The 68,405-nt window shown below is 39.6% G+C and overlaps 2 protein-coding genes across 5 annotated transcripts; both read left to right on the top strand.

Annotated features, from left to right (window-relative positions):
- Positions 1 to 9,598: 9,598 nt before the first annotated feature.
- Positions 9,599 to 28,431, top strand: SLC38A1 (solute carrier family 38 member 1). Of its 2 annotated transcripts, none has more exons than XM_053465626.1 (15): positions 9,599 to 9,769; positions 12,587 to 12,662; positions 12,804 to 12,919; positions 18,414 to 18,487; positions 20,084 to 20,176; positions 20,877 to 20,958; positions 22,196 to 22,278; positions 22,871 to 22,929; positions 23,264 to 23,374; positions 23,722 to 23,801; positions 24,497 to 24,597; positions 25,028 to 25,146; positions 26,231 to 26,372; positions 27,143 to 27,237; positions 27,924 to 28,431. In XM_053465626.1, the coding sequence occupies exons 1-15, from the start codon at positions 9,651 to 9,653 to the stop codon at positions 28,008 to 28,010; spliced, it is 1,437 nt and encodes a 478-aa protein (XP_053321601.1). In that variant the 5' UTR covers positions 9,599 to 9,650; the 3' UTR covers positions 28,011 to 28,431. The 2 variants fall into 2 exon arrangements, with proteins under 2 accessions (XP_053321601.1, XP_053321602.1); XM_053465627.1 differs by having other exon boundaries at positions 9,630 to 9,765.
- A 4,864-nt stretch (positions 28,432 to 33,295) lies between these two features.
- Positions 33,296 to 53,245, top strand: SCAF11 (SR-related CTD associated factor 11). Of its 3 annotated transcripts, none has more exons than XM_053462099.1 (15): positions 33,296 to 33,745; positions 37,748 to 37,817; positions 38,481 to 38,629; positions 39,319 to 39,396; positions 39,774 to 39,868; positions 40,081 to 40,142; positions 41,099 to 41,139; positions 41,602 to 41,699; positions 44,616 to 44,711; positions 45,059 to 45,159; positions 45,692 to 48,478; positions 49,032 to 49,393; positions 51,245 to 51,457; positions 51,958 to 52,077; positions 52,516 to 53,245. In XM_053462099.1, the coding sequence occupies exons 2-15, from the start codon at positions 37,766 to 37,768 to the stop codon at positions 52,624 to 52,626; spliced, it is 4,365 nt and encodes a 1,454-aa protein (XP_053318074.1). In that variant the 5' UTR covers positions 33,296 to 33,745; positions 37,748 to 37,765; the 3' UTR covers positions 52,627 to 53,245. The 3 variants fall into 3 exon arrangements, with proteins under 3 accessions (XP_053318074.1, XP_053318073.1, XP_053318075.1); XM_053462098.1 differs by having other exon boundaries at positions 33,296 to 33,741; XM_053462100.1 differs by lacking the exon at positions 51,245 to 51,457 and having other exon boundaries at positions 33,303 to 33,741.
- Positions 53,246 to 68,405: the final 15,160 nt, after the last annotated feature.

Genomic DNA, 68,405 nt, shown 5'->3' on the forward strand with positions numbered 1-68,405 from the left:
CCACATACTACTCTTCTATTGAGTTTGTTGATGCTTATTGCCTCCTATAAGTGGTAGCAGTAGGCAGGTTATTTTTTGCATGTTATAACCATAAGAGTTGGTATTGCTATTGTCCAGCAGCACAGATATATTTCCTCCATGGTGTAGACTTGTCTGTTTGTACATTTTCTGAGCTGCCTGCGTCCCAAGCAGCTTATGGTGTTGGGATATATTTATATCTACATATCCAGGCTAATCTTTTTCATGAGAAGTCCTTGTTGATAAAAAGAAAATAATATAGTCAATTTGCTGTCGAGGTTAATTAAATTGTTAGTAATATTCTTTAAAAATGTAATATTGTCAGTAAATTGATTTAGAAGATGCTGCTTGCAGATTGTAACAATTTAAAGACATTAGACTCACGTCAGTTGTACCGCAAGGATTTAGTGTGCATGCAACATCACAACGTGCTTGGTCTGAATGACTGTCACATCATTAAGTGGAGTGCACTGCCATGAGCTCCTTGTTAAGAGAACAAGCTGGCAATAAAACCCTGATACGTTTCAATCTTATCATTTCCAAAGAATATAAAGAATATTTATTTGGAGTAAACATCTCAGGGCTATTTTTACTATTCAGAGAGTCTGCAGATGAGTTAAACATATCTCTGCCATTCGTGTATGCCTTGCAAAGTCAAGCCATTACATTAAAAGGTCTCAGCAGTTTAGTACTAAACTCACAGTTTAGTAAATATCCCCCAAGAGGCTTAGTTCTTGGGATATTATTTTGTCCTCTTCTACAGTATGTCATGTTTGAAATCAAGAAGATCCTTAGAAAACTCCTCACACTTATGTGAATGTGTCAAAGTTGATCGGAATACAATGCATGATCACATTCCAATGCCTCCTACAAGTAGCAATAGCACCGTTCTCTGGAAAAGGGCGAAGACTTGCAGCCCACTTGGAACTGGTGGTATGGAAGCTATAGACAGATAAAGTAAGTAAGTACTTCTACTTTACTCGGCCCCATCATATTATACTTAACTTTGACTAATTCCACCAGTACCGGCATCTAAAGCACAAGAGTATTCAGCTGAGACTACAGATTTTATAATTATTTTGTTATTAATAATATCTAAACAAGTTCTCCCTCAATTACCTTGCACTGTAGATGGCCGTCAGAGAGTACACGTTCTACATAACTCTTCCATGCTGCCTGGATGTTCAACTATGCCCTCATAGTAAGATATTTGGTGAAATATGTGATATTATAGGCTAGCATCCTAGGGAGTTTCTCAAGCTGTGGAGGCTGTACCAGGTAGACACAGCTCAACATTGTATAAGTGGGCAGGTTACAAAAGAGATCTCTGATTACCACAACTGGTCAATTAAGGAAGTGTTCCACCAGGGATTTTGATGACCCAATATGGCCCACGCGGACCTAGTTGGCCTGAACACACCAAACCTTTTTGTTTGTTTTAAATTAGAATGTAGTTGTTGTGTAGTAAATCATTGTGACATAAAGTGAATGAATAATTTCATAGAGAACTGTAAATGCAGAATTTGGTGAAAGGGCCAGATCGAATTAGAGAAGGCTATATTCTCATTACTAAAGATCAGATCAAATGTATTGTTTTGTGTGTTTTTATTTGTTATAATTCACCAGCCATTAACAATTACCTTTGATATAACATTGTTACTATCTAATGCAAGCTCCTGGCGAAAATGCTAGTTAATTGACTAAATTAGTTACAAATAATTGAATACAATTAATTATCCGGTACAAAGAGATGATATCATATAACAGATCACGTGCCTTGACTCTGATTTAGTTATGTTCATTAAAATAATAAGGTGTACTACCAGGTCATTAGACATAGAATCAGAACCTAGTTTATTTAGGCTTCCTTAGTAAAGCTCATACATGTTATATCCTACTCTTCAAGTACATTTCTTAATTCTCTACACAGTGCTCTGATATACTAGCAAGAAGAATTGCAGCAAATAAAGTTGTCAATTTCCTTATAGGAATTGAGTATTTCCTCATTCCCACCAGCAAATTCAAAAAATCATGAGATTTTGTTGAAAGAAGCAAGAAATTGTAAAATGTTCACAAGTTTTCACTTGTTCTATGCCTGGAGCTCAACCTACCTTGCAGGTTCAATATGACAAACCATTGCAAACATCCTTGTCACCAGTTCTTCCAGGATCTTTATTTTTTGGATTGTGTCATTTGTGAAAGAAAGATGTAGATAGACTTAAAACAGTGTTGCATTATGTACAGTCATACTACATTAACATCCTGGAATAAACAAAATTATTTATGGATATATAAGAAGGTCACAACAACATTCCACCAACTTTCGATTAGACAAGCAGCACTGCTTTTTTAAGTAGGGCTTTGAATTATTTTTCATATACACTGATGTTACATTCTGAAATTATTTATTTTTTTATTATATTTATTTTTTGGCCTCTCTCGCCTTATGGAAGTAATGCTCTTTCTTATTCATGCATATATGGACAAGCGGCAAATAAAGACATAAGGAAAAAATATTTAACCCCAATAAATTAACATTTTTAGACTTGCAGGTACCTTGGCTGTGGTCCAGATTACTCTCTTGGTGTTCCATAGAAACATAATTTCTATGCCTTATAGACTAATGAAATGATGATCAACTCTATTTAAAGGTTAAAGTTGGACTTCAATTGATGACATTGGCTAATGTTTTATTATGTTTATTTAACCAACAGGTGTTTCTATTGCCAAAGTTTCTTCATTCACAGACAGTATTTTTATCATGGGTGGTGACCTTAACATTGTCCTTGACAGTAGGTTTGACCTTCTGACAGTACGACTTCTTTACTCTACTCTGAACTCAATAAAGTAAGACAAGCATTAAATAAAGCACAGGTTGCTGACACCTGGTGCCTCCAGCATCCTGCCACCTGGGATTACACTTTTTTCCCCCACCTCTACCTCATAAATATGCATGTATATATACACTATTCCACAGACACCTCCACTTGCTTTACACTATGTCAATTAGAATATTTAACATTGTGATGAGAATACAGCGCTTAATTTTTGAACAAAAGAACCCACCAAAAGTTTATTAATATATGTGAAAAAGAAATATTTTCAATCATAGTTACCAACCATATACAAAGCAGAAATGGGGACTTTTGAGGATGGGATACATCCAGTATGAAACAAAGCAGCTAGTCCTGAAAATCAAAAACTCCCTAGAAAATAGAAAGGACCTATAAAAGCAGAAACACACTCAAGAGACAGCACTATTTGGGTATTATAGACATATAAACACATTTTTTATTCATACGAGTATTACATACATATATCCATTTCTATGTCTATACATATATTTGTACCAAATGTATTCCTGCTGTTACACACACATCCAAACCCTTACAATAAAGCCATAATAAATAAAAAAAAAGATCAATACATTATTTATGTTGCAAAATAATGTTTATGTTTTTTCATAATAATAAGCACAAGGGACAAACAATCCCATTGAGATTACAACTGATCAGTTCCTCAGAAGTATGTGTATATGCATGAGGGGGTGTTAAGAGAAGGAAAGCACAGACTTCACATGAAAGTTTATGAATATATATATATATATATATATATATATATATATATATAAAATATGTATATAGATAGATAGATAGATAGATAGATAGATAGATAGATAGATAGATAGATAGATAGATAGATAGAGGACGTGTCTATAATGGAATCCGAATGCCGTAAAAAATGAATTAACACTTCAATATCCGGACAGGCCCAACGCGAGGGTGAGAGGTAGGCAGTGTGGGAACAAATGACTCCATAATGTATGTAATATTTCGTTTTTGTCGTTATTGGACACAAGGTGAAGGAATGAATGAAAGTAGCGTATCGGAGCAGGCAGGAGCCGAGTGTATGATATGTAGGTGGCCACACGCAGCTTCCTCACACATGCTCAGTCTGATGCAATCTCTTTGTTTAAAGCTGCTTCGCTTCCACACCTCCGACAGGCGCTTCCAGACACATCAAACGGGCTGAAAGCACCGTGCCCGTCATTGGACTGTCCGCTGGACCAGCACCCGGGACAAGAAGGTAAATAAAACACGCGCACATGCTGATATGATACGGCACGGGGCGGGTGGGTGTCCTACATACGTTCTACGGTTTCTGTCTATAGAATCAGGCGTAGTCTCATCGTATTAACACAGTCCTCGCCGGAACAGGACAGAGGCTAACCTATTTAATGCTGATGTAGAACACATAACGTTAACGATCTTTATGCTGTATGATGTTCGCACGATGTGTTGATGTCATGGCTGATAACCGTAACCTGTCGTCCTGGTGACTGTAATCAGCACCACATTTTCTTTTTCATCACTCAATCTGTGATGAGTATGTGCGTGTCAGGTACTGGAAATAATGACGCTCGTTATGCCCTTTAAATGGATCCTCCTCCGGTTTGGGGTTAAATCCCGTACATCGAATACATGCTAGTATTTCTAGAACATGACCGCCGTACACTTGAATTTTTCCCTCCATTTAACATCCTGTCTCGCTTGACTGTTGATCAGACGCTAAACCATTTCAGTGTTATACCTGTATGGCAAAAAGGTATTTAACTATCCTCGGCACGGGACGGGTTAAACCAAGCTTGTATTTAAATAATGTCTATCAACTGCGTGTAACTGTATCTAACATGTGCTGTTTACATTGCTTACTGGCCCCTTCCAGCCGAGGGAATAATGTAACGATCTGTAGCAGATTTCTGGGAAACATTGCATACTATTTCAACATATTGCCCAGAATGATTGCATTCATGTATACAGTGTATATATATAGTATATTTATAAATATATATTGAGGTTATGTACATTACCTCAATGTTTTGATTGCGTTCATATATATACAGTATATATATATATATATATATATATATATATATATATATATTTATATATATATATATATATATATTTATGTAAATGTGTTTAGCCGTATTAGTCAGACCTGATGAAGAGAGGATAACTCTCCAAAGCTTGTCTGTTAAATATTGTGTTAGTCCAGTAAAAAAGGTATCCCTGCATACTCTGCAATACTTTGTTTTTTGACATCATATATGTGTATATATATATATATATATATATATATATATATATATATATATATATATATATATATATAGGTAATAGGCACACACACATACACATACATACACACACGTTATGTACGTTACCTCAATGTTTATTTATGGCTTTGACCACATTGGATTATTATGGTACATTCCAGCTGCTCATTGGCTCCCCTTGTATGACGTTCCAGGAACCTAGTTTCATCCCAGATTATCAGATCAAATGTATCCCGGGTTAGCAGGCTAAGCAGAGCCAGGTAGAACTGCTAGTCATATGGTATTCCTACAATGAGAGTACAAAGTACATTGCACATTTCAGGCACTACCAGTTATAATATATATATATATATATATATATATATATATATATATATATATATATATTCTTTAGGAATATAACTTCTGTACCAGTGGTTTGGCTATAAAAAGGCCATTTGATCTTTTTTAATGTCAGAAGACTACATTGTACCCGCATATAATCTATATACTTTAATAAATATTTCTAACATGTTTTATATATATATATATATATATATAATATATATAAATACCGTATTGGCTCGAATATAGGCCGCACTTTTTCCCCCCACTTTAAGACTTTAAAGTGGGGGTGCGGCCTATATTCGGGGTCTAGCGCCCGACGCCCGGGACATGCAGTCCCGGGCGCCGGGCAGGCAGCGGGGTTAGGATACAGATCCCCCGCAGCGGTGCAGGGGACCTGCATCCTACTGTCTGATACGCTCAGACAGCCTCCCCTGCCGGCACTTTCCACGGGGGGGTGGGGTGCCGGCACGGGAGGTTGTCTAAGCGCATCGTGCGGATGCGTTTTACCTCTGCACCCCCCGGACTTACCGGAGCAGACTCCCGGGTGTCTTGCGGGGTCGGCGGGGGACATCTACGCAATACAACTTCCGGTGCCGGCACCGGAAGTTGTATTGCGTAGATGCAGGGGCGTACCTAGAGTATTTGGCACCCGGGGCGGATCCTGTAAGTGGCACCCCCCCCCAAATGTAAAGACATCTACAAAATTATGTTGGCAAGAATATTTATTGCACCAATTTGTAAACTGTATGTCAACTGTAAACAACAAGAAATCTGAAAAAATAAATTAATAACTTATAAGTAAAATAAATATGTTTAAATAACATTTACTGAACATATAATAGTGCTTTCTTTAATAACCCCCCCAAAAAAACAACAAACACAACAAGTTTCTAAGAAGACCTAACAAATGAGTGACAAACATTACAAATTAAGTACTGGCTAAGCAGCTAAAGACACTATAAACTAAAAAAAATTCTGATATTATAATCAGGAGTCACCATAACATTGTTCTCTTTTTATTTAAGCATTTGCATATATATAGTGGTGTTGCCATGTCGACTCATGATTATACATACCATATGAACCAGACACTGACTGTGGTATAGCATGACACCTATCACTATATTCTGAGCCAGGCAGTGACGGTGGTACAGCATAATGCCTATCACTCTATACTGAGACAGACATTGACGGTGGTGCAGCTTAAGTAATTTCATTATATATTGAGGCAAACATTACAGTGAAACAGCATAACTCCTATCACTATACACTGAGCCAGATACTACAGTGGAACAGCATAACACCTATCACTATAACTGAGCCAGATATTGATGGTGGTACAGCATAACCGCTATCTTTATATACTGAGCTAGACACTTATAGTAGTACAACATAACTATCATTATACACTGAGGCAGACATTGACAGTTGTGCAGCACAACTGCTATCATTATATACTGAGACACGCGCTGACAGTAGTACAACATAACTGTTTCCATTATATACTGAGGCACGCGCTGACGGTGGTACAACATAACTGTTAATATATACTGAGGCCCACATTGCCGGTGATACAGGATAACACCTATCACTTTATACTGAGCACACATTGACGGTGGGGCAGCGTAATCCATATCACTATACATTGAGCCTGACAGTTACAATAATGCAGCATAACCCATATCACTATATACAAAGCCATTGATGTGGTGTAGGCCTACCACTTCAGTGTCTGGCTTAGTATATAGTGGTAGGGGTTATGCTGCATTATTGTAAATGTCTAGATCGATGTATAGTGATAGGGATTATGGTGTACTGCCCTCAACTGCAGATCAGGGGAAGACTGTGAGAGTCAGTACAGCCTTCCCTTCTTCTGACTGCACCGTGACATTGGGAGGTCCTCTCTCCGTAATCATCCCCAAAGTCCATTTGTCCCCTACGTCACTAAACCACAACTCTCTTTTAATTACTCCCTGTAGTTCAGGTATAGATCAAATAAACAACACATGGAAACAGCACGTGCAACTGAATAAGACATAAATATCCTGTATTTACAGGTATACATAAATAATGTATGGAAACATAGCATTGCAGGTATAAATTAACAGAACACACAAACCCAGCATTGCAGGTATAGATCAACTGGAAATCACTCAGCACTGAAGGTATAGATCAAATAAACAACACATGGAAACAGCACCCCAGGTATTGATCAACTGAATAAGACATACAAATCCTGTATTTGCTGGTAAACATAAATAATGTATAGAAACATAGCATAGCAGATATAGACCAACACATTAACACACAAACCCAGCTTTTCAGGTATTGATCAATTGGAATTCACATAAAAACTCAGCATTAAAGTTATAGATAAAACACCCTAAATTACAGGCATAGATCACAGATTGCACACCTCAAAGCCAGCGTCCACATTGCCCACATAGAACCTGACCAGCACCCTGCGGTGGGAGTGCAAGGCCTCTGTCTCCCAGCTCTGCCACTGTACGGAACAGTATAGAGTGATGGGAGTTATGATGTACTTTAGAGCATAATTATAATGAAAAAGACATTGGAAATGGTACAGCATAACACCCATCACTCTCACACACTTACCAATCAACACTTACCAATCCACAGATTCCACACATACCAATCCACAGATTCCACACATACCACACATACCAATCCACAGATTCCACACATACTAATCCACACATAAACCAATCCACACATATACCAATCCACAGATTCCACACATACCACACATACCAATCCACAGATTCCACACATACCAATCCACAGATTCCACACATACTAATCCAAACATATACCAATCCACACATATACCAATCCACAGATTCCACACATACCAATCCACAGATTCCACACATACCACACATACCAATCCACAGATTCCACACATACCAATCCACAGATTCCACACATACCAATCCACACATATACCAATTCACACATATACCAATCCACACATATACCAATCCACACATTTACCAATCCACACACATATACCAATCCACAGATTCCACACATACCATACCACAGATTCCACACATACCAATCCACAGATTCCACACATACCAATCCACAGATTCCACACATACTAATCCACACATACACCAATCCACACATTCCACACATACCAATCCACACATTCCACACATACCAATCCACACATTCCACACATACCAATCCACTCTCACTGTCACTCAGTCTTAATGAATGATTTCCTACCTTCTTTTCTACTTCTTTTCTTCTTACAGCAGTCTTTTCTTTTTACAGCAGTCTTCCTCTTCGCTCCTCTTCTTCTGTCTTTTTCCGGGTCAGAGGGCACTGTGGGCGTGGCTTCAGTGCCGCCGGGGTTTGTTGTCAGATCCCGGCGGCACTGAAGCCGCGCCCACAGTGCCCTCTGCACAGCAGCAGTTGCCGCGCGGATCGCAAGGGAGCAGAATCGGAGGTCTTTAACAGACCTCCGGCTCCCTTGAGTGATTTTAAGCCGGTTCAAGGGAACCGGCTTAAAATCACTCAAGGGAGCCGGAGGTCTGTTAAAGACCTCCGATACCGCTCTCTTGCGAGCCTGCTCCTCCAGCGGCGGACATTACTGTCCGTCTCTGGAGGGGTGCCGGGTGCCGGCAAGTTGGCACCCCCTGATGAGCGGCACCCGGTGCGGACCGCCCCCCCCGCCCCCCGCTAGGTACGCTACTGCGTAGATGTCCCCCGCCGACCCCGCAAGACACCCGGGAGTCTGCTCCGGTAAGTTGGGGGGGGGCAGAGGAGGACAGTGGCAGCGTATCTCGGGGAGGGAGGACAGTGGCAGCGGATCTCGGGGAGGGAGGGCAGTGGCAGCGGATCTCGGGGAGGGAGGACAGTGGTAGCATATCTCGGGGAGGGAGGACAGTGGTAGCATATCTCGGGGGGGGGGGCAGAGTGGCAGCATGTTTTTTTGGTGCTTTTTTAAAGAAAAAAACTTTTTCTTTAAAAAAGCACCAAACTTTTAGGGTGCGGCCTATATACGGGGGCGGCCTATATCCGAGCCAATACGGTATGTATCATGTGTGTGTATCATCATTGTTGTACAGTCTAGTTGCTGATTTATTGTTCTGTTTCAAGGTTTGCTACTGAAAATTTGTGGAGGAACCAAGGACTTTTACTTGTGTGTGCTAGAATGCCTTTTAAAGCTAGTTTGGAGCTAACAGAATTGCAGAATATGAACACTCCTGAGGATGACAATATCAGCAATGACTCCAATGAGCTGATAGAGGCTGACGGCACACGAATAAGTAGGTTGGTATTACCATCAAGTCTAATTCATTTATCACATTTCCACTTTTCATAGGTATGCCTATAATTGACCCCTTAACGACAACTGGCTGTTCTTAAACCCATTATTGACAATGCAATGTGAGCATTGTATCTCTAGCATTGTGATGTGATGATTATTTTAGAAGAACTAATATTTTCTCTATGATGTGCATGTGTCAAAGTATCTTAGTGGGTTTCAGACAGGCAGTGAAGCTGCAGGTTAATATCTTGTGTCTTTTTTTTCGAAATGGATTTTATAGTAATAGTATAACTCAAGAGCATACATCACAGAGTGGTACAAGTTTCATAACAAAGGGGAATGGTACAAATTAGTATATTGTGTTGTGCTCTAGTAGCTTGGGAAATATTTGATTTCCTGCTTAACGCTATCTGTATCAACACCTACATCAACTTCGTTATACCTTTTGCATTGACAATTATGGTGTATTTAACCATTTTAGTATAAATGGGATACGCAAATACATTAAAAAGTTAATATATCAGACTTCAACCACTACATTAAAAAAAATGTTCGTATGATTAAAGGTTAGTTTCAAGATGCTCTGGAAAGCCAAAAGTTCTATAAACATTATTTTCCACCGTGGGGGCACTACAGCCAGGGCCGGCCCAAGACAAATTGCCGCCTGGGGCGAAGTTTAAAATGCCGCCCCCCCATTATCTAACCTTCCTCTCCCTCCCTCCCTATTATCTACCCTAACTCTCCCGCTTTATAAAAAAAAAGTGCCGCCTGGAGCAGTTGCCCCACTCTGCTCCATTGTCGGGCCGGCCCTGACTACAGCAATCTAGATAATACAAATGAGTTGTATTATGTGACCTCTTATGTGACCTCAAGAGATGCTAACATGTTATTGAATACAGAAGATTAAGGTGGTGTTCAGCTTTTCAAAACATTTTCACTCTGTGGGAGGTTTAGATATCTTAGCGGATTTCTCATATTGTTCTTTTCTCTGAGGATTTATTCTCGTAAAAACAACACCTTCGAGAAGCTTTTTCAGTTTCTGTGGTATCAATTTATCAAAATTTTACTTACCGTATTTGCTTGATTATAAGACGACCCTCCAAACTTTGAATATTAATTTAGGATAAAAAAGAAAAAGCCTGAATAAAAGACTACCCTATAAGAAAAAAAGTTTTACTAGTAAATATTAATTCACATGTAAACTATTTTTTCCATATTTAATAAAAACTATGATTGAGAAAAATGCATTTTTTGTTTTTATCTCCTTTTACTTGCCAACCTGCCCCCAGTTATGCACATCTGCCCCCCAAATATGCCTTATACCCCCTTATATGCCACTCTGCCCTAGAAATGCCTTATACCCCCCTATATGGCACTCTGCCTCCCTGATATGGCACTCTGCCTCCCAGATATACCTCTTGACCCCCTATTTGCCACTCTGCCCCCAGATATGCCTTATACCCCTTATATGCCACTCTGCCCCCCAGAAATGCCTTATACCCCCCTATATGCCACTCTGCCTCCCAGATATGCCTCTTGACCCCCTATTTGCCACTCTGCCTCCCTGATATTCATGTTAATCCCCTATATGCTGCTCTGCCTCCCTGCTATTCTTTTTAACCCCTATATGCTACTCTGCCTCCAGAAAGCCCTCTAAAGCCCCCCATATGCCACTCTTACCCTCCCCCGACTTACTAGTGCTTCTTTAGACTTCTCCCCGTGCTCCAGATTCCTTGGTGTGTAGTGCAGGCTGCCGGTGGAGGTCTGTGGGATGCGCAGAGACAACCTGAGCTGCTGCTGCCGGCACTTCCGCCGTGGCCTCTATGAATGAGCACCGGAAGGTCATGTGATGCAGAAGTGGAGGTTGCAGAGGCCCACCAGCTGCCGGAGAGGAGGATCCAGGTCCCCTGCAGCGCTGCGGGGGATCTGGATCATCTTAGTCCTGTAGTCAGACCTCCATTTGAGGTCTGATTAGAAGATGACCTCGAATATAAGACAATGGTTATTTTTCAGAAAAAAACTCGTCTTAGAATCTAGCAAATACGGTAATTCAAAACGTATTTACATTAAAATTGAAGCAGCCAATCAGAGGTAGTAAATAAATCCAAATGAAATCATTGGGATCACTTTCTGTGTATGCACGTGAGAGGGGACTCATTAGACCCCCTCGGAACTCTCACTGAGCCAGCATTGGTGACTGGAAGTGAGTAAACCATGTGGGTGCAGGAAGCAGGAGTTGGGTTTGGTCCAACACATCTCCTGCAAGCCTACAAGCTGTAGGCAGGAAAAGACACAAATGCTTATGGGGGGATTCTTCAAAATCTATCCATGTGTTTGCAAGATAGTTGAAAGAGACCAGTCAGAATTAATGCATATGATGGCCAGGGTAATATTACTTAAATACTCATTCTTCAAAATAATTCCTAAATCATATACTTACCTTTAGGAGAAGCTGCAGCTCTGTGCTTTTGCTGTGGTCCAACATTTGGAGCCAGCCAATCGGTGGCAGGAAAGAGCTCCCATACAAATCAGCGAAAGTGCTTTTTGTGCATGTACACTGCCCCACAATGATTAGCAAGAAGTATATCACATGACAGGGGACGTTTTCAGATAAAAATGTCCGCATGCCAAATAGCAAGGGAGAAAGGTGTTGAAAGGGGTAAATGCATATGGAAGCTTCTGCAGAATCCCTCCATGCATTTGCAAATGGCGCCACACGAATTTTGAAGGGACCACAATATCATACGTATTAAAGTGTATATAATTGCTAGAGTACAATTACCATATTTAACGTACCATTGTTTTTGTTTCCTCTACAGCAAGTTTATTGCTGACCGTGAAAGTAGAAGAAGTCTTACAAATAGTCACCTGGAAAAAAAGAAATGTGATGATTATGTAAGTACAATAATTATTTTAAATATCTCGTTTATGTTTGTTTTCATTGTTTAAGAAACTTTAGATCATATTTAGTTCGCTGTATTTAAATTGTTGGTTATCATTCATTGAGTTGTGTTGATTTGATTTTTTTATCAACAGACTCCAGGGACAACGTCAGTGGGAATGTCTGTTTTCAACCTGAGCAATGCTATTATGGGTAGTGGAATTCTTGGCCTTGCTTTTGCTTTGGCTAACACAGGAATTGTTCTCTTTGTGTAAGTACACTATTATCTGTTGCCGTTTACCAATCACAGCAAAACCCTGCATTATATTTTGAAACCATATTTCAAAAAGGGAAAACATAAAAATATATATTTATATCTAAGGGGCCCCTCAGATAGTGTGGAGATGATTTAGAAACTCATAAAGTTATATAATTTATGTCTTCCTTGTAAGAATCATGTTCCTTAGTTTATAGATGGAGCCTCTTAACCCATTTTCTTAGCGCCACTCGTGGCTATAAACTAGGCATTTAGGAGTACCGTAACCTGTCCTGAATATATATATATATATATATATATATATACTGTATTGTCCCGATTATAGATCGCACTTTTGTTAGGGGTGCAGTCTATGCCCCTGTTTACTTTCACACGGCTTTGCTTCTTCCCTTCTATGTTCTTGTTCTGTCTCCTGTCTTCCGCCGTCTGTCTTCTGCTTGTGTGTTCAGTCTTGACAACCAGTGCACTTTGGCAAATGGACGAAGCTTCCAGGCACTCAGCTCTTTTGCAGACGTACACTAAGAAGCACCAATGTTGCAGACAGACTTGCAGAAATATATGCGTTTCTGCACCTCTCTTTCTCTGCAAATCTGCCTGCAATAGTCTGGCTTCTTACGCTATGTCACTGAGACAGCCTCTCCTCTAATTGGGGGAACTGGTGTGGACAGAAGCTCTGACCTTTTGTAGAAGTGAGTCAAGACTAAACACACAGGGACAATTGGAAGACAGAAGATAAGGTAGGGAGCCATTAAGAGAGAGTGTGTTACCTTTTGATACTTTGTTGCTCTTTGTTAGATATAGAATTTCGGCAAAGATTTTTAATATCTCACCCTGTTTTTTCCTTGAGCATAAAACAGTACTGTATGCATATATGTAGGTTAGCATTGACAAAACGATATTTTAGTTTGCTCCAATAAATGTGCTTTATCTGCCTGCCTAGATGCTGCCATTATTGCCAGCCATGTAATACTTTGCATGACTTCCTCTGCTCAAACAAACAGGATATCCGATTGCTCCGATGAGCCACAGACACTGTGATCTCTATGCAAGTCTGTGGGGACTTGCATAATCACAGAGTGATCGGTGCAGGGGGATCGCAGGGAGGAGAGTGAGAAACCATGTTTCTCACTCTTCTCCCATGCTGAAAAACGAAAACGAAACAAAGAAAAAAATTGTTAGTGATTTAAAAAAAAATCACTAAAATAATACACTAAATAATAATTTAAAAAACAGTAAAGTGAGCTAAATGATGTCATTGTGACGTCACTGGCATTAATAACATGTTCAAGAGGTCCCTAAGAGGACCTCTAACCATTCTGCACTAACAGTGCATTTAAAAAAAATTAAATTGAAAAAATACAAAAAAGGTAATAATAATAGAAAAAGAAAAAAACCTTACATCCCATTGCCCTAACACAACATCTAAAAAGTATAACCCCCCCTGCCCCCGTTCACCGCTCCCGAACCCGTTAAGCCATAAGCATAAAAATTATACAAATAATGTACACCTGATAGTATATTCCTTATAAGTGCTGGGAAGGTATGGAAAATCTATATAAATTGGGTATTTCTAAAATCAGGACACCCAAATTGATAAACCTGGAGGGGATTTTCCATTACTTTACCTCATTTTGTCAGGATTCAGAGGGACAATATATTAAAAAAAGTAGGGTTTTTTTGCTAGTTTTTACTAAATTTCTAATCCTAACTTTTCAGCTAATCATCTAACTATGGTATCAAAAGAAAGCTCTATCTCTCCTTGAAAAAACAATATATAGTTTGCATGGGTACACTATTGGCAGGAAAGGACAATAATCGCTGAACCGACATACGGCAAAAATGGCAAAATTGCTCCGGTACCAAAACCCCTGGGACTGAAGGGGTTCCTGATGTTACAAAACATTTAGAATTATCTGTTTACACAAGGTTTATCAACACACCTTGTTCTTTGCTAGCAGGAAACATGAATGCTTCTCTCCATTAAATTACCAATGAGTCATCCACAATCAACAATTTCATATTGCGTGTCACTTCCTTTTTATTTATTTAACATGGAAAATGTTTGTGATATCGTAAATATGACTACTTATGTTTAAAAGGCAATAGTTGGAAGGAAGAAAAATAATCAGTTTGGCATTTGATGAGTTACTTGGTTGTATAAAAAAAGAAATATTTGCTATACCAAGGCTTGTAGAAATTACTGTGTGTCAGGACCTGGGCCAGCAGGTCATGTAGGAGCCCAGTTCCAGGGGATACCAGGGCCTCTGTCTGTACCCCTTGATGCATCATGACTGGTAGGTAGGCACACAAGAGACAGAAAAGTAGGACTGGAATCGAAGAATAAAGGGGAACTGTAGCGAGGACAGGGGAACTGTAGCGAGGACAGTGCGCACGGCTTAGAAGCCCTCAGGCACACGGTTTGGAAACAGCTGGACAGGAAGGCAAGTCTGGGACACGCCAGGGTCTGGTACACAAATCTGGATTGTGAACGTAGCCATGGTCATACACAGGAGATCAGAATGAAGTACACAGAGCTTTCGCTGCAAGCAGACTAAGAGGAACCGAAGCCAAACAATGCAAAGGCTCAGAAGGGCAGAGTAGGTATAAAAGGGCAGGGCTTAACCAGGTAACGTGGCTCAGCTGTCCCAAGTAATTAGAGGGAAGGGTGGCCCCTAGTAGCTGCAGGTAGACATGACAATGAATAATTATCACATAGTCTAGGCTGGTAGGGTGGAACCCTGACACTGTGAGTGTCTAAATATTAAGCAGTGGATTACCACCAGTATAGACTGGCTGTAGTAAGGCTCATACTCTGAATCCTTCTGAAGCCACACCTCCTGATGTGTCCTAAAACTCCAAATGCTTAGGCAACAGGGGATCATAGTTTTGATGAATAACAGTAACAATATGTACTTTTTGATTTATTATTTACATTTTAGAAAGAAAATACAACTATAATCATTGTAGGTTATTCAAGGACAGAAAGAGAAAGAGAAGAAAAATGGAGGAAGAAACCAATAAATAAGATATATAGTATATAAGGATATACGGAATAAAGATAATCTTGGTACTGCATTGGTCTCAAGTCTTACAAATAAAACTGCAGAGACAGTTATGTAAAACACATTAACCCCTTGATACTCAGCCAGTGTTGCTGATCTGCCTTGATATGGAGGCATTCAACAACACACACAAAAAAGGCAGTGGTCCTGTACGTTAGCTCCTAGGAGCTTTTAGAAACACCACGAGAAGGAGATATGCTGCCTCTCACAAGATGGCAGCACCCATTCAAAATGAAAGAGTTCCCAGAGGGCCTGTTCAGGTACAACAGCCACGTATACAGGTCATTGGAGCCCAGCTCACTAATAATTTTGTGATCAATAAAATAAAATTTAAATGCAAAATTATTTATTAAAAAGTGATGTCGAATGACATCATAAGGGGAACCATCCAGTTCAATAACACAAGTCCTAAAATTGGCTCTGTATCTTTCCCAAAATTCTGGAATGGAAGAAGTTAGAATACCAGCATTTGAAATACCGTGGGGTGTCTAGTTTTCAAAAGTATACTGTTTGATGGGGAGTAAATTAAACTGACCAGCTTCAAAGATGTCTGAAATAGGACATGGGCATAGTATGATCAGATCTGAAAAAAATGGTTTTCAAGTAGCAATATGCTTGTACTTACTGCCCTATAGCTTACAAAAACATAAAAGCATTGAGTCTTTCTAAGCTCATTACTTATATCAGAATCTATTAAGCATTTTTTTATTAACATTTGTAGGTGAGTAAAATTTTATTTTTTTTACATAAAAATGGGGTGGAGTGCTTTTTACATTTTTCACCATATTTTTTTTAATAGAAAAATAGACGATATATAAATAATGCCGGCAAAATATAGGCCAAAAAGGAATTAAATTTGTTTCTGTATCCATTTGTAAATAAAATCACAGTTTAACAGGAATATTGCTGTTCTTGTGCCTTATTGCCCTAGGAGGCAATGATACATATATATATATATATAATCTGTATATCTAACTTAGTCTGTTCATTGTGAAGACCTTTTGTGTTCTTCTGTCACTACACACATTCCTAGACTGTTACTTTTAACAGTTGGTTTCCTTAATTGGAAGTTTAGATATCATGTCTGAAATCTACATGTTGCTTTAAAAATTGTAAGTCTGTTTGGAATGTGACTCAATTAAGGAAATCCTTACAAAGTGTTTCTATCCTACACTTCTTAGTTCTAACAAGAACAAACAGTTATATATAGATGGAAAATGCAGGGGCATGCATTTTCAACCATATGCTATGCCCATAGCTATGTATAAGATATCAAGTCTATGCAAACAAGGGAAGCTATAGGAACTTGGATAAGAACTAAAAGAAATGGCATGCCTTGTCCTTATCTGCATGTTTCTATCTAGAATTCCCAAAAAGCACATTGGAAACTTATTTACATAGGGTCAGTGTAACTTCTCACACAGCCTCACCCACACAATGTATATTAAAGTACGGTATTTTGTAAGTAGTAAGCCTTTCTGTGTAAAAAAAAAAAAAAAAAAAAACACACATTGTTAATTTGCTAGTAGTGAGGCAACCTTACTTGACCCCACTGCACTCTCACTTCCGATGGCAGGCCAGCCCAAGTTGAAAGAAAAACATGTGTGGACTCTAAAATAAGCAACACTGCATATGTATGTAAATATAATAATTTATCACATATAAAGATCCCCACTACTTATATAAAACAGGACATATTAATCTCTAAAGTAAACCTGTGTCACCTTGATTAAAATGAAAAATCAATTGCGAAAAGAAATAGAAATGTTCCTTTTTTTTAATACCCTTATTATGATTACTTTATTTTACTGCACACATGAGAACTAGGCAGTAATGACTGTATGAAACATACAGGTGTTTACTTGTTTTAACTTGTTTCTTTGAATGCAGGTTTCTTTATATACAGATAGGTACACATGGTTATACGTGTTATTTATTATGCATGCATACACAGCTGTTATGAATTAGTGTTTTATTCAAACATGGGAGGTGTAATCAACAGCTATTGTGGGGGCCTGAGTAGGTACTGGTATTCACAAACATGTTTTAGGGGAGGAGAATAGTGAAGGCAGTAGAAGAGAGTCTAATTCTCAGCATATACAGTATATAAATATACATAAATCTATGTAATGTTTATCCAAAGAGCCTATGTCTGCCACACATGGTTTGCTTATATTGGTTGTTTTTCTAAATAATTGTCCAGAGTTTTTTGGGGCCATGTAAGGAAAATATAATGGGGGGGGTTCAAGAGTCCAATTGTTAATCTGTGAGTCTGTACATTAGCATTAGTCTTAATACAACCTGGATTGCCTTCTATTATGATGTTCTCTCTGTTGAATAAATGTTAAATATAACAATTGTGTATACAAATACATAAATACATTTTGTATTTGAATTCATTTAAATTATGATTGTTTTTGTTGCAGGCTGCTTTTAATTTCAGTGACGCTGTTATCGGTCTACTCCATAAACCTTCTGCTAAAATGTGCTCAAGAGACAGGTGTGCTACATATTTATATTGGAATATACAATTGTATAATGTGCATGAATAATTGCTCCTTTTAGTATTTTGATCTGAATTTTTATATACTGAAATTATGGACCAAGTTGTCTGTTATTGTAACACCCATGCACTGGAATATTTGGGCCAAGGCAGACTAAGGAGATCTTGAGTGTCAGTAGTAGGGGCAATGCCCTAGGTTAGGCTTAGAGCAGTTAATAAATACACTGCCATGCCTATGATCTTCATATTCATATGGACTTCTTTAACCTTGTGTCCTGCATTTGATTGCTTATTTATCAGTTTTATCAGACTCCCAATGTTATTTTTTTATTCTATGAGGTTCACATATAATGTCTTTTCTCATAGCTCAAACTGAAAACCACAATAATCAAAATCGCATATGATCATACGGTTCACTTTACAGCTTATCACTGGGTGGTAGACATCTCAGCAATGCTGCCAGCTAAGGCTATTTCTTATTATAAAGAGGCTTCTGATGTTACCCTAGGATGGCAGATTAGGGAAATGTTTACTCATGTGTACAGAACTTATTGTAGACTTTATCCCATAAGTAGATTACTTCTTGCTTCCTTAACCATACATAAAGCTTTAAGCAGTTGTATGTTGAATTCTCAGTCATGACCCAGTTCATATGATATTTTGTATAAGCTTATGGTAAAATACATTATGGTTAAAATGTGACTGTGATGGGTGGCAAATACAAATATACTTTTTTTTTAATAAAGTTTCACTTATTTGCTCATTTACTACACAGCGTATGTTTGTACTAGTTTAAAACCTATGTTGCCATTAAACAAACCTGTGGTTCGTATATTGATCATTTATTAATGATGGCATTAGTATAGGAAGTAAAATACCCTTTTCATATTCAGTTTTGTTAACCCCATATACTCATTTAGCCTCTCTAAATAAATGAAGGTTTGATTGCACATTCCATTCAACATCTCTTCCCAGAGCCCCCACTGTGGTTTACATCATTCCATAACTCAGTGGCATAACATAAAAGTGCTGGGGGGGCCCTGCGAGACTTATGGTGGGGGCCCCAAGCTCCTTCTACACACACAGTAACATACTTACACACACAGTAGCATACTAACCTACATACATACTAATGTACACAGATAGCAACACACTCACACACTTACATACACTCACTTAAACACATAATCACCTAACCCCCTTCCTCACCCTTGTTGTCCACCTTCCCACCCTTGTTGACCACCCACCGGTGCGGTGTGAGCTCTTTAGCTGCCTCGCAGTCCTCACGCACTGGCTAGGTCTGAGCTTCGGGAAATGACAGCATATCCTGGCGTTCAAAATCAGTGTTCTAGGACTAAGGGACCTCTGTTCTCTGGCCCAACAGTATGCACGCCCTGGACTGGGTAGGGGATTGGCAGGGCTTTGCTGGCATTGAGCCTGAGCACCATAATGTAGGGAGGCCTCCATTATGCCAGTATGTATGTTTGATTTTGTTCTTCATACATTATGCAAAGGGATAAATGTGTTTAGGGTTTTTTTTTAAATGCATGTAGAGGTATATAAAGGTTGTCCTTCCACCTTTCATTAAAACAGGTTGTATGGTATATGAAAAGTTGGGCAAAGAAGTGTTTGGTACACCAGGTCAGTTGCTAGTGTTTGGATCCACAACTCTTCAAAACACTGGAGGCAAGTATATATTTTTTTAAATGTTCTTTTCCACTTTATATACTATTATTATATCTCAATACACGTTTATACATAGATGCTAATGAATTAATTGAGTTATGAGTGTGTGTCCAGACAAAATGAAAGGCATTTAATGAGGAGGAGAAGAAAGTAGAGGTAGTCTGATTGTCTGGGACACTCTTTATAGTAGCAAAAAGAGAACAAAAAATCAGATCATCCCCTAAAGGTGAAAAACACCTTTAGGAGTAACATTTTGGGTGTCATCTAATTCAAAAAGAGTAGCACTACTATGTTAAAAATGTTGCTATATAAGAATTTTGCAATATACAGAATTTTTCAATCAAGCATCTTGTGCATGCACTGGTATTCGGTGATTCAGAGAGGGCTTTAACAAGGCTTTAAACAAGTCCTTCCAATCAAGAACAGGTTAGCAGACCTCTTTTGGGACTTCATTTTCCATGGAATAAAATGCATAAAACTGCATGCAAATCAATGCAGGCTTGCGTTAGTTATTGGAGTTGGGAAATAAAATTTCTAACTCCTCTCTAGGCTGTCCTTACTGGACACTGGGCTTTAATGTGCATATAACATGGAAATAGAGTTGAATTAAACTCTTTAAATAAAATGTTTTTTTTGGGGGGGGGGGGTTGTTTGTTATTTCCGTAAGACTAGAGCCATTTTAACATTCTCTTTCTTTCAGCAATGCTCAGTTATCTCTTCATTGTAAAAAATGAATTGCCTATTGTTGTCACATTCCTGGTTGGAAAAGAAGATTCATTTGAGTAAGTTTTCTACCAAATTTCATTGACGTATACTTTGGTAGCCAATCTATTCGTGTGTGTCTGAAATAGCATGAAAATAATTTTAACCCCCTCTCAAGATATATCCCACCCAATAATAGATATAAATGGTTATTGTTATCTCTGCTAAACAGGACAATTTAAGCACAATTTAAGTACTAAACATATAATAAGGAATAAAGCTCGTTGTTACTGAATGCCAGAACCCTACTCGTAAAGAAGGTAAACAGATCATTAGCGATAAATGTTAAAAGAAGAAGTCATGATATCTGATATTTAGTTGCTCTCCAAGGTTGGTGGATACGTAGAAGAGGTTAATACAGTGGCGGGATTTTAATGTGCATGCGATAGGCATAAGACTACCCTGAACATACAGACAAGGCTCTCAGTTGTGTACTTGTTTATTTACTTAATTTACAGATTTTATAGCCCCCCCTTATCCAAGGTGTTTTACTAAATTAGTACCAGCGACAGGCAGAACGTCTGTATATGGACATCTATTTGTCCAAATGTCCGTCACAAAGCCTAGAAGTGTCTTATCACTGAGTAAACCATTACAGTATAGAGGCGATGGTGGACCTGAACAATAAACGTGGTGTAGAGGAGGTGGGATGGTGCTTGTGCAACACGCAAAGGAAAAAGAATAGGATCTTTATACAGATGTCCATACACACTACCACGCAACCTGTGGCCTGACCCAGTAACTACTGGACCAATTCAAAGGAAAAATGTACCCTGGACCAGAGGAGGGGAACTGACACAGGCATGGGGGGGGTCTCCAGCACACCCCTGAATTCTTATGGCATCCCTGCCAGCATATGAAAGTCATAGGCGACAGACTTCATGTCTTATATATAGATGTTTCTTGTCTGCAAATGCACCTGCCGAGGGGATTTCCTGTCACAAAATATCATGACATGTAGACTTTCCATGACCTCTGAAACAGATTTTTTTGAGACATTTACTCAATTAAGTAAATTTGTGTTTTATAATTTTTGTTCTGTGATATTTGTAGGGAACTTTGTGGCTGACTGATCTAGACCTGACCTAGTATATGAATGTAAACGTTTTACATGGCCTTATTGGTTTGAAAGTGCTTCTGCATGCATGAAATGTCATGTGGTTTAAATGCCTGCTTAATGGTGATTAAGACACATCTATATGATAGTGAGTATTGCTCATTTTCTCTCTTTTTTTCCCCTGAAAATGTATTTTACAGGGCATGGTATCTAGATGGCCGTATTCTTGTAATCCTTGTGACAGTCTTCATAATTCTTCCATTGTGTCTTCTGAAGAATCTAGGTATGACTGTAATTAATGTGTGTGTAATCTATTTTTTCCAAACTGGATAAATATCATCCTACAAAAAGCCACTAGGGGATAGCAATTTTTACATACGACTGCACTATGAAATTAATGCTTTTCTTACTGTTTATATTCATGCAACTTTTGACTCATTATGAGATCACTTTTAGCAAATTTAGCATGGGCTGTCCAGAAAAAAAGTTATCAAAAGACAGACAACTCAATAAACCTGTTTTTCCAGCTGATACCTGAGTAAAGGGTATAGGGAGGTCGGGGTTTAAATACCTTTTGAATTTGGCGCCACTGGGTATAGGGAGGTCAGGGTTTAAATACCTTTGAATTTGGCGCCACTCTGATGTCACCGTAAAAGACGCGTTCCCATGGCAATGCTGGATTGCATTCCTCTCCTGCTGGCTTCCAAGGAGAGGAACAAGGAGGCAACAAGGAGGAGACGCAATGGAGTAGTGTGTTTGTGACAGTATGCCTCTGAATATGTTACATTTTAAATTCAAAAGAGTGTAGTGTGTATCAAAAAGTATGTATTTTTAAATCTTTAACTAACAATTTGCATTTATCTAATTTTATACAGGATATCTTGGATACACCAGTGGATTCTCGCTGACGTGTATGTTTTTTTTCCTTGTGGTGGTAAGTTCTAGTTGTTAACATTTTATGCCATCATGTTACATGTGTTTAAGGTACTCACTAACACACACAGTCACTAAAAGACTGATGTTATTTGACACAGCTTGCAATCTTGAAATGTTGCCTGTTGCAATGGAAGAGATGTGAGCTGGAGTTTAATTTGACTCTACAATTAAAAAAAAATAGGCAAACTTCTTTAAAAATAATAATTTATTCACAAAATGAATAATGAATAATCTGTTGCAATATGTGGTTTGGACATTTTGCATTTGCTCAAACTTTAGAGAATTGACCCAAAAGTGGAGCTATCCAGTTAAAATGCTTTTTTTTCAAACAGGTGATCTACAATAAATTTCTAATAAAATGCCCCTTCCTTCCCGCAAATGGAACATCACCTGTTGAATCTGAAGAACTATGTCAACCAAAATATTTTACATTCAATTCTAAGGTAAGTTATTACATTTAAAAAATCAGGTTGAGTTAATTGCTGAATTAATAATATATCAAATATTTTTAACAAGCATCTGCCATGCTAAAATGACAGAATTGAAACTAATTACATTAATATTCCATCCCATTATTTTCACAGTGCTTCAAGGCACCAGAAGACCTTGTGTCTCTCTGTTCTTACATTGTGCCAACATTTTTGTTTTCTCTCTCTCTCCTCATCCCTCGAGTTGTAAAAGCAGAACTCACTATTTGTTTTTAAAATCTGTTTCTCATTTACGATCACAAAGAACTGTGTGATCGCGGTGTTTCAGATATCATATTCGAATGTGTTTCTTTTTTTCACAGACTGTTTATGCATTGCCAACGATAGCATTTGCGTTTGTGTGTCACCCATCAGTCCTTCCTATATACAGCGAACTTAGAGAGTAAGAATACTTCTGCCTTAATTTCATTAGCGTCATTGTGTCGAGTCATTGAATATTTGTGCATTCGATATTAGTTTGTAATGGCATTATATCTTGGAGATGCTGCTACAAAAAAACGTTTAATTTGGGTTTCTGCAATGTAAGCTTGCGAGCCTCTTTACCCATTGTATCAGTTTGCACTAGTCTGTCGATTCTAGTTTTGTCATACCCATTGAATATATCTCTGAAGTGTCATAATAACACAATAATCAACTCACACTGAAAATAATGTGCATTAAGTAGACTATAGCAATTATAAATCGTTTTTAGAGGTGTTCCAGAAGAACAAGTATTTTGTGTGTTGTTAGTGAGCTTTTGTTGAACCTTTGTCACTTTGTATGTATGGTTTTGTAACACAATGTGCATGTTATATCTAGCAAAGAATGAATCTAACAGACACCACAGCCAGTAGCCATATTGTGCATGTATGGTGGTAGATAAATACAAAAGTGATCAGAAGTGTTATATGTCTCTGTTTGTCAAAACCCACTGTTGTTTTCTTTAACGTTTAGAGTTATTTCCCTCCAATGAAATCCAATTATTGGGAAATGTGTTTTGATGTGTTTTTTTTAAAAATAGGTGTTACCCTAAAATATTTGAGGATTAGTCATAATAATAATTTTGGTTTCTCTCTGTATCTTTTGTTTATTTTTTAGCCGCTCAAAGAAAAAAATGCAACTGGTTTCACATATATCTTTCTTTGCTATGTTTGTTATGTATCTTACTACTGCAGTTTTTGGATATCTGACATTTCTTAGTAAGTATAAATAACTTAAGAACTGTGTGTTTCTGTTGAATTAATTGTATTTATACCTGGCAGCATAGATAGATCAACTGATTTAAATACTATTTTATATATATACAACTGTCTGTGGATACATTTGGGCGCTCTTGTCTCCCCAATGCAAACCCTAAAACGCTCAAGTATTCTTTATGGTTTCAGTAGTCTACATTGTGAAAATGACGATTATGTCTAAACCTAAATCCACAAATCTGGTGGTGAGAATTTTCTCCTACACTACTGACATTTAGGATCCTGGTTTCCTCATTTTTGTTAATTAACACTAGTTGTTTGATGTTCATATTAATTTAAACTTTCTAACATAGAATATGAACTTTCTAACATAGAATATGAACATTGACTTTGAAGTAGGAATGGACATGTTATGTGTCATTTCCCCCCTCAGGCAATGTGCAAGCCGAGCTGCTTCATACATACGAAGACAAAAAAGATGTTCTTATTCTGACTGTGCGTCTAGCCGTGATAATTGCAGTCATACTCACGGTGCCAGTGTTATTTTTTACCGTAAGTGAAAGCCTACTGATATACAATTGTGTGAGTGCTATTGGAGAAATTCTGAAAGGACAACGTTTTACATCTTCTGTATCTGCTAGAAAGTCCTTACAATTAGAGGCATTGTTAGCAGTAAGACAGAGGTGACACTTTATAGATCACTGGTCAGACCTCACCTAGAATATTGTGTACAGTTTTGGAGACCCCATCCCCAGAAATATATTGACATATTGAAGAGTGTTTAAAAGAGCTTCTAAAGTGGTAAATGACTTCCAGGTATATATATAGTTTGGAGGGAAAAGAGATAAGGAAAATGTGAAACATCTAAATACTGGTGTAACAAAGTACTCCTGTACTGGAAAGTTTATTTCAGAGGAGAAGTGTTAAAACAAGAGGCCATGGTCTAACACAGGAGGGTCAGATGTTTAGATCTTATGTTTTTACTATACTTAGAGAATGGTATATAAATGGAACAGTCTCCCATCAGAAGTGGTAGAGGATAATACAGCGAGGAAAACATGAATGTGATAGGCATAAAGGCATAAAGCTATCTAAGACAAGACCAAGGACTAATTACATTCTGAGTCTCTACACTGGGGAATATGGGCAGACTAGATGGGACCAAATGGTTCTTGTTTCTATGTTTTTAGGCTTATGTCACTGTTAGCATTACCATCAGTCTAATTTTTCTCTCTCATGCACTTTCCTTCTACTGCTTTTATTCCAATTACCATGGCCCATATTTATTAATATCTATCAAGGAGAAACAAAAACCTTCGCTGGTGCCAGATTAATGAAGTGCATCTGCTGCTTGTCCCTTAATTTTTACTTTCCATAAGATCTCCTTAATGAAGGGCAGATGCATATGGATGGGGACAATCCAAGGGGGACAACACAAATGTTTAAAGGAACCAATCAGCTATCATATGCATTAATGTGCATGAAATGGCTGGGGTGTCCCTTTAAGGATAATTTGTGCCTTGTTCTTAATGATATGTCCCCAGCTGTCTCTTTGCCTCCTTGTTCTTCTACTCTCATATGAATATGAAATTCAGATTTTCATGTAGAATTTGCATTCTCTTTCTTACTTCCTCAGGTTCGCTCATCTCTGTTTGAAATGGCTCAGAAAACAAAGTATAATTTTTGGCAGTATCTCTTAGTAACAGTATGTCTGTTAACCATAATTGATCTGCTGGTGATTTTTATACCATCTATGAAGGATATTTTTGCTGTAGTGGGTAAGGTATTTTTTTATTTATATTGTTTAGAGATGGAAAGTTCTGGTAGGGTCTTACACTTTCTGTTTCAAAGAGAGATTATTTTTTGTGAGTGTTTCTCCCCCACCCACACTCATTTCCTGCCTGTGTTACCAATTTAGGGTCTTCCTTTTCTTATAGTTCGGTTCCTCATCTCATCATCCGAGGAGGCACTATTAAGATAAACTCGTGTTTCTTTCTCATGGAGTATCTCTGTCTCATTATGTTTTCTATGTCATTGTCATTAAGTTTCATTCCCGTGTTTTTTCCTTCTATGCTTTATAAACTCAAAGCAAGCAGCCTGAAAGTGGCATTCTTTATATCATGCTGTTGGGATTGATTTTGAAGAAGGTCTTAGAGTATCAGGCCTCATGGGCTAGTCTCTATTAAACTAATAGTGCAATATCGTACATCTGATGTTCTCTGAGGCTTATAAGGAAGCTGTGGAAAGCCACAAATGGCTAGCGGTCCCTAGTTGGACTAATGTGCATTTAGTTATTCTAATTTATATTCTAGTTGTCCAATAGTTCCCTTGCACGTTTCCTTTTTCATGTGGTATACTATTTTTTATAAACAATTGGGAATTCATCTAAATCAGTGACTTATGACTATCACTATTAGTGACTTTATGTGCACTAAATATTATTCTCTATTCTCCTCTGTAGAGATCAATTGCAAAAAGTTGTTTGTGCATGTTTTGATAAACATATCTTAGATGTAACAAGCCTCAATTTTCTCTGCATATTTTGTAGGAGTAACATCTGCCAATATGTTGATCTTCATACTCCCCTCATCGTTGTATTTGAAACTTACAAGCACAGAGGGATTATCTAAAGATAGGTTGTGGGTGAGTTCTAATGAATTTAACATACATCAAACTGAAACTGGGAAGTCGTTGAAAACTTCAGCTAACAAAAATGAGAAAAATGTTAACTATAGCATTACTACATCACTCTTAAGCTATAGTTATATTGCTATGGTTAATCAGCCTACGGGTAGCTTCACTACATTATAGAATGTAGGTATAGCTGCGAGTGTGCGGTTACATAGGAGATAAGTAGCTGGCCTTCTGAGCCCAGTTTGCCTGCTACATATCTCTTGTGTAACTGGCACTAAGGTTAAATGGACTTTTTTTCCTAAACATACAGTACATGTGACATCAGGTTCGGAGCATAGCAGCTATAAAGCCTGTTTCCAACATAATCAAAAGTCCATGAGGCTTCTACAGGGCTTCCAGAAGGAGCAGGCTTGGGTCCATACTTACACATAGATTACCCAATTCAATAGTAAAACTAAGTCATCCTCAAAAAAGGCAAGTAGGTGATAATGCTGGATGACAAGCCTGTAGTGTGGGGGAAAATATATTGGTCAGAATCTACATTTACACACTTTTGTTTATACTGATTAATTCATTGTATACATTTTCATGACCCAAGCAAACTATAATAAAGTTAAATTAAACAATATAACATGCACATCTAAAACCTATAAAACTGCAATGTAATTTTTTTTTTAACTTTTATTGGTTTTCAGGCATTTGCCTTCTTGGCATTAGGGGTGTTGTTTTCAATAATAAGCATTCCCCTTGTCATCTATGACTGGGTCAACTCAGAAAACTGACGGGAGAAATATTCCTGCTAACATTCATGTTGTCTAATATCACTGCTGCCACCTTGCTTCAAGGGAATAACAACTTTTGAAGAAGCGTTATAACCATTACCCATTAAGTGTTTTTTTTTGTAATATTTATATTTTCTACCGTATGGTGTTTTATTCTATTTTTTTCACAGCAATGAGGGGTATGCATGAAAAGTGATTTTGATGCAAGGTTTCTTATCACCATAGCAACCAAATGAATACTGAAATTAGCTTTTTGAACTTTGCACCAGGTTCACTTTTTATTATAACCCCTCAATAACTTTATTTAGTACAATTTGAAAACTTTCCAGTGCTTCCTGTTGTGTGTTATTGTTTAATACATTTTGTGTTTGTTTTTTCTTTTCTTTTTACTGTCTATAATCTGCCATGATTCTAAATTTGACAAACATGAATTTAGCATCACTAAAACATATGAAGAATGATGCATTCTTAATATTATTACAGTAAACCTGGGTTAGCTACAGTATATACTACCCATAAACCCACATTTTACAATATCAGATATCTTTTATTATAGCAGATGGCTTTCTCTATAGTATTCTTATGGTGACCATATTGATTTTAGTAAATATTACGTTCGCAGCAGATGTAATGTTGCCTGCTACACCTTTAAAATTGCCCTAGTAATTATCTAATATATGTATAATTTGTGTTAAGGATGGTGATTGTCCAGAATGTGCTTCTAAGGTGCAGGGGTCTCTGTGTATGGTTGTTAAAAGTGTATTTGGTGCAAGTGCCCATTATTTTCAATGTTAACCGAGTAAATATATCAAGCTTGTAACATTCAGTTATCCATGTATAACAATGCAGGAAAATGCAATAGTGGTAAACAGCATTGTTGTAAAACAAGAGACTGATTTACTGTTATGATCAACAGTAAGCAAAAGCTAGTACATTGGAGTGGACCCTAGAATTCAAACAACAGACATAAGGGGACACTTAGATTATTAGTCAAACTTTAAATTAAAAAAGCAAAAGCACTTTTTTTAAAAATGTAATAAAACCATTTTCCTTTGGGTGCCTAAACTATGGAACAGATTCATACATTTACTTTATTCACTGAGATTAGACAATTCTAGAGAACAATGTAAAAACTAACCATAACCGGGCTCGTTCTAGGTGTATACTTTGGCTGTTCATCATATCAGTACATGTATATATGCTGTAAATAGATAGTATGCTAGATATATTTTTGCAATTTTTTGTTTGTCTTCACATTAGAATACACTGAAACGTTTTTTATTTGAGCTTTAGCTGTAGTTGCCATTTGTGTTGAAGCAATGAAAGCATTCATCTTTAAGTCAGAGTTATGTGCTGTCAAGAGTAATTATATGGTAAGTAGTAATACAAATAGTAGCGCAAGTCTCTTGTGATGATGCGGTGTTAAATACCTAATTAAAATGTTTCGTCTGACTCCATTGATTTAGATGCTGCCATCTCTTAAGGTTACGGAAGCAGCCATTGTGTGTTTTCAAGCAATAGGCAATCATCGTGATACTGCTTATAAAGAGAAATATAAACGCAGAACTAAATTGATTATTTATACAACAGTTTATATAGCAACTTGCTGGCTTCAGTATTCTCACAACGTTAGCTGTAGTCTGTTATAAATGTCACAGGATTGCTTCCAGTACCTTTAAATGCATTTTATAACTTATGTCCCTACTAGAAGACATCAGGCATTGTATGTATCACCACCTTCAAAGGAATCTATCTTGAAAATGTTGCATATGTAACTTTAAGCACAACTTTCATTGGCTCCATACACTTTCTGATTTCAATGTGTATATAAAATTGTGAGAATCATTTATGGCATAAGTCTGAAAAGAACATATGGGCTAAATTGGCTAATGGACGTAATCAGGCAGCATCTGAGTTCAGCGCTTATAAAGTAGGTTCTTACATGCAGTTAATCCAGATGAATACAAAGTGAACTTGACATTTATATCTGCTATTGGTGGATTATAGACATACCTATATTTATATGCCTTTTTTTCCATGATAGATTCTTTTTTGGTTTCAAGCCATAAATGTGTTAATATGTAGCAACGATTAAAAGAATTGTTATTCAGGAGAAATGCTAAACCAACAAATTCATGTAACATATTTGTGGTTTAAAGTTGGGTTATACTATGTAATTTAATGAATGCTAATTAAGGTTTTTAAACGGGTCTAGACGTTCTTTTCCAAAGGCCTTTGAGGTCAAGGGACAAAAAAAACAACACTTGAATTATGTGATGAGCACAAATGTAAAATTGTAGATTGAAATTTGAGGGTAATTTAAACACAAACATAGAGCATCTCCAGAGATATTTTTATTTTTTCCATGCTTGGCTTCTTTAGCTCTCCAACGGGATGCCATTGTTCCCGTTAGCCCTATTTTATTTTCTACATCCTTCAGCCTGCAACATAAGCAATTTACATGTGAAACAGATAATACAATTCATTACCTTACGTGCACAATGTGTTTTAAAATCATTTTTAAATTACCCCCAGATTTATTTATTTTTGCTGAGATCTCTCGCTTTTTAGGTACTCATCTACTGCTATCACCAACACAAGAGTATTTGTGGTACACTTTACACAACATGACTTGAATGTTACTTTGTGAATGTTACAATTTAGTGTTACCTATGATTTAGGTAGAAATTACTTGAATCCAATTTGTGTTTCATTGGTACAAATTTGTTACAGTCGAACTTGGCATTTATTTTGTTAAACATTAAGTCTTGTAAACAATGTTACAAACTGTTGTTTTTATTAAACCAATGCAGATAGATATGTTCTCTTGTCTTTTTTTCATAATTGTGTGTATATGTATATACCGAGACTCACAGCATTTAAGTATTTAAAGCATATCTGCCACTTTTCCCAAATTCTTTATTTTAATGGCCAGTACACTAAACAAACCCATGTAATAGTATTTATTTTAAGAGCTGCATGATATACTTGTCACCAGCACTGTCTTGGTAGACATAGTGGGGGGTCTTCAAGCAGCCTATCAGTTGTGGGAATCGTCAGATCTCCCTAAGGTAAGTACCTGATTTTTCTATTTCTCATATTAAAGTACTCCTATAAATGAATTGTAGGTTTCACAATGTATATAATACAACAGTTTGTGCATATATAGATATAAAGAGAAAGTTATGCTAAAGCTTAAATGCTAACCTTGGTGGTGAGACATTAAGATCCAGGCCTAAATACTTAACATACAAACATACTGTATGTGATAAAGCAAAGAGGCATCTTTTTATTTTCATCCTAGGGATGTGTAAGGGTTTTCACCTTTTCACATTTTATGTAAAAGGCTGACCTGACTCCATATTGTCTTCTGAAATAATGATACCTTAGGATCCCAATATGTGCTAAAATGCCTCCTTGAATACAAGTAACGTAATTTAGAATAATTGTAACTCTTGTCATGTCATGGTTTTCAAAAGGACCATTTTTAGAACCATCTGATTGCCTTCATTAGTGCATCACCGCAAGCGGATATTTGTAATTTGCTATTAAAGGGTTAATATTTGAGTCTCTGGGTTATACAGAGTTGACAGGTATGTGTATTGATATATTTTATAAATCTGGTTCAAGAACTAACATACTTGAGATACATAGATGTCTTTTTTGTATTTTATCTAATTTTTAACACCAATAACCTGAAGTGCACTATAAACTGTATTACTATTCTATTTTATTACTATTAGTTTACATTTGATAACCTTTTGATCCAGAGGAAGGTGACAAAAACTTTCAGCCATCTCTGCCTCACAAGGGAAAATAGAATTCCTTCCTGACCCAAATATGGAGATCGGTTTATCCCTGGATCAACTGCCTGGCTTTTGTAACTTCATATTTCTGGATACTTTGTAGGAAGCTTGGCCCCTGCTCAATACAAATTATAGTCCGATAGGTAGAGGGCAATAAAGAGAATATAAGTCCCTACTCTGCACAGCTCACAGCCTAATAATGAGGGATCCAATGTAAATAAGAGGGGTTCCTGCTTTTCAGACATTACAATCTAATTGGTGGGATCCAATAAAGATAACAACCTGCCCTGTGTGGTTACAGTGGAAAAGTGAAGAAAGGAGTACCTTCCCCGCATTAAGATCAATATTAAAGACACACTGATATGCCCTGGTTCATTTACTGTTCCAAAACAAATAGCTTGACATAAGCGGATATTTTCAATTTCATCTAATTTATTCATAATACTGTGTTTATTGTAAAAAAAAGTGGAGGGGGCTACAAGCTATCTTGCACCAGGGCCCTTAGCTCACTGGTTCCATCACTGCACCTGATGTCAGCTTCACCCTCCCGGTTGGGAAATGCATTATGACATAATGGTAGATGTCTTTATGGCATTTAAATCAGTGAAATCAAAATGCCAATGCTACACACACCTCTACTGCAATCATGGTGCACCATGCCGTCATGAAACCGATCCACTAAACGCGAGGCTTCGTTCACAGTGAGCCAGTGCTGTTGATCGGTTACAGACTGAAAAAATAGAAAAATATCCTACACCTACATTTTATAAACATATTACTTTTTTTTTAGAAATTACCTTCTGTGCATAACAACTTCTATCACCTTCAGCCTGACTGAAGATGAGGGTGATGGGGAGTTATAGAGAACAGAAGTCTAGCAAGCTTGTGTACAAAAACACAAAAACACAACACAAAAACATATTTGAAGAAAAAAAACACAAAAACATAATAATGGCTAATTTTGGCCAAACTCAAGACACTTACATTAATATATTTTGAGGTATTTTGAACAACTCAACTACTTTAGCGACAACTATCATGGCAAAATAATTTAAAAAATGTTTTTATATATATTATAATGTTGTTAATATACTATTCATACTAAATGTTGGAATATACATTTAAAAGTATCAAAAGAAAGCCCTATATGTTCTTAAAATAGAGGGAAATCATAACTAAACAAACATATCCTAAAAACATGAAAAAAGCTCGAGGTTTTGGAGTAAAAAGTACCCTCAGTAAAGAAGGCATTAAAACGGGTTTGAGGTACGTTTTGTGCCCATAAATGCATATAGCCGCCCCCTGGCCCAATTTCATACAGCAAGGTGTGAACACTTTTGAGAAATGTCCGTCATGTATTTATCGGTGACGGGCAGCAAAGAAAATACAATCCAATTGTCATGCTAATATGGAATTAGGAAAACAGGCGCGGACTCTGCCAGCTGACCAGCAGGTGGCGCTGTCATCGTGCTCGGTGCTCAGCCGGGTCAGTGTTTACAAAAGTACGCTTTTGACCCTGCAGGCGCCCGTACTTGTGCCAAGACTACATTTCCCATATACACCTGGCATCGGGAGCTCTTTCGTCATGGCACCGCGTAAACCCTCCTCTTCCTCTCTGCTAGAGACGTCCTATAGAAAGTCCATCTTCAAAGGCTGTTGCGATCTGCTCAGCTAATTGGCTTAGAGGAGCAGCCCGTCCCTAAATCGGCAAACAAGATGGCGGCCGGTGTTTTTGTAGTGTGAGGTTGGGCCTTCGAGCGCCGCCGCGCGGTGTTGTCGCAATCAGTTTCCTTGTGTGTGGAAGGCCGGACATGTGGCCTGCGTGAGCGTGGGGAGGCGGACCGGCAGATAGCAGGAGCCTGCAGCGGGAAGCATTGCGCGCTGACACCGGGCGCACGCACAAGAGGCAGGCGGACCTCATTGACGTAGGTACGGGCTGGGGCGGCACGGGCGGCCGTGGAACTGTGTATGGGCCTCCGCCTTTCACCTGTCATGTGCCCTCTTGAGGCGACTTCTAGGGCTCTGCGTGTGTTGCTAGGAGTGTGTGTTTGAGGCCTGTGTTAGTCATTGTGCCGCTGAGTCCGTGAAGTTACTTGGCCTGTGTAATGGCTGCGCCGGTTATCGTGCTCACTTGGGCCCTTCGCGTTGCACTGTAGATTAGAGTGTGGGGCGTGCTGGAAACCTCGCGCTCCTCAATGTTTATTCACTAAAGGGAGAGTTTGCAGGGTTGTTGTTTCAGCTCCTTGACGTCATTATATATTATGAAGGGCAACCCTCACACAACTATGCATTATACAGGGCCCTTCATTCTAGTGAAATTGGCTAGGTTGTGGGCATTCATAGTCATTGGTGAAGTGAGAGAGTTTAAACCACATCTCTCCCGCTGACTTTCCCTGTGGTGAATAAATTGCTTTGTATAGCGCCTTCGTATTCTGCAGCGCTGTACAACGGGTAAACGGGGCATAACCTGTTGTATATGAGAAGAAAATATCTGAGTGTCCTTACCTGGCTCCTACCTAAAGCTGCACCTAGAGTGAACAGAGTGGCAGTGTCGTGTTTAAGGAAGCCATGTCTGTTTTGCGTAAGCTTTGTGTATTGTGTGTGTATATATATATATATATATATATATATATATATATTACACACACAAACATGCCGTGGTGGATATGGTTGTACGTGTGTATGTACAAGGAGCTTTCCTAGTGCCTTATTGTCGTGATGAGTGTGCCAGCGGTCTAATGAGACGGTTACGGACTGAATATCTGGTGTGTTACAGGTGTTGCTCGAAGACTGATCCCTATAGCTCTACGTTATAAGACATGCAAGAAAAAAGTTCATGGGGCTCAGACTTAGGTTGTTTTCTTTAATCTTATAACTTTGCGCGCGATTCTCTGTATTGTCTCTGTGTGTGCGTTCGAGAGCTGCCCGGGAGAGAGGGTTTAATATTGCTTACGCAGGAGTGATCCATCCATCAGGTATGTGCTCGAGGACCCCCAGACTGCCGTGTAATAAATCTGTGGCCCCGGAGTGTGCCATGAGTTTCCCTGTTGGGAATGTTTGTCTAAGCAGGTTGTTGTTGTTGTTATTATTATTATTGTTTTGTATAGCGCCATCATATTCCGTAGCACTGTGCTATGGGTAGATGGGTTATAACAAGTAGTAATATAACAACAATTTCACTTAAGGAAACAGCTTCCAATCTAGAGGAATGAATGGTTACTTTTTGTTTAGTTTTATAGTCATCTTGATACATTCTTGATTAAATTTATTTTATTTGTATCTTGTTCTTAGTTATTTGATAATAGTACCTAATGTATGAGTGTGTCTTAGTGTGTTAATTCTCGTCTTGTCATACCACCTGAATATATGTATTGTAAGAAGTGCTGCGTAAGTTGTTTGCGCTATGTAAATAAAAGATATTTGATTTTTGGTATTTTGACATTGCAGCTTTCAAATAGTTTGTGACCCTAATACTCTGTTTTATCCTGATTTTCATCACATCTGTCGGTGTACAGCGTCCCAATATAAATCTAATGTATGTACTTGGCATGTCGGCAGTTTAGTCGACAAATGTTTACCCAAGTTGAGCTCTTTAGAAAGTTCCGCAGTTCAAAAGGGCCCCGGCTGTCTAATGAAAGATGAGTAGGAACTAATGTTAGTTTGATTTTGTACTTAAAGGAACATAATAAAATGATATTTAAGATATCAGACTACTGGTGAACTCCTGATGAGGACCGAAGGAGCCCAGAGAATGAAGATTTTCCCACATGCTAGTCGGATATGAAAATAACTCAATCTTACTTTTGTTTTTAGCTGTTTTTTGATGATGGGTGGTGAAGTTTGTTGATAAGAAAAGTCAAGCGACAGACTTAGTGAGTCACTAGTTTATATATACTCGAGTTTCATTCCACCTAAAGCCTCCAACGTGCCGTTTATGTTTACATACACCATCTGATCTTTTTATCACAGGTCAGTTGCAAATAAAGCAAACTGAAAGGAAATGCAATTATATTATATTTTTTTTTGGTTTGACCCCTTATCTTTACTGCCAACATAATGATTTAGCACCGTTGTATATTTTTTGCTGTGTGAGTAAATGCTCATTATTTCTGCTGTTGTGACTTGGTTCTTCTAACCTTTTCTAAGGGAAAGGTGTGGAAGAAGTCACAACATCACAAATGGTGTATATTTGTAGAAGTGTAATGTACCGCTGTGCAGGGTGTAAGCGTTATTTAGCTAGTCTGTCCCCAGGTCATGTAGTCTGTGGATGGGCATATTGGGGTCTCTTCACTAACTGGAGAGTTGTGCAGAAGACTTTTGGTTTTAACTCCTTCCCTTCATTTTTCATTATGAATGCCAACACCAACAAGTTTCTCTTGCTAGAAAGCCAGAACTTTACAAGTTAATAGTGAGGAGACGTTGTACAAATATCACTGACCTAACTATACATTATACAGGGCTTGTTGGGTATATGCCTTCCTAATGTATAGGAGCTGAAATCCAACACTCTGCTTTAGTGAATAGACCTCATGGTTTTTTCTTTTCCATTGGTGGTCGATGCGGAGGCTTGGTTTTGCCGGATTTGTCATTGTTGGGGAGAATGTCTCTTCTTGGTAGTTGGCAGCGTGTGTTTTGTTTGGGCTTTTCAGTTCTTGCTTATTTCAAGACATGGTTCTTGTTTCCGAAAAAAAAAAAAAAAAAAATGTAACTTATTAATTGATAAACTTTAGCACATGATTTAGTCGCGCAAATGGTATGTTCTTGTAACTTTTTCTATGTGCAGAAATCTTTTTCAATGTGGTGTTAGGCCAAAAAATGAGAATCCAGCCATGTGAATCCTAATCAAACTTTAAAGTAATTGTAGGCTGTAAACCTTTGCCCGAGAGCAGCGATAAACTATTATATAATCAGGTTAAAATCCCCACTCTGCATTTATTAATAATATCTATATTTATATAGCACCAACAATTTATGCAGCGCTTAATACAATACATATATTCAGGGGGTATGACAAGACGAGAATTGACAGACTTAAGACAAACCGATACATTAGGTGGAGAGAGCCCTGCTCGCAAGCTTACAATCTTGTATCTTTTGTAGATGATGATCAATGGTTTCAGTGTGGTACAGAATTCTGAATTAAACACTATTTAAAGGGGAAGTTCCACCTTATTTCTCTTTACTAATGTCGGATAAAAAAACATTTCCAAAAATATATTGTGCAGATTTTTTTTAAGAAAAAAAAAATAAGCATTTGCATGAATGTTTTCAGGCAACTGCATTTTAGCCATTTATGTATGCGTTCTAGCTCTGTTTTCATAGTCTAATCTACCAAACCAGCGGTGTACTACATGCGGGCCAAATGCTGCCTGCTGGACATATAAACCCACCTCCAACCATGGGGGCAAAGGGGCAATAACCATCCCTTCCAGAGATAGACGGAGGCATGCTCTGCAGGTAGGGGTCTGATACATGGGCTTACCTTCACCTCCCTAATTTCCAGGAGAAGACAGGGTTGAGCCTGCCGAGGCTTTTTCAGCTTGATTATAAGCACTAACATAAACCTGATTTTATCTAATTTTCCCCCGATCAAATCCCTTTATCTGCAGACCTGGAGGCTTGTTATTTTGCCATTATAGTATATTGTAGCATATAGAAGTATGCTTCTTAACCCCTTAAGGACAATGGGCAGTCCCAGAACCCATTGAAAACAATGCATTTTGAGCCCGTACATGTACGGGCTTTGTCATTAAGGGGTTAATGTGGTGTATAGTATTTGAAACAAGGTAACATTTTCTCGCAGCTCACCAATAGTTGGTGCTGCCAGCTCATGTTGACCACATGTTTTTAAACATTTCAAATCATATTGTTTTGAACTTTTTGTATTAAAACCAACCTGTTGCAACTTGAGCCGTTTTTGTTTAATTTTAGCTGTTACTGACATAAAAAATGAAGAACAATCCCTCATACACATCTGGAGCAAATGACCAAGAAAGTGATAGTAAGTATATATGTATATTGTGGTATAGTTTCATATCTGTCGTATTTGTATACAGTTCTTCTTTCTGTCGGGCTCTGATGGGCTATTACACATGATAGACTATCTAGATTGCATCCTTTAACAGCTCATCACGCACATTGTGATCAGCAATGCAAGCCTATAGAGCGCTGCTTGCCGACTATACTGTGATCCGTTCAGGGGAAGTCGAGGTAAAGAGTACAAAACTAATTTTCTCTGTCTTCATGAAAACAAAATGTTCAATACAATATGAAAAAAATAACAATATTTGATTTTCAAGTGCCCAACCGCCCTACTGCTTTAGCACTGCATGTACAAAAATAACCTCTCTACAATACCCCTTAACCCTTTAGTAAGGAGTATTAACTAAAATATAACCCTGTCCCTTAGTTTTGAAGGGCTTATGGGTATAGACAAGTTGATGTGGGGTGCTTGTTTCAGAGCTATTTGAGGGACCAAGTTGGCTATTGGTACACAGGAAAGTCTGATAAATTGTTAAATACTTTTGAAATGCAAAAGAGATCTATGCATCTGTTATATCAATTTTGAAAGGATTTGTTTCAATAAAAAAGAGCAGGTCTCCGTGGGTCTATATTGCATCTCTGAACTTACGTTTGTCTAACGTACTGCAATCTTGTTTGTCAGATGAAGAGAACAACAAGTGGACCAGCGTGGCAGCTCTGTGTTCATCTGAAAGGTGTCCCATATGTCTAAATGTTCTCACTCAAGATGTTGGCTTTCCAGAAACTTGTTACCATGCTTTCTGTTTGACCTGCATTCTCAAATGGTCTGAAGTAAGTGGGAAAGGGAAAAAAATTGTCTGCAGTGAGCCCAGGGCTAGAGGCCCCTGCGGGGGGGGAGAGGAGTAGCGTGTGTGTGGTATCAGTGAGTTTGCGTGTTAGTAGGCATGTGTGTTAGTTATTTGAGGCTGAAGAAACACTGCACGCTAGGCTTATCCCTGTTCTCATACGACAGATTGTGATGTGATGGACATGAGGCAGGCTGATGGGTGGCCTTGAGGATAAGTTGTAGTGGAGTGTTGATAAAGAGTGTGGTTTTTAAGTGGAGACGGGACCATTCTTGGATGCTTCTGAGGATAAAACATGCACAACTGATGCACTTTTGATGTGCAACTGCTACTTTTATAAAACCCCTGGGCATCCTTACTTGTGTTAAAAATTAGGTTTTCATAAGTTTTAACAAATTAAAAAGTTAAGGTACTCATGCTCTTCAAAAACAGTTAATGGGTGCCATAAATATAAATGAATACTGCTGAGTCAGCGTTTGGTAGGCAATCGGGTATAGCACTCTTCACTTTGTGAATGATTTTGATGTTATGTAGTGTTATCTGTTCTCCTGTCTACTGGACTCTAGTGTGCATGGTCCCTTTATTAATGACAGAATGTAAAATACTTCAGATTTTAATTTTGTAGATCGCTCTCTCCATGAAGATAAATCCTTATACCCTTTCTTCTGTTTTTAGACATCTACGTCTTGTCCTGTTGACCGAAAACCTTTTCAAGTAGTGTGTAAAATAAATCCAGCTGGTGGATCTACTAAGGTATTGTTCGCTGTCTCTATAAAATGTTATATATCAAAGTTTAAATAAGATGTCAAGGACCACAAAATAGTGTGTGTATATATATTTTTATATTATTGCAATCTGGTAACATGAGTGCGTTGATAAATCTGCATTCTCTTTTTTTTTTTTTTAATTAGTCTTTCCCTAAAATTCAGATATCTTAAAACCTCTATGGTCATTTGGCACAACTTTAGCAATGTATGAATTATGACTAGATACGCATGTATAAATTTTCAGTTAAAGTTAAGTCTTTAGATACATTGGATTACAGTGAATGTTCGATGAATTTGTTGAGCACATTAAGACGTGTTAGCTATTTTTTTTTTTATTAAAATTTCTGTCAATCTCTCTCAAAGATCCATGTAAAACCGAGGCGACCAAGATCAAAGTGCTGTTGCAATGACAATCTGTGGCATTCCTTTTGCTGTGCAAAAGCCAAAACCTGGTGCAGGTGAGCAGTATTGTATAAAGTTACAAAACTGCAGTCAAGGATTTAGCTAACTGAAGCAAGGATTTAGTTTTTTTTTATAGCCAAATTGTAACAGTTGCAATATCTTTTGTGCTAAGTATTACATTTTGTTGTTGTGTTCCACAACATGCAAATATATACAAATTATTCCCCAAAAATTGTCTTAATAGAAACTTTTGTCTTATTTGAAACAGAAGTGACACAAACAAGGATTCTGCAAGTCAAAACTTTCAATCCAACAAATATGAGACTAAACGTAAGTTTCCTTGCAAAACTTGGTGTTTGCATGTTATGTCTTATCAAGATTGCTGTTCAAGAGCACACTTTTTTTTATGTAGCTTACTGATGCTCACATAAAAGCTCTGAATTTTTACATTAATGGTTTTTTAAAATAAGCAACGGCTCCTTACAGCGCACCTTTTATAGTAATGGAAATCAACAGACTGGTATTATAACCTCCTGTGTAATCCTTTAACCTATTGTGGATCAGGGATTTAATACACTACTGGACAGTAGAATTTTTCATGTCTCTCTGCTCACCTGTAATGTCCCTCCTTATTTAATGAACATACTTTATTAAATTGCCCTAATTTGGACACTAATATATATCCCCTATATGTCCATTATAGGGCAGATATATATTTATATATTATAATATAAATTTAGCATGGCTGGAGGCCAACTTAAATCAAAACACCTCATAGTTATACTGTGCTGAAAATGCAAGAGTGTTTTCCAATATCGTCCGACCTTTGTGTACCCTTTTTCATTTCTTGTTTAGAAAATGTGTCTAAAGCTATTTTATGTTTACCAGTATCCCCCCAAGTAAAGTAAGCTGTCCCCAGCTGAATTTCTTTTTCCCCCCCAAAAAAGTAAACCTCCTGAAAGGGATTTTTTTAATCTACTAGATACAATATTTTTTTCATTCTTTTAAAAAGTGCTCTATTGGAACAATGTATAGTGATCCACTTTTTATGACCCCATGGATCTCTATTGGCACAGGGGAGCTGGTGATGTCACCTGTTAGGGTTCCCCAGCACAGCAGTCAGGGGGTTCCTCTGCATGGTTCTCCAGTGGTGTTCTCTTCCACAGCAATCAGGATTCCTAATGTGAGCCCTATGACCGCTCTCACTATGAATATAATGATTCTAACAAAATGATTATTATTAAACGCATATATTCAAAGTGTAACTTTGTGTGTCTCACATTTAGGATGCATAGTACATGAAGAAAAACAGTTACTGGATTTGGAGGTAATAAAAATAATTAAATTGTCTTATCGGTGCAGTATCACTTATGTTTGTCTTCCATTGCATAATACTTATTATATTTTTTTTAAATATACACACTCCTTCCATGATTTTTTTTTTAATCAGATTAGAAATGTATGCAAAAATATTCCAGCAGTGGCAATCTTTATTGGAATAAGACAAGCAGACAATCTGGAAGGAGATTTTGAATAGTCATTGTGACTTTTAATATAAAGCAATCAAATGGCCACACCTACCTCACCTTTAGTGCGACTAGAGGGAACTTAGTTTGAACGTGTATAGTCATAAGAGTTATAAGATTTGCTGTGCTTCTGTTTTTTGATCCAATATTGTGTTCCACAAATTTGTGAATATCTGAAATTATTTTTTTTAGCGTTCCAGGTTAGTGAGATTGCTGATATTCATGTTTATTTTTTATTTTTTTTGGCTTATTTCTTATTGTAGCTCAAGAAATTAAGCTTACCCAACCGATGTTTCAGTAGTGATTTTGTGAACTTATGTCCACTAAACCAGTCTGGTTTACCCCTGTGTGCTAATAACAGGTGGGTGTCCTTCCTTTCATTCATTTTATTAAGTACAATATCTGCTTGTGTATTGACTACGTAATTTAAAATATTTGCTTCAGAAAGCTGCTGCTCCCACATAGGTTTCTTCAGAAGGCCTAACATTGGATCTATTACTTTTCTTTAGTGTAATTCAGTGTGCCTTGTGTTTTTTTTTGTAATATCCTTAGCTGATTGATGCTGTCATCCTTTTAATACAAGAGATAGGTGTCTGGTGAACAAAATAGTTTTCTATGTTTACCCTTTGGGTTTGAAAATGTAGCTTTGTTTTTTCTGTTGGATGCCAACAGTTCTGGGATGTCTGTGGTAGTAGTCATTTAAATTTCAGATTTCACACTATTTCACAAGCGCAAATATTCTCAAAACACTGAAAAGGGAATGACTTTTGTGCAGTCAATATGTACAGCATGTCCGGATGAACAACTAGTGGAAAATATTTGCATTCAAGGCAAAGAAAACCATTACAAATCTGCTCCTACATGTCACTAAGGAAATGAGGACTTCATATTGCAATGGAAAGAAAAAGCTGTGGAAGCTGCATGCAGTATCGACGCGAGGAGGCTGTGAATCTTTCCTCCTTATATTATGAAATCCAGCTGATTCACAAGAAGATATATCCTATTTCAAGAATTGTATATGAAGCCGGGAGCTGTGCATCTCTTGATGAATTAACAAAGGAGATGGGGAAAATGAAGTTATTCACATAATTATAGTAATGACATGCATTTCTCTTGTTCTTCTGTTGAGACTGTATGTTAGGTGGTTTATTGTTATTCTGTTTCACAATCTGCTGTGTACAGATGACCATTAATACTTGAGTGAAACCTTGAAAACCTGTGGAGTTGGAAGCTTTACAACATTACGATAGAATTTGTAGCAAATGGCCCAATCAGTTCAATCCACATATCCCCTGCTCAAGAACAAAGACTTCTGTACGTCCGTTCAAGACCACAAGGTACTTGGGTTTCGATCAACTACTTCAATTGTGATATCCATGTAGGTCACCTATATACATCTGGCGGAACATGGTACTTCATTATGCTTGATCTGAAGATATGGCATGTTCAAGGAAAGTTAATAAACTGAAGAGAATGCTGGACATTCTGGATACTTCCAGGCTAAAAGGCCCTTGTAATATTACACATTATATGGCCTCTGTAATGCTGTTAAGATTCTTTAAAACCCAATACTAGTAGCCCTTTATGGTCTTCATATTCCACATTGGTCCTCCTTTATTTATTATGGCTGAGCTACTAGAAACTTGCATGTAACGGATCACGAGAGAGCTGGTCTGAAAATGTTTTTGCCCCCCCCTCCTTGTTCCTGAACTCACTTGTGCTCAATTCTTAATACTTACAGTAAAGGACCTGACCATCCTCTTGGAGTACCAGCTGTTCAGAGGACACTTGAAAACTGCAATCTGCACACGCAATACGTGTGTAACTGCTAACCTTGCCATTGGATTATATAAAAAAAGCACTAAACCAAATTAATATCAACTAATTGATGGCCTTCAGTGGCTTTTCTGTTGTCTCCTTTTGTTGATAATTGGCAGCTAATAGTGGCCGCTTGATATTGCATCAGTAGTTTGAAGCATGTTGATACATAAATGTATTCTTGACTTGTCATTCTCTTGAGTATATGTAGGAAAAGTTAGCCCTACATACTTGACCATCTGTGGTAAGGAAAGCTCCGTACAGTCAAAGATTCAGTGACTTTGGTAGCCTTCTAAAAGTTCCAGTTTCACTCGCTCATTGCAAACAAAACAGGTCCGTGCATATGGTAACAAGAACACGTTTCAAGGCTCTGTTACTATAGTGGATCTTAAATCTGTTTTGCAGGCACTAACAAAGCCAACATAAGAACTCTTTGATGGTTATTGAAGACGTCACGTTTAAACCTCTTTTTCGGCTGAGAGGAGATCCTCAAGACGTATGGAAGATATGCAGGCCTTAACTAAAAAAAGAAACCCTTTTAATACATAATTCTCATCTTAGCTGAGGCAAGAAGCCACCTTTTTTCTGTTTGTATGTATTATCTTCTGAACAGGCAAAGGGTTTGCTGACTCTAGCCACGGGATCGCAGCAAAGTGCCCTGTTAAATGCATAGAACATGCAAAGCTGGCACTTCACAATCTTTAATGTAAAATGGTTTTTTTGCGTGTGACATTGGGAGTGTTTTTGTAGACTACTCTTTATGATGAGTTTACTGTAAATATGCACATTTTTAATAACCACTTTCAATTGTTGTGTTCACATAATATCTCTGAAGTGTTTTTCTCTCCAAATGCATAGGATGGTGTAGTCTTTAAAAGTAATGTTATCCTATTTAGACTCCATAAAACTGCAGGTTATCCTTCTGTAATTGTCAGTGTTAAAAACATTGGTTTTAACAGAACCTGTGCATTTGCAAATTAACCTCCTTTGTACTTCTATCACGAAAGGCTATCTTAACTGATAGTGAACTGACGTGATGTAAGGAAAAGTTACTTAAAAGGGTACAAAACATTGTTGATCGGATTTAAGTGCCGGGGAGGTTTTTGAAAAATGTCAAACTGAAAAGCTTTAAAAAAATGTATCGCATTAAAGCATGCTGCCTGTAAAATTACTTGCCAGGGTTGAAATTGATGAAGGTTGTCTACTGCCTGCATTTTGTCCACCTAAATGAATGAAATTATGTCTTGTTGAAATTGATACCATTTTGTATTGGTTCAGTATAGAAAAACATGTAATACTTAAGCTTTCGGTACCTTGCAACACAAAAAGATCCAAATTTTATGTAAGACTCCATCTTCTTTTGTGATATCCATTTTTCTGAACTTTGATTTGACTTTTTTTCTCTACGTGACAAACTATATTGGTGTTTTATAATTAGTAGGAATGTGTATATTTTTAGTGAATTTTCAGAAGACAGTGAAATTCATTTAGTACGACAGAAGAATGAAGGACTGAAACATCTAAGGCCTACAGTGTTGAGTCGAAGATCTGAATGGTAAGATTACCATTTGCATTTTGCATCAACCTCCTAAACATGAATTTCTACATGCTGGTCAAAAACAGTGGGACACTTTTTTTTTTCCCTCTTTCTTTTTATAACACATGGTACGTTATCCCATATCTTCGGTTTTGAAGTTGTAATTTTAGTCTGAAAAAATAGCAGTGCAAAGATGGTAAAGTAAAGGGGAGTTGATGGTTCCTCCTTACAGGCTGAGCAAATGCACATTAAAGTACATTCTTAATGGGTGGTGCTGTATGGGAGACTAGACTTCTTGTTAAAAATAGACAGTTTACTGTGCCACTTTATTTCCTATGTTCACATTTTACTCTTTCATTTTGTAGCATGATGTCTCTTACTGCTGAAACAGAAACTGAAACGCTTCTCTCTCTACCAGCTACTTTTAGATTGGATAACTTTATGTCCATTTCTACTAGAAACAAAGGTAACTTGTACTGTTTAGTACTTGTGATGTTATCCAGCAAGTTGCACTGCCTTTCAAATGGGAAGACTACTATTTTTAGCAGACTGCTTTTGACAAAGTGATAGGTTGATGCAGAAATCTGAGGCTTGCCCGCATGACATAAAGGAAAGGCAAAACAACAAAACTAAATATTCTTTAATACTTTAAACACCATACGTCTATTACACCCCCCCCAATAAGATAAGACCACTGGGTATGCTGATGTTCGTTTTTATTTCTATGTTGAAACACTGTACATATAATGAATAGCTTGTCCATATTTTATTGGTCCAAACTAGCATGCTGTATGTGACCATCTGCAGTATATTGTTGTAATGCGGGTTTTGCACTCAATAGTATCCATTCTACTTGCATGTCTGTTTGCAAATTTCACTGTGTATGCTAGGATTACTGTAATTGCTAATTTTGTCTATTGTCATTGACAATTTTAGCAACTTCATAAAATTTTGACGTTTAAGACATTTAGTAATGCATTTTTTGTTTTTGCAATTAGGGTTTTTGAAGCGAACATATGTTAATTCTAGCGCGCAGGAAGGCACAGAAAAAAAAGCTGCGTCTGGTGCATCAAACAGAGGAACAAGAAAGAAAACTGTACAGTCCACCACTAGAAGGAGATCTACACGAAACAGCAAATCTGAAGATACAAGCCAGCTTCCAGCTTCACCAAAATCTAGCAGCTCTGATCATGATGCCCCAGGGCACAATAGTGGTTCTTTGAATGTGTCACCATCTGAACAACCGGGAAAAAAGCCTCCAAAACAAACTAAACGTTCTAAAAAAGGAACTCAAGTCAGAAAGCGTCTTAAGCCAGCAAAACAGACTCAAGAACAGTCAAACGAAAGTTCGGAGTCTGAAGAAGAACTTGAGAAGGATAAAGTGTTTGTCAAGAATTCAACAGAAACCGCATCTTCTGATATTGAAACCTCTCCAACACACTATGTAGACAGTGCAGAGCAGCGGTCTTCTTCTGGGTCTCCATTTCAGATAAAGTCTGATGGTGAACTTTCCGCTCCTATGGATGGTGAACTTTCTGATGAAAAATTATCAAAGTCCCCATTATCTCAAAATGACAGTGAGTCTGATTTAGAAGATACATCTACATTCCCAGTCTTAAACAATGCCCATAGTTTAAAGGTAGCAAACTCTTTACTACCCACAGCCTCCGAGGATCAGCTGGTGGATGTTCTGCCACAATCCAAAATTGTGAAAAGCCATTTGGAGTCTGATGAAGGAGATTGTTCAGATTCTAAGTCACATTTATATGAGACGGGGAACTCAACATCTCCTGTTCCTGAAAAGCACCATAATTCTGACTGCTTGGATTCCACTCTTTCGCCTTATGCTAGCAGACAAGACGAGTCATGTGATGATCATTCTGTCTCTGGAAAGCAGGATAACTCTGATGGAGAGGATACTGAAAACATTTTACCTATGGAAAGCCATGAAACAAATGGTCCAGATATTCTGTCTTCCACGGGTGGGAATTTGCCATTGACAAAGGAACACCTTCAAGAATCACTTGCATCTTTAGATGGGAATAATTCTGAAGGGACAGAATCTAGTGATTATTCAGACCTAAAGAATGGGAAACACTCTCTGGAGTGTCATTCGTTAGAAAGTGCTGGTATGCCATATACGACTGCGGAATCTCCAGCATCTCGTACTACCCCCTCAACCTCCCATGATACTGATTCCAGCACTGTGCTTCGGTCTGGCACAGAAGTTGCAAATTCCAATTCTGGTGAAACGCAGGAAGATGTAATTATATCCAAGGAAAATCTCAATGGGGATAAAGCAACCAATGGCGTAGACAGGAGTCGTCAAGAGATTGAATTAAAAGAAAATATTTCATGGGAAGATATATCAAGTGTACCAAATAAGTACAAGAGTGGCATCCCTGAAATTCATATTACAACTGTGGTTCAGCATTCCAGACAGGACTTAAGTAAAACAAATGAAGTTAGTGATGCTGATTGTATGGATGAAAATGGAAAGAGTTTTCAATGTGCTCTTAAACAGGCAAATACTCTCCAAACCCAAACCGCCTCTGATCTAAATAATGAACAGAAAAGTGTATTTTGTGAAGATAATAATGAATCTATTGCAATGGAGTGTGAATCTCTTGATAGTGATCACAATGAGTCTGAAATTAGTCAGCCCATGGAAATAAATAAAACAGATGAAAGCAAATGTAATTTGGAGTCATCAATAGAAACAGAGGAGCCGAAATCTGAAAGCACTGAATGCAAACATGTTAATGAGGATAATACGAATGATACATCTAAGAAAGAAACACGAACAAGAAAATCAAGGTTTCATTCCCCGTCAACTACTTGGTCCCCGCGGAAAACCGATGTTAAAGATAGGCAGAGATCTCGCTCCCGTTCTAAAGGTAGAGACTCTCCTGGTAGACGTAAATCGAGATCACGCAGCAGAGATAGAGATGGAAATCGTGAGCATGGGGGACAGTGGAAAGGTCGCAGCAGAGAGAGAAGGTATAGAAGGCAATCTAGATCTAAATCTAGGAGCCGGTCTCGTTCTAGGTCTCCATCGCGTACCGCACGAAGTAGGTGTGGAGGACCTGATAGAAATGAAGGTGATTGTGGTTCACCCTCTTGGAAAGAACGCCGTCAGTATGATAACTGGAAGAGTCCTAGAGGTAATGAAAGGTACAAAAGGAACGACCAAGATAAATCAAATGAAAATCTTAGAAGAGAGAGGCATGATACGAATAGAGAGCGGCATGATGTTAAAGATTCGTCAGAGCAGTACCAAGAAAATAAATCTCAGAATGAGTACCCAGACTGGGTAGTGGAAAAGATGAAATCTTCAGATGCTAGAGGTAAAGGAGGAAACAGGTCAGGAGTTTCTCCAAGAGGTTCCCACCGGGACAGTAATCATAGTCCCGGGGATTCCTGGAGTAAAAGTCCTGGCATGGATTGGAAATCACCCCGTGGGCGTGGCGGCCGTGGCAGAGCTGGTGTCCGAGGTGGATTTGCAGACGGTGAAAATCGTTGGAACAATTGGCAGCCCTTCTCAGGAAATTCTAATAGCTCAGGGCAGGACTCCACAAGATTCTCAGAGCAGAAAAACTACCGACCTAAATATGATCAGGAACAGTTTGATTCCCCTGCTGATCGCTCTGGTTGGTCATCTGCATCGAGTTGGGCTGTTAGAAAAACTCTGCCTGCTGATGTACAAAACTATTATTCAAAAAGAGGAAGAACCTCCAGTGGTTCGCAGTCCACATGGCCAAAGCAGGAAGAGCCTCAAGACCAAGGTATGTTACTTATTGAGATCTTTCCTAGCTTTGACACATTACATTTTGTCTTGCTATCAAGTTAGGAATGTGTCTGTGGTGTACGCATAGGACAAAAATCACAATAAAGAACATTTATGTGCTCCTTGTCTGCTTATGAAATCACCAGCAGCTGTTATGCGGTCTAGTTGACAAAGTTATTTTTGTGGCAGAATTGTATATTTCAAACTGTATTGAAATGCAAACTCAATGAGCATCTTCTGTATATAAAAAAGGTGGAAGGTTTCTTCCCTCATTTAACTCATTAGGTTTGCACCTTTAAACTGTAAAGTAATATCGAGGCATTGAATGTACAATTTTCTCACAAAATCCCTCTTTGGGAAGTAAAAAAAAAAAAAAAAAACCCCATGGAAACCTGTTGCTATTTCTCTCCTATGGGTAGGACAGAACTTGATTTATTTAGCAAATTTCTTTTCCATACCTGCATTTAAATGGTAACTTTTGCTGACTTTGGAATCCCCTCAAATGTGAGGTTTAACTTTTTTTTTTTTTTTCCCAACTCTCAAAAAAATAGCCATCAAGACAGATCAGCCCACTCAAGACCAAGCAAACCAGCAAACGGAAAGTCCTCATATGCCCTTAAATATGGTGCCGGGTCAAATGAATGTAGTGCCGCAGCAAATCAACCCTCCTCCCCAGGCAATGAATATGTTTCCATACTCTGTGGCCGTTCCTCCTCCTCCGTTGGTGAACATGCAACACAATCCATATAACATTCATGCACAGTTGCCCATGCACATTCATCCTGGAATACCACTTGTTCAGGTATCTGGTCCTACCAACGTGTCTCAGGGATTGCCCCCTCCACCGCCCCCACCTCCACCATCCCAACAAGTCAACTATGTTGCTTTGCAGCAAGAGGGCAAACAACTGCAGGTATGCACTTTCTTACAAATTTTTATTTTCTCTCAAATCCTTGTGGTTCTCCTTTCCTGATTAGTCTAATTACAAATTGTTTGTGTCATACGCCCCTCAGCCTGCTGCTGTTATGTTTCAGATTTCTTCCAAAAGATAGGTGCAATTGCTTTGGCCATAGATATGTAAAACCACCCGTATAGCTATGTATTACTAACAAAGCAGAACTTTTTTTGTGAAACACAACTTTATTCAATCACAAACATGGTATTTTACTTTTTATTTCTTTCCCAGTAAGTGACTGCAGAAAAAAAAAATCACTATGTTCAGCAGTGTCCCTCAAGTTTAGCTGCCCCAATTCCAATTACCCCTTGTTTATTCCTAAAATGTACTCAACAAAACATGATATCTTGTGGCTTTTTTGGTTTTGTTTAGTTCTTCTTGTAACCAGGAAGCATTGTAGGGGATAGGAATTTAAAAAAATAATTATAGGTTTCTTCTAATTGCATTTATTTAACTTGTTCTGTCATAGGGCTGCAACACACACACACACACACACCTACCTGTCACCCCGGTGACTTAAATCCATGTAGAATGTTACAGCTCTCACATTCAATCTGACATCCTGATCTGTCATTCACTGACAGGATTTTGGTACAGCCAAGGTTAAATGCCTGACATACGGCCAGTCCTCATGAACTAGTTTTTGGTGACATATCCTCTGTAGCTGGTGGTTAATGGGTTAAGGACCATTCGTTACGGTGTTGAGGTGAAGTTTAGAAGCACACATTTTGGATATACCATCCACACTGCCTTTTCCTTCAGAGTCTGCGTGGTTATTCCTCCCTATTAAGTTATATACCCTCTAAGTTGTTTAGGCATTTTTAGTAGGGGTGAAGAAAGGGGAATTAAATATTCCCCATTTTTGTCATGTTCGTGATTCTCCTTTCTTGATTCCTTTTGTTTTGTAAAAAGATTGGGTTAGTAGCTTTTTTTTTTTTTTTTTTTTTTTTTTTTTTTTTAACACCTTCCTTTTTGCATTACTTATCGGTGATCTGTGCACCATGATCTGATCACACCATGTGATTGGGGGCCTGGGAGGACATCGGGTCTGTACCCTGCAGTTTCTCTACTGCACCTTCCTGCAGTGACACTACTGGGATGGAATGTAAGGAATATATGGCTGATATTGTGGACCTGGGGTGCCAAACATGTACCCTGTATGTGACAGTACACTGCGCTTATAATCGCTTTATGCAATTTGAATAATCTTTCCTGCGTGTAGCAGGACTGCGGGAATTAAAGAGGAAAGCCTCACATTTCCAGTTAAACACGCGCTTCATATGAACAAGTGCTGCTAATCAGTAAGACTGATCTGCAGTCATTGTTCCATGGAACAAGCCGCCTATAATAGCTGGTTGCTAATAGTCTATGTTCAAAAGTGACATTCAGTTTTATTTCTTTCGTTTAAGAAAACACACAAACCTTTAATGAAAAGGAAAGAAAAATTAACTACAAGTCCTGCAACCATGAACTAGAATCATGTGCTTACTCTTCTAAAGAGTTGTGTACTGTTGCCTACATGCTATGGGCTTCTTTGATTTTGTTTTTTTACTAGTATTTTTTCATTACATCGTGATAGTGTGCACAGCTTGTCAGTAAGGTCAGACGAAGAAAGCTGCCCCACTCCTGAAAAAGTTATTCACCAATCCCTTGTTTGAGGCTGTGTGACAGTGTGATATTGTGTATGATCTGTAGCATATTCTGCAGTATTACGAGATGTATGGCTCTTAGTGTAGCTTCCATATGCCCCCCTGAGTAACATAACTTTATATATGTTGCACATTAACCCTTCCCAACTCTTTAAAACAGGGTATTCCGAGTGCTTCTCATGTAAGTAATAACTTCAGTGCACCACTCTTGCCAGCTTCGGCAGCAGCCATGGGTATTGTTGGAACGGTTCTGGGACCTAACTCTGGTAGTGTAGCCTCATCCGCTCACAGCAAACCACCACATGCTTCTGTTAAAGCTCCAGTCCGAAGTGTGACAGTGGAAGCCAGTGCAGATAGCTCCAAGAAAGAAAAGGTAATTTTGCTATTTGCGTTCTTAGTACTTGGGCTACCCTGGCTGGGAAATTGATGGAAGCCATGTTTTTATATTTCTGTAACGCAGGTGATAGACCAGCGGGGAGCAGTAGATACAGACGTTATCTCTTATAGAAGGCTAAAATTAATTGCACTGTTAGCCATTCTACCTTTTCTGCCGTAGGCTAAGACAGTTAGACAGAAAGTTAATGGTATTTGGAGGAAGGTCTTGTTACTAGTGGGGCAACAAGGCCAATATTTGTGGTGCAGTGATCTGAATGAATGAAAGAATTGTATGAAATACAGTATTATGTGTACAGTGTAATCTACCCTTGCATGCAATCAGTATTAACTCATTGAGCTTTAACATCACCTTTGGTGGTGAGTCTTTTAACATGTACTTGCCAATGTATTGCCTGTCCTGTTGGAAATATATATATTTTTGTTTTTTTGTATTTTTAATGGCAAAAAATGTCATGTTGCTGTTATGTTCTTTCCTAGAAATTGCAAATACAGGAAAAAGCAGCAAATGAAGTAAAAATGGCAATTAAACAGTATTACCAAAATAAAGACATAACAAAGGATGAATATAAGGAGATAGTAAAGAAAGCAGTTGACAAGGTAAGTGCTTCAGGAGCAGATATTGTATTATGTTGGTTTTAAAGAAAATGAGTTGTGCTGGTTTTAAAGATCAAAAACATTGGGCTGCTTACAAATAGTTGTAGTCTCTTCTTTAACCCCAGCTGTCTCTGCTGAAAGCATATTCATAGATAGATATATCTATCTGTCTATCTGGAACATTCTTTGGCACTTTCATTGAAATCAGCAGTAGTAGTAGTCCCCAAATATTATGGGCATTAAATAAAATGTCATGAATATCTGCCTGAATGCCCAGAATACCACAGATCTTGCCATTCTCCCAAGTTCTTTCCCCTGGAGGTATTTTACCCCAAACCTACTATAGCTGTACCGCAGTTTTCTTCCAAATGTGTCTAACATATTTAACTATATGTAACTTTAAATACGCATCGGCTATTGTTTTGTTTTCCCCGACTATAGGTCTGCCATAGTAAAAGCGGAGAAGTTGATTCGGCTAAAGTTGCAAATCTAGTAAAGGCATACGTGGACAAATATAAACACTCTCGAAAAAAGGGGATGGAGGAAAAATGAAAGCTTCACTGGAACATATGGACAATGGACCTCTAATGTAACTGTCAAAGTGCAATTTCAGTATGTCTAATTAACTGAATTGTTCACAACTGTGATTAAAATGGGGTTTTGATAATTTTTATTTTTGTGTAGTAATGTTTCATTACATATAGAGATCTTTCATTTCCCCCTCCCTCAATGTTTCTTTATTGACAGACTTAATTTTTTTTGTTTTTACTAGCAAAGCTGTGTGGTTAACAACTATGTGCAGCATTTTGACTTTATCAATTGTGTGTAATATTAGAGATGTTTATCTCAATACTTGGTTATCCGCCAGGTACGGTATGTACAGTCCATGTAATCTGTTGGGTAACTTCTGATAGGAATCACTTTTGATTGTTTTTCCTCATAATTGTAGTGAAATGTTTGGGTTTATTTTTTTCCTTAAATCATTTTTACCCTAACTGGATGCACTGTTTCAGTGTATGTGATGAGTGTCTGTATCTTGAAATAGATCCTGTTTAGAAAATAAACTTTCAGAAGAATAGTATGCTACTGCAAAAAAGTGTCCAACAAATATATATTTTTTTAACATGGGCACAAACTATGGCAACACCAAATAAATATTATGCTGCTTGTTTGTGTTGTGTGTCTTATATCTTCAAAATAATTGTTTTCAAACTATAATTAAGCTCTCCTTATTACACTGTGTTAGATGTGATGGGCAGCACATTACACTATAATACAGAATAACATGAACTTTTTTTTTTGACCAGATCGTTTGGGCTCCATACATAATGCTTGCTGTAGAGCCTGCCAGCATTCTTGGGGTATAACAGTGTACTGGGGTGCACAAATAGTCTATCAGTTTCAGCTTACATATCTTCTATTCATGTATGTTGCTTTCTTTTGCTTATAATTTAAAGCAGTATATGGTTTAAGGCCATCCCATGTGCCTGTGACAATCAGTTGTGCATTGTGATGTACAAATTTGTGCATGTCTCCCTGTAACAGGTGCTGGCATCATATCTATCTTTATAGGGTAGGCAATATACCTTTTTTCTTTTTTTAATCTGTCTACCCAAATGCCAATAATTATGGCAGTCAGGACTGGTGCCAGGGGCCCTGCTATACATCTATACTAACTCCTATGAGGGACAGTGCCAGATGTCTATTTTACATTAAAAAAACAAACACTGAAGTGTGCCAGAATCTTCCTACAATAAACTCATGCCAACCATTTATGTCCAGGCATGTCTAAACTAGTTTCCTTTTAAAATAGTTTCCATTAATTTCCCAACTATTGACTTATTGGTTTGTAGTTTCCAGAGTCTTCCTTGCTACCTATTTTTTTGTGTGTGTGTGTGAAATTGTATACTTGCCAACTTCCAATCATCTGGAACTATTCAGTCTTAAGTTGCTGATTGTTGTGTAGGTCTTTCTGCATTCAGTTATGTAAACATGTTCAATGTTTCTTCCCATCATTCAGGTATAGGTTGATTTTATTTTCATTTGGGTAAATAATATTGTTCTTAGAACTAGGCAGGCATTCGAATATGTTTTCTGGCAAAGTCTAATCCTTCCTATTCTTAAGGCTTACCAGTGATTTGCTCCTTGCGGTAAACCATCAACATAAACACAGACAATGTCTTTTCTTTATTATAGACTTTAACAATGATACACCTACCTTCTGGTGAGTATTTCTGACCTAGTTAGATGTTGTGAAGTGGTTTTTCTTCAAGGAAATAATTCTGTGATCATCCACTACAGTTGTCTTCCGTGGTTGACCAGGACTTTTGGTGTGGTTGAGCGCACCACACTGTTCCTTCTTGTTCAGAATATACTAAATTGTTGATTTATCTACTCCTGATGTTTCTGCTATGTCTCTGATGGGTTGTTTGGACTTCATATTGAGAGTTCTGATTGCCAACTCAGGCCATCTTGACTGCTTAATTGTTAATGCAGTAACGAGAAAACAGCCCACACATGGCCATAAAACAGTTTCTCTGTCAATTGTCCATTTACTTTTGGTCCCATGAAGGGGGGTGGTGGCTACATACAACATATGCTGTAATTCCTTCAATCACATTTTGAATTGTGTAATTCCTTCAATCACATTTTGATTGTGTCATTTCAAATCCATAGTGGTGGTATACACAGCCACAATTATGAAAAATCTGCCATTGTCCAAATATTTTTGAACCAGACTGTATATGCTCAATAAAATTTACGGGGACGTAAGTTTTTGCAGTTGAAGACACACAATGAAATTTGCAGATAACAATATAACATTCCCTTGTGATCCCTGGCAGCGCTTTGTGTGTTTCTCCGCAGATATAACCTGCTCCCAAACTTCTGCCAAATTGGTGAAGCTTCCGGTAACGTCCTCTCCCTCGATCCACCAATCACAGGAGAGGACGTTCACTATTTTGGCAGAAGTTTACGAGGTTATTGTAGGGCAAGATAGCGGACCCAGGGGGGCAGAGTGTTAGGGACCAGGAACCACACGGACACAAAATGTATAAGGCAAAAACACCTTTATTGTAAAAAAGCAAGCAAACAAAGCCAAATTGTAATCCAGGAGCGTATACCAAAAAGACAGGCCGGGCCAGGATCCTGTATTCTTCCTTGGGAATTTTAAATCCCAAATGTATTTTTATGTTTATCAACATTAAGCAGCAGCTGCTACAATTCTAATTTACTTAAATAATTTGCCATTTGACGTGTTTGTTTGACACAATTTGTGAGTTTTCTATGGGTGTCAAATGCTTTACTGAAAGCAAGATAGGCCGTATCTACTTTATCCAAACGTCCATTAGTTTTGGTAACGCTGTAGCCATCTAAATTATTCGGACTCAGGCCGGGTCCATGTTCCACAGCCATGATCCTAAACAGATGAGTGCGCATCCAGGCGAAATGGACACCAGTATGGCAAAAAAGTAAAATCAAAAGAAACTTCAGTCCTCTCTTCGGACAGCAGCAATCGGCACACCCAGTCTGCTTTGAAGAGAAGATTACACCTTATAAATATTAGGGCATGAACGTGATTAAGATGTACAAAACGGGACAAGCACATCCCCCTTAACTCAAAATACCAAGTAAAATAAATATAAATAAATCAAATGCAATTCATTATCAACTCATCTTGTATAAATAAAATCAAAAAAATACATTATTAAATACATTATATAATATATAATCAAAAGTACATATATGATATAAATTACAGAAAAGTACATCAATGTAGCGTATGCAATTAATACATAATCTAAATTACATATAAATTACAACAATGTGAATTTATATAATTAATCGTGATTGGTAAAGAAATGGCACAATTCTTAATGTCATGGTATCAACAAAATGACCCTTTATACCTATAAATAACCTATAATAACTATAACAAATTATAATAAAAGTCTCTTATTAATCTATGATCTTAATCAAAAATTATAATAGCAACTGAATCCTCTCTCCTCATATTCCCTTATGGGTGACTAACATTCCTTTTGATATAGCTAACAATTCTGCTAGCTACAAACTCCTCTCCCTGACATCCTCTTCTGGTCTTTCTCAATGGACTAATTCCCCTACACACACTGAGGGACACTCAGGGGCGGGCTGGGCAGGGGGGCAATTGCCCCCCAGGCCGCCCGAAATCTAATCTAAATGGCCGCTGGGTGCTGATGCCGCCGGCTGGAGCTACTTTAATACTTTTTTTTAAAAATTGAATATGGCAAGCCGGATCGGCTATTAAATGAAAAAAAAATAGTATTAAAGCAGCGCCGGTCGGCGGCATCAGCACCCAGCGGCCGTGTGCGATGGCCGCCAAGTGATGGGAGCAGCGTGAGGGGTGAAAGCTCCGCCCCCTCGCACTCACCTTTCACCCCTCATGCTGCTCCCATCACTATACGGCCATCAGATTGTTGGAAATCGAATCTAAACGGCCGCTGGGTGCTGATGCCGCCGGCTGGCGCTACTTTAATACTTTATTTATTTTTGATATGGCAAGCCAATCCGGCATATTAAATAAATAAAAAAAGGATTAAAGTAGCTCCGGCCGGTGGCATCAGCACCCAGTGGCCGTTTAGATAAGTTTTCCAGCAGTCTGATGGCTGCATAGTGATGGGAGCAGTGTGAGGGGTGAAAGGTCAGTGCGAGGGGGCGGAGCCACTTCACTTGACTTGCCCCCAGGCCTTAGGCTGCCAGCCCTCCCCTGGGGACACTCACTTAGTTACATAGTTATATAGGTTGAAAAAAGACATATGTCCATCAAGTTCAGCCTTTCCTATATCTGTTAATTTGTTGCTGTTGATCCAAAAGAAGGCAAAAACCCCCAGTTTCGCTCTTTCCAATTTTACACTAACCAGGGAAAAAAATCCTTCTTGACCCCAAAATGGCAGTCAGACTTCTCCTTGGATCAATAAGCTGTTTCCTCATAATTAAAGATTATATCCCCGAATATTATGTTTTTCCAAGTATCCATCCAGTTGCAGTTTAAACGTCTGTACAGACTCCGATAAAACTACCTATGCAGGCAGAGAATTCCACATCCTTATTGTCCTTACTGTAAAAAAACCCTTTCCTCTGCTTTAGTCTAAATCTCCTTTCTTCCAGTCTAAACGCGTGACCACGTGTCCTATGCATAGTCCTGTTTATGAATAGATTTCCACACAATGGTTTGTATTGGCCCCGAATATATTTATATAATGTTATCATATCCCCTCTGAGGCGACGTTTTTCTAAACAGATTTAAATTAGTTAACCTTTCTTCATAACTATGGTGCTCCATTCCTTTTATCAATTTTGTAGCCCGCCTCTCCACCCTTTCTAGTGCTATGATATCCTTCTTTAGAATAGGTGCCCAAAATTGCACAGCATATTCGAGGTGCGGCCTTACCATTGATTTATAAAGAGGCAAAATTATATCTTTATCCCGCGTATTGATGCACCTTTTTATACATGACAATACCTTACTGGCCTTAGCAACCGCAGACTGACACTGCACATTGTTTCCTAGTTTGTTGTCTATAACAATTCCCAAATACTTCTCATTTGTCGTTACCCCTAATTCACTATTGTTTAGGGTGTAGGTTGCTTGTGCGTTCCGTACTCCGACGTGCATAACTTTGCATTTATCTACATTGAATTTCATCTGCCATTTGTCCCCCAGTCTATCTAGATCCCTCTGCAGCACTGTAATATCCCACTCGCCCTATATTACTTTACTTTTCTGCAAACACAGAAACATGACTTTCAATGCCTACTGCCAGGTCATTTATAAATACGTTAAATGAAATTGGTCCCAGAACAGAACCCTGAGGGATACCACTTACCACTTTTGACCAGCTTGAAAATTTACCATTTATAACAACTCTCTGTTCTCTATCTCTAAGCCAGTGTTCTACCCAAGAACTTGCAAGAATTTGCATCTAGACCAATTTCCTTCAGTTTAAATGCTAACCTATTGTGTGGAACCGTGTCAAACGCCTTGGCAAAATCCAAGTAGATTACATCCACTGCAACACCCTGATCTACACTTCTACTTACTTCTTCGTAGAATGCAATTAAATTAGTTTCACAGGACCTATGTTTCATAAAACCATGCTGATTTTTGCTAATAATACTGTTCTTCCCAATGAATTCTTGAATATTATCCCTAAACAGCCCTTCAAATACATTCCCAACCACAGAAGTTAAGCAAAGATCATGCTCCCTTTCAGATTTCTCCTGCTCGCCCTTCCCTCTGTCTGACCACCACCTTTTTTTGTTACCTCATATTTGTAGGCAATTACCAGACAGTACCTTTACCCAACTGTCAGCCTCACTAGAACCTCTCTTACCTTCCATTTTAACCCTTTCCTGCCCAGAAGCAGCAGCCTCTTTTTATAACAATACACTTGCCTCATCCCTCGACAACATAGCTCCAATTGCTAAATGTTACCCCGACAATTGAAACGCCAACCGTGGCATACCAAAACCACACGGTTTCTTCAGAAGTGCTGCCACCCGACTGACTGCTACTTCAGAACATCCAAATCCAGCGAAGACTTTATTCACTATAAATTCAAGCTTCGCACCTACAACTCTGCCCTCTCTCTCTCGCCAAACAGCTCTACTTCTCCACTCTCATATCCTCCATTTCTTCCAACCCACGACACCTTTTTTCTACTTTCAACTCCCTTCTCTGTCCCTCCACACCACAAACCTCTCTCACTGCCCAAGATCTTACTACCCATTTCAAAGACAAGATTTAGACTATTAGACAATAGTTCTGCTCGGCTTTTTGCAGTTGCATTTAGCTTGGACACACAAGCGAATCCTGAGCTGGGGCGAATCTCCTAAGTGACATCTCTAAGTGAGGAGTTACAAGCAAAGAAGGAGTTAAAAAGCAAAAAGGAGGGGAAAGTATACATCCTTGTTATTCCATATATATTTATATATATTTTGCACCTTACTGTCTGTTTTTGCCAGTTATTTGAGCTATCCCCATTGCCAAGATGTCCTCCATGTTTGACAATGCGGTCAGGTGTACATCTTGCTCAATGTATGCAATCCTTGATCAGCGCTTCGAGGGTGCATATTGCTGTGCGAGATGTGTGCAGGTTGCTCATTTGGAAGCACAAATCCTGAGTCTAGAGGAGCAACTGGCAACACTGAGATCTATTGACAACTTGGAGAGGAGTCTGCTGCTCACTGAGCAAGCTCTCTCGCGGGTAAAGGTGGGGGAGGATAGCGGGATGGAGGTACAGGACAGTCAGGCAGCTAGCTGGGTTACAGTTAGAAGGCGGGGTAGGGGGAAAAGCGCCAGGGAGGCTAGTCCTGATCTAGCACACCCCAACAAGTTTGCCCGGTTGGCAGATGAGGGGGATGTTAGTTCAGAGTTAGCAATACTGCAGCAAGTCACTGCCTCTGACCTCCAGAGCGGTGTCTGCTCCAGTAAGGAGGGAAGGACGAGCACAGGGCAGGCCAGACAGGTGCTGGTAGTAGGGGACTCTATTATTAGGGGGACAGACAGGGCAATCTGTCACAAAGACCGGGATCGCCGAACAGTGTGTTGTCTGCCTGGCGCTCGAGTTCGGCACATCGCGAATCGGGTTGACAGATTACTGGGAGGGGCTGGAGAAGACCCAGCTGTCATGGTGCACATTGGCACCAATGACAAAGTAAGAGGTAGGCGGAGAGTCCTTAAAAATGATTTCAGGGACTTAGGTAGCAAGCTCAAGGCAAGGACCTCCAAGGTAGTATTTTCTGAAATATTACCTGTACCACGTGCCACACCAGAGAGGCAGCGGGAGATTAGGGAGCTAAACAAGTGGCTCAGAAGCTGGTGTAGGAAGGAGGGGTTTGGGTTCATGGAGAACTGGGCCGACTTCTCTGTCGGATACAGGCTCTACGCTAGGGACGGGCTGCACCTCAATGGGGAGGGTGCAGCTGTACTCGGGGAGAAGATGGCCAGAAGGGTGGAGGAGTGTTTAAACTAGGGAAAGGGGGGGAGGGAAACTACAATATAGAAGGGGAAGATAGTATAGATAGAGAGCTGGGGCATATAAATGTATCTGGGGTGGAGCGGAGGGAGGGGTTAGAATAGTTAGGCTTGATAGGAGAAAAAACCATACACCTCTAAATTGTATGCTTACTAATGCCAGAAGTCTGACCAATAAAACTGGCGAACTGGAGTTAATAATGTCTGCAGAAAATTATGACATAGTGGGTATAACAGAGACATGGTTGGATGATAGCTATGACTGGGCGGTTAACATACAGGGTTATAGTCTATTCAGGAAGGATCGAAAAGGGGGAGGAGTTTGCCTTTATGTAAAGTCCAGCCTAAAGGCCACACTGCGGGAGAATATATGTGAGGGAAATGATGATGTGGAGTCATTATGGGTAGAAATATATGGAAAGAAAAATAATAAAATACTGATCGGGGTTTGCTATAAGCCACCAAATATAATTGAAGCAGCAGAAGATCAATTATTAAAGCAAATAAACAAGGCAGCAAATCACAATGAGGTGGTTATTATGGGGGACTTTAACTATCCCGACATAAACTGGGAAACCGAGACCTGTGAATCTCATAAAGGAAACCGCTTTCTGACTATAAGTAAAGATAATTATCTGTCCCAAATGGTACAGGACCCAACCAGAGGGGGCGTTCTACTGGACTTAATATTAACCAACAGACCTGACAGAGTGTAAGGACTTACCTGCCTCTCCGGTCCCGCGCCGTGGCCGCTCCCGCGACGCTGCCTCCTCGACCGGCTTCCCGGGCAGCTAGTACCACCGCTACCCGGTCGGCGTCTTCACCGCGTGGCCGACCACGCGGCAAACAGGTAGCACAGCGCCACCGTGTGGCCAAAAAGTAATATTACACGTTACATACGTAACGTGTACTTATAACCTCAGGTGACCTCCTTAATGCTAGACACACCTCCACCTGTCCCTATTTAAACCTGGACTTCCTCTTCTGGTTCACCCTTGGTTGGTGTATTTTGCTATTTGCTTGTGCATTGATTGTGACTACTGCTCCGGTTTGACTTGGCTTGTTGACCTCGTTCCTGTCTCCTGATTCGGCTCCTGATTCCTGCTCGTCTGGTATTGATTCGGCTTGTTGACCTCGTCTCTGGATTCTGATTCGGCTTATCCTGATTACCTGTCTGACCCGGTTGGTTCTCTGACTTTCTGGTTCCTGTTTGGCCTGGCTACCTCCGCCATCTGGGGTCCTGCCTCATCATACCATTACAGTACCAAGGGTCACCATGGACCCCGCGGAGATTGGCCAGAAGATGTCTACCTGTGAAGCCCGTATTGAAAGTCTGGATCATCGCATGGACCAGTTTGCTCAGGCTTTGCAAACCCTCCTGGCGAGGACTGATCCAGCACGTGGTCCTCCTCCTGTGCCCGCTGCTGCACCTGTTGCTGTTCCACCGCCTGCTGACCCAGGTCTTCATACCCTCCGTTTACCTCCTCCTCCCAGATATGGAGGAGATCCTGCTACCTGTCGTGGATTCCTCAATCAGTGCTCCATTCACTTCGAGATGTCTCCCTACTTGTTTCCTTCCGACAGAGCCCGTGTGGGGTATGTCATCGCCCTACTCACTGACAGGGCTCTGGCCTGGGCAACTCCTCTTTGGGAACGCAACTCTCCAGTGGTCAACAATTATAATGACTTTGTAACCACTTTCCGTCAAGTGTTTGACAGGCCAGGTCGCGGCCATATTGCCTCGTCAAGTCTCTTCTCATTGCGTCAGGGTACACGCAGTTTATCGGACTATGCCATTGAATTCCGTACCCTGGCTGCAGAAGTGGCATGGAACAACGACGCCTTGGTTGCTGCCTTCACTAATGGCCTGACTGACCGCCTGAAAGATGAAGTAGCAGCCCGAGACCTGCCCACGGACTTGGAAGAACTCATCGCCTACATTGGCCACATTGATCTACGCCTCCGGGAACGCCAGGTACAGCGAGATCGCCAAAGAAGGGGTCCAGTGCGTTTTGCGCCACGTCTCGCTGCTTCTGACTCTGCTTCTCTTCCGCCTGAAGAGCCCATGCAGATCGGCTCCACACATCTCTCCGAGGAGGAGAGAACCCTCCGGCGCCAACAGGACCTCTGTATGTACTGTGGCAAACAAGGTCATTACGTGCGCTCCTGCCCCGTGAAGCCGGGAAACTACAGGGCCTAAGGAGGATTGGGGAGTCTCCTCTAGGCCTTCCTGCTGTTTTTCCCCACGACCGGACATCGCGTATGTTTGTGCCTGCTGCTCTCACTGTCCAGGAGAGAACCATTCTAGCCCCAGCCCTTATTGACTCTGGGGCCGCCGGAAACTTTATCGACCGCGACTTCTGCAGGCTCCACAACATTCCCTTGCAGGAGAAAGCCTCTCCAGTTTTTGTGGAGGCAATCGACGGGCGGCCTCTCCTACCTGCAGCGGTGACCCATGACACTACACCGCTTCGTCTCCAAATAGGGGTTCTCCATAAAGAGACTGTGGTTCTACATGTAATATCTTCTCCGGCTGCTCCCATAGTGTTGGGCTACCCTTGGCTGCAGCTGCATAACCCTGACATCGATTGGTCTACCCGTGAAATCACTTCCTGGCGGTGCTCCTCCTGCATGTTCCCTCAACCATGCTTAGTGAAAATCGCCTCTTTAGATACCACCACCCTGCCTCCGCAATACCGGGAATATGCTGACGTGTTTGATAAGAAAGAGGCCGACTCCTTGCCTCCTCACCGTCCCTATGATTGCCCTATTGACCTGCTATGGAGGCCTATGTCCAAGAAAACCTCCAAAAGGGCTTTATCCGCCGCTCTGCTTCTCCCGCCGGTGCAGGCTTCTTTTTTGTGTCTAAAAAAGATGGCGGTCTACGCCCGTGCATAGATTATCGGGGCCTCAATCGAATCACCATTAAAAACACATACCCCTTGCCACTCATTACCGAGTTGTTCGACCGCCTGAAGGGATCAAAGGTGTTCACTAAATTGGACTTACGTGGTGCTTACAACCTCATTCGTATCCGTCAGAACGATGAGTGGAAGACAGCTTTTAATACCCGCTCTGGCCATTACGAGTATACAGTAATGCCATTTGGGCTCTGTAACGCCCCAGCAGTATTTCAGGAATTCGTTAATGACTGTTTCCGGGACTATCTTCATCAATTCGTTGTCATCTACCTTGATGACATACTTATCCACTCGCCGGACCCTATTTCACATCGGATACACGTTAAAAAGGTCCTGGCACGCCTTCGTGAAAACCGTTTATACGCTAAATTGGAGAAATGCGTATTTGAAGTTTCCCGCGTACCCTTCCTTGGTTATGTCATTAGCGATACAGGGTTCGAAATGGATCCAGACAAGCTGCATGCCATTCTGCAATGGCCTCAACCACAAGGACTGAAAGCCCTCCAGAGGTTCCTCGGCTTTGCTAACTATTATAGACGATTTATCCGAGACTTTTCTAAGGTTGTGGCTCCCATGACTGCGCTCACTAAAAAGGGGTCTGACTGTCATAATTGGCCTGCCTCCGCTGTTCAGGCCTTCCAGAAATTGAAGAATCTGTGTCTGCTCCGGTCCTCGTTCACCCTGATGTCTCTCAACCCTTCGTTATAGAAGTAGACGCTTCAGAAATCGGCGCTGGAGCGGTCCTATCTCAGCGGAAAACATACGAAGGGCCGCTACATCCTTGTGGGTTCTTTTCCAAACGCTTTTCTCCTGCGGAGAGGAACTATGACATCGGCAACCGGGAACTACTGGCAGTCATCCTCGCCCTTACTGAGTGGCGTCATCTCCTAGAGGGTTCCCGCATACCTGTTACTATTCTCACAGACCACAAGAACCTCCAGTATATTGCTGATGCCAAACGTTTAACCCCCAGACAAGCACGATGGACTCTCTTCTTATCCCGTTTTAATTATGTTATTTCCTATCGCCCGGGGTCTAAAAATACCAAGGCCGACGCTTTATCCCGTATGTTCTGCACAGCCACAGAGGAGAAACCAGACCCGGAACCCATCGTCCCAGCTAACCGTATTATCTCCGCTGTATCTCTAGCCGTTGCTTCTCCCCTCCTACAACGCATTCAAGCCAGCCAACCATCTGCTCCAGCCCATACCCCACCTGACAAACTGTTTGTGCCTCCTGTGTACCGTGAAAGGATACTTCAGTTACACCATTCCACAAAGTTTTCTGGCCACCTTGGTCTTCGACGCACCTGCCAGGCCCTAGGCCTCCGTTTTTGGTGGCCCTCCTGGAGACAAGACGTGGCTGATTACCTCAGATCCTGCCGCATATGTGCCACTACCAAGACCCCCAGGACTCCTCCAGCTGGTCACCTACGGCCCCTTCCGGTGCCTTGTCGTCCCTGGACCCATATTGCCATGGACTTCATAGTGGAACTTCCTCTATCCCGCCGCTACACCACCATACTCACCATCGTGGACCGCTTTTCCAGGATGGTTCATTTTGTTCCGCTAGTTAAACTTCCCTCGGCCAGAGAGCTCGCGGATATCTTCATGAGAGAAGTTGTTAGACTCCACGGAATTCCCCAGGATATCGTATCTGACCGTGGAGTCCAGTTCATCTCCCGGTTCTGGAGGTCCTTCTGTAAAGCCATAGGTATCACCCTGTCCTTTTCCACGGCTTATCACCCCCAAACCAACGGGGCAGCGGAACGTTCTAATCAGCGCCTTGAACAATATCTACGAGCTTTTGTTAACGACAACCAGAACGACTGGGCTGACCTCCTCCCACTTGCGGAGTTCGCCCTCAATAACTCCGTGCAAGGCTCCACCCAACACACTCCCTTTTATTGTGTCTACGGTTTCCACCCGGTTGTTTTGCCTACAGACACCCCAGAGGTAGGGGTACCTGCTTTGGACGCACACCTAAAACACCTGTCTTCTGTTTGGTCCTCTGTCCGCTCTGCGTCCATAGCTGCTTCTCAGACACAAAAGAAGTATTATGACCGTAAAAGGTTACCTGCCCCTTCCTATATGCCTGGAGACAAGGTGTGGCTCTCTACCCGTCACATACGCCTTCGCTGTCCTTCGCAAAAACTAGCACCGTGCTTTATTGGACCATACTCCATCCTACGCCGTATTAACCCTGTCACATATGAACTGAACCTGCCACGTAACCTCCGTATTCCTCGCACGTTTCATGTCTCCCTCCTGAAGCCAGTGTTGTTCTCCCGTTTTACTCGTCCTCTGGCCAGTCCTGGTCCCGTTTCGGTCACCTCCTCGGAGAACTACGAGATCCGTTCCATCCTCGATTCCCGCATCTTCCGGGGTGCTCTGCAATATCTGGTTCACTGGAAGGGTTATGGACCTGAAGAAAGATCTTGGGTGCCCGCCTCTGAAGTCCGCGCGCCTCGGCTGGTTCGTCTCTTCCATTCCAAATACCCCGGGAGGCCTGGCAGGGGTCCTGGTCGCCCTTCGGGCGGTTCTCGAGGGGGGGGTACTGTAAGGACTTACCTGCCTCTCCGGTCCCGCGCCGTGGCCGCTCCCGCGACGCTGCCTCCTCGACCGGCTTCCCGGGCAGCTAGTACCACCGCTACCCGGTCGGCGTCTTCACCGCGTGGCCGACCACGCGGCAAACAGGTAGCACAGCGCCACCGTGTGGCCAAAAAGTAATATTACACGTTACATACGTAACGTGTACTTATAACCTCAGGTGACCTCCTTAATGCTAGACACACCTCCACCTGTCCCTATTTAAACCTGGACTTCCTCTTCTGGTTCACCCTTGGTTGGTGTATTTTGCTATTTGCTTGTGCATTGATTGTGACTACTGCTCCGGTTTGACTTGGCTTGTTGACCTCGTTCCTGTCTCCTGATTCGGCTCCTGATTCCTGCTCGTCTGGTATTGATTCGGCTTGTTGACCTCGTCTCTGGATTCTGATTCGGCTTATCCTGATTACCTGTCTGACCCGGTTGGTTCTCTGACTTTCTGGTTCCTGTTTGGCCTGGCTACCTCCGCCATCTGGGGTCCTGCCTCATCATACCATTACACAGAGTAACTAATGTGCAGGTCAGAGGGCACCTAGGAAATAGTGATCACAATATAATACATTATAACTTGTCGTTCAATAAGGGAACTCTTAGAGGAGCCACAAGAACTATGAACTTTAGGAAGGCAAAGTTTGATCAACTAAGAGAAGCCCTTAACACTGTAAATTGGGAAAATGTCCTCAAAAACAAAAGCACAGATACTAAATGGGAGATTTTTCAAAATATCTTAAATTCTCACTGTGAAAAGTACATACCGTATGGGAATAAAAGTGTCAGGAGCAAGAGAAAACCAATGTGGATAAATAAAAATGTAAAGGTGGCAATAAATGGCAAAAAAAAGGCATTTATGCTACTAAAACAGGAAGGCAGTGAGGAAGCACTAAGAAGCTATCGGGAAAAAAATAAAATATGTAAAAATCAGATAAAAGCAGCAAAAGTGGCGACAGAAAGACTCATTGCCAAAGAGAGTAAAACAAACCCCAAAATGTTCTTTAACTATATAAATAGTAAAAAGGTTAAAAATGAAAGCGTCGGCCCCTTAAAAAGTAATGAGGGAGACGTTATAGACGAGGATCAGGAAAAAGCGAATCTATTAAATATATTCTTCTCTGCTGTATTCACAGAGGAAAATGAAATGCCAGGTAATATACAGCAGGATGAGATAAATGCCCCAGTACATGTCGCCTGTCTAACCCAGGAAGAAGTGCAGTGCCGCCTAAAAAAAAATCAAAATAGACAAATCACCAGGTCCAGATGGCATTCACCCCCGCGTTCTAAGGGAGTTAAGTAATGTAATAGACAGACCCCTATTTCTAATATTCAAGGACTCTATAGTGACCGGGTCTGTTCCCCAGGACTGGCGCATTGCAAATGTTGTGCCAATATTCAAAAAGGGGACAAAAAGTGACCCGGGGAATTATGGGCCTGTTAGTTTAACTTCTGTTGTATGTAAACTGTTCGAGGGTTTCCTAAGAGATGCTATTTTGGAGTATCTCAATGAAAATAAATGTATGACTCCATGTCAGCATGGGTTTACAAGGGATCGGTCCTGTCAAACTAACCTGATCAGCTTTTATGAGGAGGTGAGCTCAAGACTGGATCGGGGAGAATCGCTGGATGTCGTATATCTTGATTTTTCCAAAGCATTTGATACGGTGCCACATAAAAGGCTGGTACATAAAATGAGAATGCTTGGGCTGGGGGAGAATGTGTGTATGTGGGTAAGTAACTGGCTCAGTGATAGGAAACAGAGGGTGGTTATTAATGGTACATACTCTGAGTGGGTGACTGTTACTAGTGGGGTACCACAGGGGTCAGTTTTGGGTCCTATTCTTTTTAATATATTTATTAATGACCTTGTAGAGGGATTGTATAGTAAAGTATCAATCTTTGCAGACGATACTAAGCTCTGTAGCGTGGTTAACACAATAGAGGACAGTGCACGATTACAAATGGATCTGCATAGGTTGGAGGCTTGGGCTGGGATGTGGCAGATGAGGTTCAACACGGATAAATGTAAGGTTATGCACATGGGGAAGAAAAATCCAGGCTGGGAATATGTATTAAATGGGAAAACACTGGGGACGACTGACATGGAAAAGGACTTAGGAGTCTTGGTTAACAGTAAATTTACCTGTAGCGACCAGTGTCGGGCAGCTGCTGCTAAGGCAAATAAAATCATGGGGTGCATCAAAAGGGGCATGGATGCCCATGACAAGAAAATAATTCTACCATTGTACAAGTCACTAGTCAGACCACACATGGAATACTGTGTACAGTACTGGGCACCAGTGTACAAGAAAGATATAGTGGAACTGGAGAGGGTTCAAAGACGGGCAACCAGAGTAATAAGGGGAATGGAAGGACTGCAGTACCCAGAAAGATTATCAGAATTAGGGTTATTTAGTTTGGAAAAAAGACGGCTTAGGGGGGACTTAATAACTATGTATAAATATATAAGGGGGCAGTACAGAGATCACTCCCAGGACCTATTTATACCCAGGACTGTATCTATAACAAGGGGACATCCTCTACGGCTGGAGGAAAGAAGGTTTCTACACCAGCACAGACGGGGGTTCTTTACAGTAAGAGCGGTGAGACTATGGAACTCTCTGCCAGAGGAAGTGGTAATGGTAAACTCAATAAAAGAGTTTAAAAGGAGCCTGGACGTGTTTCTTGAAAGCAATAATATCACAAGTTATGGATAGTAGATTAATAGGGACAGAACGTTGATCCAGGGATTTATTCTGATTGCCATATTTGGAGTCGGGAAGGAATTTTCCCCCT

The sequence above is a fragment of the Spea bombifrons genome, chromosome 4 (genome assembly GCF_027358695.1).
Source record: "Spea bombifrons isolate aSpeBom1 chromosome 4, aSpeBom1.2.pri, whole genome shotgun sequence".
Lineage (NCBI taxonomy): Eukaryota > Metazoa > Chordata > Amphibia > Anura > Pelobatidae > Spea > Spea bombifrons.

Coding starts and splice junctions, on each gene's coding strand:
- SCAF11 (XM_053462099.1), top strand. CDS start 37,766: ATGAAGAACAATCCCTCATACACATCTGGAGCAAATGACCAAGAAAGT. Junction 41,140..41,601: donor AACAGTTACTGGATTTGGAG/GTAATAAAAATA, acceptor TTCTTATTGTAG/CTCAAGAAATTAAGCTTACC. Junction 49,394..51,244: donor AAGAGGGCAAACAACTGCAG/GTATGCACTTTC, acceptor TCTTTAAAACAG/GGTATTCCGAGTGCTTCTCA.
- SLC38A1 (XM_053465626.1), top strand. CDS start 9,651: ATGCCTTTTAAAGCTAGTTTGGAGCTAACAGAATTGCAGAATATGAAC. Junction 9,770..12,586: donor GACGGCACACGAATAAGTAG/GTTGGTATTACC, acceptor TTTCCTCTACAG/CAAGTTTATTGCTGACCGTG. Junction 22,279..22,870: donor GTGTCTTCTGAAGAATCTAG/GTATGACTGTAA, acceptor AATTTTATACAG/GATATCTTGGATACACCAGT.